Genomic DNA, 61,360 nt, shown 5'->3' on the forward strand with positions numbered 1-61,360 from the left:
CAACGTGGTTACTTTAGGGTTACTAGCCCACAGGTAACTTCTCCTTATGTGCGCACTAGACTTGTAGGGGGATAATCCCCCGTACTTGGACCATGCCCTAGCCGTAGTCATAACAACGACGTCCCAAGTTTCCAAAATCAACATAAAATGCATACCCAAATCATTAATACAGCAAGGATGGAAATTAATTAAATAAAATAATTAATTTCTCTAGATTTCATTTCTCACCCAAATGTCCTCAATTTAATATATGTTAAAGAACCTATCATGATCATTACATATATTACTTAAAAACTTGATTTAAATCATAGAAACATATAAATGAAAATTAATTAAATTAGTTAATTAATTTATCTAGATTTCAAAACAACCCTAAATGACTTCAAATTAATGTAAGTTATGAATCAAGTTATGGTCTTTCCAAAAATCATGTCTTAGCTTAAATTCATGCAAGGTACCATTACCTATCAACTTAAAATTTAGATTAAAGACATATATTCAATTTATACTAAACTATAAAGCATACAAAATAACAAGATCGTAAACATAAATCACCCCCTACCTCATAAGAGGATTGTTCCTCTTGAATCCACGGGAAGCAAAGGAATCTCAAATTTTCCTTCTAGGGTTATGAAGAGGAAAGTGAGGTAAAACTTTTGTATTCCAAGCTTTATGGTCAAAGGTGAGTTGAAGGGGACCAAAATGAAGCTTAAAGCTCTAAGCTAAGCTTTGCTTCAATAGTGGCTAGGTTAGGGTTTGAGAGGAAAGAGATGAAATGAAAATAAAATGAAAAACCCTAAACTAATTTTGGTGAAATCCTCCACTCACTATGTGCTCTTACACTACATCTCACACACACACAAATGCAAGACTAACTATGAAGCCTACACTTGTCACCATCCTAAGTAATCATCCAAGGCTTAATATTAAGCCTACACTTGTCAACCATCCATGCCAACAAGTGCTCCTATCTTAGACCAACAAATGGGTGAATCTCCACCCTCCATGTGTCATCATACCAAGCCTCCAAGTGGTTCCACCACAATGTCAACAAGTGGCTTCATGGAGAGTGTGACATTTGTCACATTTTTTTAAAATTGCAAAAAGGTCCCTTTTCAAAATATCTTCCAAATTAAATTACAAAATGGTCCCCAAGATGAAAAATAATTACTTTATTTAATTATACTAAAACCCCAAAAGTCAAGAATATTTCCGAAGAAACTATGCATCCATACCCTTTACTAGAAAAGTAAACATCTAGCATGCTTTTCTACAAAAGTAAAGATACGTATTTCATGGAAATCAAACAATATGAATGCATGCAAAGCCGGAATCAAATCCGAGCACAAATAGTGAGGTTATGCAAACGAAAACGAAAAATCGAGAAAAAAGATGAAAATGAAAAAAAAAAAGAAAAAAGAAGAAGAAAAGTGCCGAAAAAAGAAAGGAGAGAAATGACCGGGTCATTACAGTTGTGGTGTGCCTTGGTAGATGACGGTGTTCATGACTACCTATGTGTTTTGCATGATACTTAGTATCGGGATGAACCAGTTCTATAGTCTAATAAGAGTCCTTTAGTGTGTATTTATATATATACAGACTATGTAGTTATTGTATGAGTTGACTAGGATGTATTAGTTCCTTAGGTCTCTGCTAGATGTAGTAGAAAGAACTTATTTGTGGGCCTGACCCACTATATCTTTTTCAGGTCTATGTAGATTTTGATTGTGCAGAGCAGAGACCAATCATCATTATTCTTCCATATTATCTACATATTACTTTATGTTTCAATATTTAGATGTAGATAGTTGTTACTGTTGATTATCAGTTTGGGATTTTCTAGGGGTCCACACAGTATGGATTATCAAGTTGTATTTTGGAGTATTAGTTGTATCAGAAGATTTATTATTTAATAAACATATATTCTGAGGATTTTAAATATTAGATTATCATTTTAGTTTTCTTTTCAGCATTTTTTTTTTTTTCCTTTTGTATTCTGTGTTCGTTTATTGTCTGGCCAACCTACACGTGAAAATTTGGGGGTATCACAAGTTATCATTGGGTTCATGGGTGCATTAGGTACGTAGCACGGAATTCATGATATATATATACATTTGATGGATAGATGTTATCCATAGGGTGCAGAAGGGAACTCATTTGTTTCTAGGTGTGGAATTTGATTCCGGCACAATATCATTTTGCATCATGGAGTTACATGTGTGAGTTACATCATAGTGAGGTTCATGGGTTGTATTGAGTTCATAATTCATGGGATCATGTGGATTTCGTTATGGTTATAGTTTCGTAGTAGCCATTATGTGATAATGTGCCTTATTCAGTTCATGGTTCTTTGTGGTCATTATTTGACAACTTGGTATTTTAATGCGTGATTTGATTATACTACTTGAGTTGAGTTGGACTATCATGATACGGAAATTAGAGTTATGGTGTATAATCCCCTTTTTATTTCATGAATCTTAGGCTTTAGGTTGTATGACGCTTCATCCTTAGGATGCCAAGCATTTTTGCATGTCCTTAGGATTTCAAAGGACGCATTTACTTGTATAATCTATACCCTACTGAGTGTTGTGCTCACCCCCTATCATACAAACATTTTTCAGGAAAGGAGTCGCTTGAGACGACAATCAGAGTTGATAATATGTTTTGATTCATTTGCGTTTACATTTATTGTATACATAATTGAATGTAAAAATTGGAGTTATACACTCGATAATGTATTTTACTTTCTTGGAATTGTAAGCCGGTATTTTAACCTTGAGGATGTATGCTTATAGTATTTAAAAATAATGTAAATGAGGCCAAAGGCCATTTTCCTTCTATGTATGTTTAAAGTTCCATTTTTGTATCCAAATGTTTAATTTTGGTATTTAAATGCATTTGTGGATATTTTCGTCCATTCCATGCTTTAATTTCACTTGGGATTAACCTTATAGGACTTAGGGATTATTTTGGGCAAGGGGAAATAATGTACCAAAGATTGAGTGTTTTTTTTTTTTTTTTTTTTCTACAACAGAACCAACCACTTCGGGACATTCTGGGGTCATTTGAGCATATTTGAACACCGCATATTCAATTTAGACCTTAGGAAACCTTTTTGGGAGCCTACTTTCAGTCGTTGGGCAGAATTTTTTAGTTACTGTTTATGCATTGGACAATTTTTTCACCCGAACTTGCAATAGTCATATCTTCCTCATTTTAGATCCAAATTAATTCATTCTTGAGTCTAGACTCAAGGAATTGAGTTATATTTCCAATGGTATGATCCCATTTTAAGATTCCATTCCAACATAGAGATATTCTTGTTTTAGTGGGACTGTGTCTGAAAATCACTTGACCGGGAGAAGGTATTTTTGGGAAACCATGACTAAGGGTCTTAGAAACTTTTAAAATATTATAAATTGATTATATTAGATTGAGTACAATTCATTTGACTTGTTTTGAGTCTAATTTCTCCACTGTTAAGTAAAATGACCATTTTACCCCTAGTTCTATATTTTATCTGTTTTGATCTTAGCTTCCGCTTTTGTCTTCGAGTTTTGTCTTGAGACTTCTTATGAGGCTCTCTTATCTTTCTATAGGGATATTTACCTCTAGTGACCTCTTCCTTATTTTTACTTTCGCATTTCAGACTCGATATTGGGTTGGGTTTAGGGTTACTCGCTAACGTTCCGAGTTCTTGAAATTTGGACCGTTACAGGGTAGCTCCAAGAAGGAATGTTGTTCCCCTTCTCCTTCTCTTCATTTTGATGGTTCAAGTTTTCAACTTGGGACAGTTTCAAGGCTTGGAGCAAGCTAGGGTTTTGTATCCTTAAGGTAGGGGTTGTCTAATATGTGTAATTCTAGGTTGTTGCAAAACTTGTAATCAATTTCTTGTTCCCGCTTTGAAAGTATGCTTATTATGGTGTAATTTAAGGAATTTGTATTCTAGGGTTTCAAGCATGATTTTTAGTTGTTTAATTTTTGCTTGAATGGAAATTAATGCAACTTTATGTATTAAAGCATGATGATTATGTGTTAAGTGTACTAATTTGGAAGAATGGATATCTTATGTGTATATTGTGTATTATATGTGGTTTAAGTGAGGCAAATGTTGAGTATTGTGAACTAAACCTTGTCAAATATGCTAATTATATGATAAAATGCTTATATGAACCTATCTCTTGCAATGAAGTTGAATGGTATATGGTTTGGTTGTTTATATGAACTTCTTGATGATCCATGAGCAAAAGCATGCCTAGCGTTCTAATTGTAATTGTCTATTGAAGATGAAATGCGTTGTTACTCTAAAATTGTTGTAATGCATCTTCATGACATTACCATGGCATGGTGTTGGTGTGGAATAGTGTGTGGGAAGTCCTGGGTGGAAATGGGTTTTTGTAAAGTTTATGGAGTAAAGGTTTTTCTTAAAACCGGTATTGGGGAGGTACCCCTTTAATGGCGGCGCTAATTAGCTATAAGGACGGAAGGAGGTACCCGAAGTTCGATTAATTAGTACCTTTTTGGCGTGGGTGCGTTGGAGTCGGTTGTGTGTGTGTGGTGTGGATGCATAATGCATGGCATTCGTTTCATATTTGGAGCTTGTTTATGTGCTTGATGGTTGATTAGTGATTAAAATCCCTTACGTGACCCCTTTTCATCTTACTATGCTGCTATGTGCTATGTGTCATGCTTTCTCGACTTGAGGAAATGCTTTTTAGGCATTATTTACTAAGTGGTGGTACTCACCCCTTTATCTTAAATATTTTAGGATTCGAAAGGGAGGGACGAAGTGGATGATACACCTCCACAAATGTAGGCGTTGTTAGGAAGTGCAGTATGACGCCCTTTGAAATCTACACTATTTGGTTTGTTAAGTTTTGGGTATAAACATATAGTATTTTGTATTTATTCCAATGGTAATGTAAAGGTATTGATTTGGTTATGTACATTTATCAAACTTGCCTTAATTTAGATACGATGATGTAATATGGATCAATTATGATGTATGGACATTGTTTTGTCAATGTATTTATGTGTGTGGATGTTTTGGGACAGATTTTGAGTTGTATGAATGTGCTCGTGATCATAATGGCAAGGTAGGAACAAACAAAAGCTCTATTGGGAGCCCATGTCCATTTTATAGGTTCAGTCCGATCAATCAGATTTCAATCCAATCAATCGGATTTTTTAATACTTAGAAAAATTTCAAAAGATGCCAGAATCTGCTCTCGGTCCGATCAAACGGATTTTTTCAGACTTAGAAAATTAGAGGTTGTCAAAATCGCCCGAATTGACCAAACTTCAAACATTCATAACTTGGTTATTTCTAACCCAAATTAAGCAATTCTTGAGTCTAAATTGGTTCATTTTGAGCCACCTTCCATTAGCATTAACCTCATTTTATTTTAACTTGAAATGACTATTTTACATCTCGTGAGCCTAGGGTTCCGGCATGAACCCGAAGTCGGAGTTACCATTCTTTAATGATCCAATATGGTTATAAATGACTAGTATGATTTCAATATGACTCTTAGATCATAGTAAGGTGCATAATGACCGTTTTAGCCTCAGTTAACCCGGGTTCGGGTCGTTACAGTAAAACTTGCACTTAAGCAAAGTAAAATGGTAATTGCAATAATGTAAAACTTGCACTTCAATAAAGTAAAACTTGCACTTCAATAAAGTACAACTTCAATACACTCAAGTATTGCACGAACATGCTTCCAATCAAAACAAATTCAACATATTTATGATAGAAAACATTATGCATCAGGTCATATATACAACAAGAGTTATTAGACAAAAAAAATAATACAGAGCATGATATCATCGTCAAGGTGTGTCAAGCTTCATCAAATGAGTCTTGTCTCATATCTGAAATGAGAAATAGAGTGAGAGAAGAAGAGACCCAAATAGCAAACATATAGAGCGAGAAAGAGAGATTAGAAATAGAATGGAAAAATTCTTATCTGAAATAGGTCTTTGTTTTAAGATTCTTGAGCAGAGAGAAAAAGAGAAAGTATAGAGAGAAATGAGGGTTCGAAATGTGACTTGTCTAAAATGGGTATCTCAGAACAGAAATGTGCCCTAATTATGCAAATGGTGAGAAAGAGAAGTAAATTTCAGATTGGTAATGGTTAGAGAGATAAGATGGAAAGAAAAGTAAGGGTAGTTTAGTAAATTCCATAAAGTACTTAAGGGTAATTTGGTCTCCATGTATTTATGAACAGTAAAAATTGACAGATTTGTAATTACTTTTGCTTAAAGTGTTTTTTGATGGGTTTATTTTTTGAGTGTTTACATTCAAGTAAATAAAGCTTGCTAAAGTGTTTTTATTAAATTAACCATAAATAAAATAGACAAATAAACAATTACACAATTAACAATTAAATAGACACAAATAAATAAATAAATCAAATAAAATAATTAAATTAAATAAAATAAATAATACATTGCATTGTATCTAATGGAACCATTTGCGCCTCTAAAATACCATTAAGTTCTTGAAATTGTTCAGCTTGAAAAAGCCAACCTTGAGGATCAGTACTGTTAAATTTTGAAAAATCGATTCGAAGAGTTCGACCTTGAATAATTGGACCAACTCGCTGATCATCATCGCCGTCACGGTGAAGCAGTTGATCAAGGTTGTCGCCATAAAGGGGTACTCGGTCAGCGCGTTGGGGAGGAACGGGAATATGTTATGTTGCGAGTCTATCTGTTAGAGTCTGCAATGCTGCATGAAGTTGCTAAAAACTTGCTTGATTATCACGCACCATCGTGTCCATCTAAGTAGTAAGGGCGGCAACTTGTTCTTCAAGTTCCTTGACCGTTATTATGAGAATACTACTGGAATCGTAGATAAGAAAAAAAAAAAAATAATAGAAATTTTTTTTGGGCAATCTCAGATCGAATGCTTTAATACAAAATGTTAGGGTTCTAAAACCCTAAATTGATTTTTTGATTGGAAATCAGCTACAAAAAAAATCCTTTGAAGCGGGGATTAACCACCAAAATTCTCAACTCTTCATTTATAACTCTAATTCTATTACATTCGCTTTATTATATAAGAAAATAAGGAATTAATAGACTTCCTAAGCAAGAAATAACAATTGAAAAAACAGATTGCCTAATATAAATTTAAAATAATATTGGTTTCCTAACAAAGGGAGAAGTGATGGTTGTCCAACAGATTACGAGGTGGTCTTAACGGAGAAGAAAGTCCAGGAGAAAAACATACCCGGTGCTGATTTGTCTTCTGGTCAATATTGAGTTATATTTTTGCTGACGTCTCTTTCTATGATTGGTCTGGACCATATATGAAGTGGTGGTCCCGAACTACTTATTAATTTTTTTTAGGGTAAAGTACAACTACACCCCTTGAGATTTTGGTAAAAGGACACTCAAATGAAACTTACCTGTTTTTTGGACAAAGACACCCCCTGAAAGTTAAAAAATGGACAAAGACACCCCTTTACATGAGAAATTGACCAAATTACCCTTTGATCGTTTATGAGACTTTTTTAACTTTACAATTTAATAAATTGAACCAATCTACTCTCATAAACAATTTATGCATAAAAAAAAGTAACCAAAAAAAATAAAAAGACTTTATATTGTTCACTTTTTTTATTTTTTTAACTTTATAAATGTCCCAACTTCTTAAAAATGTAGACGTCTAAAATAATTATTTGATCCAATACATATATTTCAAATAAATTATATTCTGTTATTACTTTTTTTTTTCTTTTTCTTTTTTATTTTTAAATTAAGATGCTTAATTCTTTCATTTAAAAAAATTAAACCAATTTATTTTCCTTAAAAATAAAAAATATGGTACCAGTATAACTTTATGCATCTTAAATTATATATAAAATATTATGCATTTTACAACATAAAAAGGAAAAAAAAAAAAAAAACAAAGGGAAAAAAAATAATAAAACAAAGGGAAAAAAAACAAAACAAAACAAAGGCATGCATAAAGTTAAGATGCATAAAGTTATACTGGTACCTATTTTCTTTTTATATTGGGAAATGCATAATATTTGATATATAATTTAATATGCATAAAGTTATACTGGTACTATATTTTTTATTTTGAAGGAAAATAGATTGATTTAATTTTTTTAGATAAAAGGATTACACATCTTAATTTAAAAATGAAAAAGAAAAAGAAAAGAAGTAATAACAAAATATAATTTATTTAAAATATATGTATTGAATAAAAAAATCATTTTAGACATTTACACTTTTAAGAAGTTGGGACATTTATAAAGTAAATAATAATAAAAAAAGGTGAATAATATAAAGTTTTTTTTTTAATTTTTTTTTATTCATAAATTATTCATGAGGTAGATTGGTCTAATTTATTAAATTGTAAAGTTAAAAAAGTGTTCTAAACGATTAAAGGATAATTTGGTTAATTTTTTAGGTAAAGAGTATCCTTGTTCATTTTTTAACTTTCAAGAGTATCTTTGTCAAAAAATCAAGTAAATTTTCTGTACTTGTCCTTTTGCCAACCTCACGTAGTTTACCCATTTTTTTGTTTTCCATAATATAGAAATCAACTGATCAATAAAATGTTGGATATTTTATAATTTATTTTCAAAAACGGAGACAGAAACCGAAGAACCCCTGTAACAAATAACGAAATCAGAGAAAATAGAGCCGGTGGTGAGACCAAAAAGCATTTCCGAAGAAGATGATGTCCATGCCACTTCGGTAATATTCTATAACCCGAAAATCAATAATTTCACAATCGCTATTTCAATCATGTACACTATATTTTGTATGAATATATACTTCGCAATATCGACTCCCGTAAAACATTGTGGTCGAATATATGCTTGGTAGTTAATTGGGAAAATTACGAGCAAGATAGTTATGAATTATTTAAATTACTGAAAAAAAACGAAAAGGAGAATTCTTTCGTTAGCTCGTTAATATAGCAAATTTTGGGACCGTAAGGTGCATTTTGATTCCACAGTTGAGTATATAAATGAAGTTATCCAATTTTTTTTGCCCATTGTTTTACCAGTGATTCCTAATAATTCTTCTGCTGTGAATTGATTTCAGTTAATTATTATATTTTATTTTATTTTATTTTGTTAAATGAAAAGCTTTGTTGGATGATTGTGGTTTCTAGCTGGGTAGCTCAATATTAATTTTTTGAAATTGAACTGTTGACTCTTTGTTGGGGTGAATTCTACTATGGTTGCTTGCTTATATGCATGCTCTAATGCAAGATATAGATGGGTTGAGGTAGAGATTTTTATGTATAGCAGTTTATATTTTGCAGTTTTATATATAGTCCACCACTGTCATTGTATTTTTATATTCTGTAGTCCAGTGGAGTCAATATTTATTTTATTTTTGGGTTGCCATTAGACCTTTTTTTTTTCCTTTTTTTCTTTCTTACAATTGGCAGTCTTGGGAGAGTTATCATTGCTTTTCATTAGGTGGTAAATACACATCCTGAGCGAAGAACCGTTCCAACATTACAAGAAATGAACCTGCCCATCTGTACTCTCAACTCATTGGGTTTATTGATTGTTTTCTCCTAGTCATAGATGCTGGTCAAATTTGAAAAAATAAAAAGGGATCTAATTTTTCTTAATTTAATCATTAAACCGCTGAGGAGAGCCAACAATCTCAACAAGTTTGAAAGGATGTCCATGTCCATGCTTGGGTCAGTTTCTGTTAAGTTAAGGTCTGACTAAGTTGATAGATACATCAGTGATTATCATATCTGTATGAAACATAAAATCAATAGAGACTTGTTCCCCCTTTTGAATATAAATCCAGCTCTCTGAAACTCTAGAAGGCTTGACTGTAATTATAGAGTGTATGTCCAGCCATAAAGTTTTATATTCAAAATCATTCTCCATTCTAGTTGTGGTACATCTATTTCTGATATGTGTAGAGGGATAATAGATAAAGATGTGGCGTGTTTTGGTCCATCCAAAATGACGTGGTTATATTGCTAGAAGGTTTACAACTTTGAAACAATTTATTCCTTGATGAAAGTTTGAGACTACTCTATGTGAAGAAAAAATTACTAACTTGCTACTAATTCATACAAAAGTTTATGAACTAGTAGTAGTAGTAGCAATTTCATATTCATGGAAGTTCTAATAGAAGTTTTCTTTTTCAAGAATAAGACAGCATAAAATATAATGGGCCAAATCTAACAAGTAAGATTTGTCTCAGTTACTTGTAACCGGTTCGTCCATACAAACTAGAGTGACAACTTTTCCATGGGAAGTCTGTGGCATATCTTAAAAAGTTGTGGAAGTATCTAATGGAAAAGGAGTCGTAGCCAGCTGTTACTTCTCCTTCCAAAACCAAAGGAGAGTTGTGTTAGTATGCGGATGAAAGTTGTTGCTTGTTAAAGGAAGCAATAAGTATTCTAGAAATGTTTTGTGCTGAAGAAGATAAATATCGAGGACTTGGCAGTTATGTTACATGGACTCGGGTACGGGTGTCGGACACGGGTTTGTATCCATGTGTCGGACGTGTTAAATCTCCAAACAGAAGGACACACGGACACGGCTAAATATTTATTTTATTAATTATTTTATTTTATTTTCTAGAGTAAAGTAATGTTTTTATCTAATATAATGTTCAATATAGGCATTTAACTCATTTTAAAGTAATAAGATAATGTAATTGAATGATTGATTATGCTTTTTAAGTACATGTCCAACCAAAAGTATTGGACACATATCCCATACTCATGTCCGAGAGATACGTGTCTGACACGGGTACTTCATTACTTATGAAGAGCCCATGTATTAGAGCTTGGCAGAACTATAAGTTACTCCTGTAGGGGTAGTATTAATGAAAGTGGAAAGTGTCTGCTTCAAGACAGGAAACAAAGATGGGGTGATTGGTATTCCTATCTATGCATGCTTAGAAGGAGATAATAAGAGGTGTACAAGAGGTAAGTTCCATCTATGTCTATCAGCAAGTTGTGAGAATGTTACAACTGAGGCTGGAGCTAGTTCATTTCAGGAGCTTATGAATTTCAAGTGTTCATTCCGTTTTCTCTATTTGCTGGAAATACTGATCTAAATTGGCAAAAATTACAGCCTGTAAAAAACTGCTATTATTATTTGGTGATTATGGCTTTTTCTTTCTTTCTCTCTCCCTCTTTCTCTGTTTATGTCTCTGTCTCTCTCTTTTTTCTTTTTTCCTTTTTGGGTGGTGGGGATTTCCACTTTTATACAGAACACATATATCAGTTGTTTCTCCTGATGAGGTGATAGGAATTTGCTGGTTTTGTAAAAAAACTTTGACGATCAACAACATTGTCCAGAAGTCCATTAGATGTTATTCCGAATGATCAAGAAGTTCTGGGAGTTACTAAGGAAGCTTCGAGCTTATAGTGGTCATTGGTTGAGAACGGAAATTAAATTCTATGAGATCTAATCTCCCATTGTTCCTCAGTAGCTCAATGTAGAGTGGTCGGCTGCTAACTGACTGGTCGTAGGTTCGAATCCTACTTGGGGAGATTTGATTCATTCTGAACTCTTTAATTCGGTTTCAGTCTGCAACTTGGCCATTACATAATGTATGATATTTAGATGACAGGTCTAGGAAGATTTTGGTATAATTCTTTCCAATAGCTTGAATGCTTCCTATAAGCCTTTGTCAATTGCCTTTCCATTTATCATATATACTGTTTTAGCGCGAGTAATGAATAATCATTTATTTTTTTAATACAGTCATTGCCTTTCCATTTGTCAGTAATTTGTATCAAAGGTAGAGGCCATTCTATACAATAATGCCAAAAATTAGGTATTTACTCAGTCGTCCTGCCAGCATCCTCAATTAAATGGGGATTGGGGACCGGCACTGGAAAATTGTTTTTTTAATTTATCTCAATGGTACAATATTGCAATTCTGCAAAGTTTATACGAAAGATCTCTGAATATCTAGAAACTGACTAGTTATCTACTTAATTTTATGTTGTCGTGACAGGTTTTGTCATAATAAAAGAAGGAAAAGTGAAACACATGTGAAGCTCAAGCAATCAGTTTCAGTGCTACCTCCTGAATTAAATGATTGTTCTACTTACTCTTCATAATGGAATACTAGATTGCTGGCCACTTCAATCTCAATTATCCGGTTGACTTACTGTTTAACTCGTGGATCTTATTTATGACAGATTATATCCCTTTTCCCAGGTTGTCGGTGTTAGATATCTAACCGTTTGTCTTGGTTCACCTTTACAGATGGTTTTGATCATCCAATCAGTTTAGGGGTAAATATCCAAGAGCTGATTGATTGCCAAGAGCTGGAGGAAAAAAGAGAAAGATATGGAATCTTCTAATTTAAAAAACACAATGAGTCTCAGGGTGAAGGGTAAATAGCCAGGTGGAGTAGAAATATCTAATCCTGATTATGATTTTTCTTTATCATGATAAATGACCCCACTCATTGTTTGCTATATATTGCCTGTTGTCTTTGTGCCTCGATATTTCTTCTGGTTCTGAAATCCTGTTCTGTGGGAGATTCATTTACAGGAGCTTTTGTTGCTAATTACTTCTTTGATCTTTCTTGCATGTACTTTTTTATTTTATTTTTTAAAAATAAATTTCTAACCCATGAGGCATGCATCTTCTGGTGTACAGGTATGTCTTATATGATTCTCATCATTTCCGTTATCTGTATTGTTTTTCTTCTTCCACACTTAACTATTTTCTGGCATTATGTGCGGTAAATTCTTCACGAGTATTTGATTCAATCCACATGGCACTTGCCTATTGTATTTCGAAATCCATATGATTTGTGCTTGTCATTTTCTGTCACCAATAGAAGAAACTTCACAACTTGATCCTTGTATATTATGTAGTGGCTGTAAAATCCAAATCTATTTAAATGGTTTTGTTTCTTATTGCACATCTAGCAATTAAGCGTGTATATCTATCTGACAATAGGACAGTTCACCATAGCAGGGAAGGCTTCCCTATACTTTACCATCAAACTTTTAGCTAATAAGAATGTTTTTGACTCTCATGCAAACAGAATCCATGTAATTCTAATGAAAAGAATTCCTATAAAACTAGTATTGCTGAAATATGCATTCCTTACCTCACTAGCTAATGGTGTGAAAGGGGTCAGGAAGTCGCACTGACCACACAATTAAATACACCACAATTTACCTAACTAAACTTAACATGAATTGTAGTCAGTTTGAATCCCGTTGCTTGATGGATTTCCAATCTGTAGACAATCAATTGGAGGGGTTGTAGGGCCGTTCAACTCACCAAATGTCTCCCAACAGAAGGGATCATACATGTGGTATTGTTCTTCCAGTGGTTCAAGTTCTATAGCAGTTAGTGATACCTCCGTGCATGGCAGGCTGTCACTACATGCAAAATGTACGGGTTTTACTGTGTATGTTCCTCTTATCTTCTCATAGGTGACTCCTGATACAGCCACGGCGGATGTTTGATTTTTGCAATTTCTTTTGTCACAATAGAATTGGTCAATTATGATCGGAATTTGTACTTCAGAAACTTGAATGTTTGAGAACAGGACCCCTTTCACGGACCCTGACCCACCCTGCAGAAATAACATTTGGAGCTAGGTAAGAATGTTCAAATCTTGCATATGTTGAATGAACTCAGAAATTCTGCGTTAGTTTAGTTACGACGTCATACCATGTCCTAGTTGAAATCCAAACTTCACAATCACAGGATTTTCAAATTTCTTTGTATTTAGTTAAATCATTGAAATCATGCATGTAAGAGGTCGAAATGAAACTGGTTGAAATTATGGAGAGAAAAATATTTCCTCAAGGGCTTGAAATCAATACGAAATGTTGAAACGCCTTTGAAAGTTATAACCTCCACATTGACTCAAAACTTGTGGAGTAGCTTTTCTAGTTTAGTAATTTTAGTAGCCAACTAAGAAGGAATTACTTGGTTATGAATGTTATTGGTTCAATACTGAGTTCTCCAATCGACTAACTGGAGTCTTGATTGCTTTAGTTTTAACTGAGTTATCAATCGGATTGAAGTGCAGATGGTATCCATACCTGCCATGTCTTTATCCTGACTCCATTCAATGTGTTATGCATATTGATATCTCGAACAGTGATATTTGAGACACAGGCTCTGGTGTCGTCCTTTCCTAACCCTCCAATGCTGATTCCATGCCCAGGACCACAGTTCACATTGTGTATGTACACGTTTGTGCATCCAGTTTGTATAGAAACACAGTCATCTCCTGCACATAGCATTAAAATAAAGGAAAAATGAAAAAGAAATAGAAATAGAAAAGAAAAGATTTGTGAACTTCTTTTAATGTGTGTTTATGTCATACTTGGATTGATTTCATGTATGTCTGGAGCTGTTTTAGACTCTTGGCCTCGTAGAGGAATAAATGGTGAAAAGCAGTGTTCTAGTTTCTGAAGAAGAAGAAAGAATAAGTCAAAGAATATGACAAATGGAAAGTGTCCCCCTGTTTGTGGGCCACAAAACCTGATCACATATTGGATTGTGCTGCTACGATTCAGGGAATGACACCTATCTATTAACCGAGGTCATAAAAATTAAGGTTAATAAGAGTGGTTGCCATGTGTCAAAATTGTGGTGGTTGGACTTCCAAGGGTGTGAATGGTATCGGATGACAAGCAAGATAAGATTGTTGTGTAAAGTATCAGGATTTTGCCTAAGATATCTCAACAATGTGAAGTTTTTGTCATTCAGTAATACATCATCCTTCACTAGGCATTATGGTGGAGTCTGTTACCTTGAGAAATTTTTAGATGGTCGGGCCATGTGATCCCGGCCAATCACTAGTTGACATGCAAGCAAAAAGATGAATAAATCTGCCACATTTACTTGTGTGTCAGCTAGTGATTGGCCGGGACCACATGGTCCTCGACCATGTAATAATTTCTACTGTTACCTCAACACTCAATACTTGTAGGTCTTAGTCTTAAGAGGCATGAGCAACGTGGCTTGGCTAGTGGTCCACCACTGTCGAAATGATTAGCATGATAAAGTTAACCGTATACAAGCAATGTAATTACCACAAGCAAGATTGGCACTATGGATTAGCACATCTTGAGAGTTCTGTAAATGAATTCCGTCTGTATTGGGGCTGTCACCAGGAGATGATACACTCATATTGTATACCAGAACTCCTGCGCAATTGTCAAACTTGAGATGGCATTGGGGACTGTTTTGAATTGTTATGCCAGTGACTGTCACGTTAAAACTCCCGTAGAACCTCAGTGCCTGCTTAGCAAAAGTACAATTACCATGTCACGTATATGGCATGATAAAGAAATGCACTTAGAATTCTGGTAGTTGTCTAGTGGTCCTTACAGTTGGTTTTGTGCTTGGCATTTTCTCACCAAGTGAGCTGCTTATCTGCCACAAGTTTTTTGTTTTCAGGAAAATTAACACATTGAATCTTAGGTAATAAAGAAATGATTGATAGGAGCAAATAATAATTACCGAAGTTTGTGGGTTCTCTTCCACTGTGTTGTTCAATGGGACAACTAGTTTTGTTTCATCGTCTAGGGGATCATCATATGGGGAATTCTGCCACCAGACTGAGCCTCTTCCATCAATCATGCCATTTCCCTTAACTGTGATCCCTGCTAGTTTTGTAAATTGAAGCCATTGTAGAAGACCTGAACCCCAAGGCTTAGAGCTTGTTGGAGCAATGATTGTGCCATCAAGCTGCATAATAAACAAGGTTTGAAGCCCCAAAAAATGTACTAGTTTTTCATCTACAGTTTCTATGACACACAATCAGAAGATTATTGAACTTGTGACCCATGCGTAAGATCACAGTTACTATCCTTGTGATAGTTTTCGGCTTAGTAATTGTTGGAGCAATCACAAAGGTATCAGTATTTGACTTGATACCTGGCCAGATATTACCTGCAGTGACAGAGGCCTCGTGCACTGGGCTAGCGCTACCTGGCCAGATACGACATTTTTACCTATAATTTTAACTACTACAGGAATTTATCAAAATTACCTGGAAAACAATGTTTGGTTGACAGTATGGACCAGAGAATGATATCGGTCCCACAAGGAACATGAATTCTGATGGAACGATGATCATTGATGCCTCCACTTTACAAGCAGCGGCCCATGCATCCTGAAATGCCTGCATTACACCATAAAAATACAGTTTTCTTAGTTATTAGTTATATGTGTATATGCTCTGTTTTTCACACAGCTGGGTACATTTTTGCTTATCTTGTAATCATACAGTTGTTAGTTTATACAGAACTGTATACAATCATTGATTGATTCTTGACCAAACTGCCGTAGCAGGAGTAATTTGAGTGGGCCCTCCTGTTTTCATTGTTCATTACTCTGGAAGGTATGTTGTCTTTCACTATATTATATATGGTTTCGTTTTATTACATTGTATGATGATTCTACATATATTATATTTGTTGAATACTAATACAGCAGTGATATATGACAATTTTTTACCTTTTTGTTGTCAACTTATGAAATTATTATTTTATTTTTTTGATTTTTTCAATTTGCTCATTTTTGCTAATTAATAATTTCATAAGTTAAACTTATGAAATTATTAATTAGCAAAAATGAGCAAATTATGAAATTATTAATTAGCAAAAATGAGCAAATTGACTATGATGACCTTTTAATAACCAAGGCAACCTAGATTTCTGCTGAAGTGGAAATATTACAAAAAGACAAAACTACCCTTCATCTTAATCTTACTTGCATTACGTGTCACTGTAATGGAGTTATAATTATGTAGCCAGAGACAAAGTTACTAATGTAGGCAGTGAGCAAGTAGCCACTCCTTTGCTACTAATTGCTGCATTATGAATTCGTGCTTGTGTTTTGAGCCTTCTACCTTCAACATTCATGTGCAAACGAAAGCATAAAATTGCAGGGATGAAAATAAGAACTTGGACTGTAAATTCAATTTGTTTTACTTGCATAGTGTTTATGAATTCTCAAAGAAAATCTGACTAGTTTGTGAACATTAACAGTTATTCGGAATTACCTTTGTATCATCAGTAGTGCCATCGCCCTTGGCACCAAAATCTAATACATTGAATGCGGTAGAGGCCCCAGAATCATCTTTCTTGGGCGGGGTTGATGGTATACCTACTTTTGGTCCAGGAGCCAGAGGTGGTGGTGCTTTTGGAGATGGAGTTTTCTTTTTAACTTTACCACCATTGCTTTGGTGGTGACTACTGCCATGGTACTTTCCTTTCTTCTTGAACAAAGAAGCCGAGGCGCTCCTACTTTGCCTCCAATGTTTGCCTCTTCTGGCATCACATGAATTAATATTAGATGACCAAACAAGAAATGCAATGAGAAGCATAAATGTGAAGCTTCTGAAATTAAAAAAACTCATGTTGTAGGTGCATGAGAGAGAGAGAGAGAGCTTAGATAGCCAATAGAAGAGATGTTAGGGTTTATATAGGGACCTAGGAAGAGCTCTCCAAAGGTAATGAGGCTGTATGCAAACGCTATCACATGCCATTTAATAATGCTAGGCATTTTAGCTTCATTCTCCCTACCCCTTTTCTCTTTTAATAATTATTTTCATTCTTCTAATTTGAAATTCGGTTGGAATTACTTTAGCTCAGCTAGAGGTCCCATTTTTGCCATGTGGCATCCTTTTGTGTGTGTGTGTGTGTGTTGCTGTTGCATGTGACCCATCCAACTGCTGGCAGCCTGGTGCAAACATTTCATCTATCATTATCGAGCTTAATCTTGGGAAGCCAATGTTACCAAACATGGAATAAAGGTAATTCTTTCTTCCAGCATATAATAGTTTACCATTTTATAATTATGGTAGTTTTTTTCTTTTTTGAGTGATTAATTTATTATTATTGGTTTTCTGTCAAGAGTTTTTCTTGTCATTGACAAATTATCCTGTGATATGCCATGTTTTTTTTGAATGAGTTAACAACAGGTTGCATGGAATGGGATTGCAGTTTTGAGTCATGCTTGTTTGAATGTAATCCTTTCTATACTTCCATTATTTGAGAGAGTTACATTGTCTGAAATTCTGAATATATATTCGTCATGCATGATTAAATATATAATATTGCAGTTATCCTCGTTTTAGTACCATTATCAAAATCAATATATATATATATATATAAATTTATAGTCACCCCGTTTGTATAGGATAAAGGCAAGGATGATGATGATGATTTTGATAATATATATGCGTAAAGTGGTTCATTTATAAATTATTTCATTTGATAATATTGTGAAGTAGTTATCATGCCATCTCCTTCTCTGCTTTTCTCTGGCTTTCTTCTGTGGTTTCAATATATCTGAACATTGTTAATATTTATTTTAGCAATTCGTGTAAAAGCCAGAGAGACACACGTGACTGGGTCCATAAGTTGCCAAAATCACTGACTATAACAACTCTTTATGATCACATGCAACATTCACGGGTAAGAGTTTTTGTACTTTGTCTTCTTAACCAGCAAAAACGGCCTCGGACCCTTAGCCACGATGTTCAAACTTACCCTTTTCTTCTCTCTTCTTTTCTTATATATATATATAAGCAAAAAAATTCAAGCATATAATCCAAGCTACATTAATTACATGAAGAAAATTATGTGAAAGAAACATGAATATGCCGACAGTTTTTCTGTTTTCTAATAAATACTTTATAATTTGTCTGAATATTAGAAGTCGAAATTATGATCATTTTCTGTAGAGGAGAAGGGGGGAGATTATTCCATGTGAGGTATGGTCTCAGTGAACGCCCCCAATATGGGATTTCCTCCATGTGCACAGCATCGTGGCGTGGACGGTAGAGAATCCGGATTCGTGAAACAGCAAGTGTAAAAATAATCACTTCTTTACGTCACATGATTAATAAGTCCTGTGTGGATTAAATAGCATTGGAATGAAATAAAACATTGGGGTAAATCATAGGGATTAGGATGGGACAAGCATTCTAGGGTTATTTTATAGGAGTTATTTTTATAGTTCTTTACTAAGGTCTTATGAGAAAATTAGAAGAGTTGGAAATTGATATTCCAATAGGATGAAGTTAAAATGTTGTTTATTCCTTAAAATTCTTTTTTTTTTTTTTTTAACCTTCATGCTCTACTTGTGAAAAGCAAATAACATGAAGATGATCTTTTATTGTTTAGGTATATTTAATCTTTTAAGTTCGTGATCTATCATTTCTTTTTAGCTATAGCCTCTAGATTATTGTCATGAATGCCCTAGAATCCCGCGAAAGTGATGGAAAATACTGTTGGAAAATTTCACGGAGGCCCAGTGATTTCTGTTTGTTTTCTTCCTTTGTAAATTCCCTCTGCAACAGGAGAATATATGCCTGCCATGTACTTGGCCATCACTATATTCAAGAAAATGCCACCAGTGACGGACACACCTCATTTTCATCACCCAACAAGATTATCTATTGAAAATTGACCTTTTTCATCAGTCCCTTTCCCTCGGAAAACCATTTCTCTCTCTCTGTCTCACACACACGCACACACACTCAAGTGCTGTTGTCTGGTAAGTTAATATAATAGGACTTCAGACCCTAGTTTGTACTTGGTTTTGGGGTTTCAATTTTCTCTAAATTGCTATTCCTTCCTATTATTGCCATGTCACTAACTGATATTGTGTTTGAAACTAATGTTTAGCGATATCTTCTTCACCTCTAAAAATTTGGACGGTTCAAGTTTTTAGGTAAATAAAGGTGTTTGAATACTCTATGGTAACAACACCGTATTGCATCATAGCAGACGACTGTGATCACATGCATGCGAGAGTGATCACACGTATAAACGATTGTAGCCGTTTCCTGCTGTCGACACTGTGCTGTGTACTGGATTCGTGCATGAATTATTCGTCAGTGATGACGTGTTTGACAATGCTTGGACGGCAAGTTCAAAGCTGAGGAACTTTGCCCATGGTTTTAATCATTGTCTTAATAATGGCATCTTGAAGGCTGTTATTGAATGTTAGGTGTATGTATATGTGTGTGTTATATATATATATATAATATTGTGTTTGGCCGCATTTCATAAACAAACAATCAATTTACTAACATATTATGAGCAGCACAGATATGCATATAGTCAGGATTGGGGTCAAATTTGTGGAAGCTCTGAAAGCTTGATTCTAATCAGTTTGATTTCAGAAGAGGAGCACCATACCCTAACCCTGCTCTCAATTGCCCATCTCTATCTTCTGTTTCCATGTCAATGTTGATTGCAGTTTAGGTCCCCCACCATATAATGCATGCGCATGACACAGGCCAATACTGTATACATTAGTCCAACTTCGATTTGAATTTTTTGAAGGGTATTATGGTCTATTCTGTACTTATTATGTTACCTTAATGGGAGGATGACGGTGTTATCTGATTTTCGTTAAAATGATTTATTATCGACTTTGCATGTCTCGATGTAAACTAAAATATGCTTATGAACATTAGAGCCGCTAAGCATAGTGGACTGTGTAAGCACAATTTTTCAATCTTGTTTCACAAATCTAAGAGCTATATTGTGCAATTGCGAAAAAAAAAGTGGCAACAAGATTAGAAATATTTGAATCAAATTAAGAAATGACAAAACTATTAAGAAGCTGCGACACAGTAACAAATGTTATTTTTGATAGTATCAAATTTGGCATTTTGAATTTGGAATCGGAGAAAGTTTAGTTAAAAATGATAATTTGAATTAGTTAATTAAAGCATTTTGAATTTTATTAAATGGCTCAGGTAGAATATTGTAAATTGCTGAATTGCCAGCCTCAAAAACTTGCCTGTCTTCACGAGCAAGCACGCGCGCACACACACATTATGCCACACACACTCACACACACATAAAATCCCTAGCTACTTGTCTTTAGCTTTGGGATTGGCTATGTGACCACCATCAATGAATGTGATTTAGACATTTGGAAAGAAGAGAGTGAGTAGGACCTTCTTAGCCGTCTTTTTGTGCGACATGCTCGTGAACATTGAATCCTCCCGTGAACCACTAAACTCCAATCATACACATGATTTGGGATCCTTTTGTTCCATTTCAGATTTGCCAAAAACTGCAACTGTGTGTGACCAACAAAGCCAATATTTCTCCCACACCTAGGGTTAATTACCAACACCTTTGGAAATATTGTGAGAATTCATTATAGGTGAATCATGGTTAACCGTCGAGCTTGTAATTCTTTTTTAAGGGCTTGATATTATTACACATCTCCATAAACTGACTGATTCGATCAGTTTATATCGATATTTACCCGAGTCTATTATATCACAATCGCGAGCGATAGCGATAGCGTGACTACGAATCATGTGAATCGTCAGGTGTCTCAAAACATCGAATAATCCATCATCGGGCACATATAGTCTTTGTCTCATTTGCACTAAATAATTATTAAAAATAAGTATGGCACCCAATAATTCACGAGGGCACATATAGTTCTTCTTTCTTATATCTACGGACAATTATAGGAAATAAGTATGTTTTATGGTTCTTGGGATTTAGATATAGCATATAAATGGAGGGGTGAGGTCAAAGGTTTGATCTTTATTTTGTCACAATTTATGTGAAAATTATTCAATATGGACAAATGGGCATGGATGGAAACAGATTTGGGTCTTAGGGATTTATAAAGAGGTTAGAGATAGAATAAAGATTGATGATGGACTTTGTTTCGCCCTTAACTCAGTGGTAAAGAATTGGCTTAAAGGAGTTATATGTCTTTATGTGTTTGTTGGTCGATGTCCATGTTATTCAAGTTTCCATTTGAGTCCGGTAGTTGCATAGAAATTCAATGCACTTTTTTTTTTTTCTTGTACCATTTCATGATCATATTTAACGATTTTTCACAAGTCACATTGCCTAGGGCCCTAGTTGCTTTAGTACTTCCTTATCCGCATGGGTGTTACTTACGCAACTCCTCCGCGTAAGCCGTCGCCCATTGTCACATGTTTGAAATAAAAAATAATTTTTTCGAGATAAAGTTGCAAGAGTCTCATGCATTGCGTTAGTCTTTAAAGAACTTAAAGAAGATAAAATATTACTAGGCTACAGAACTTGATATTACTCCTTCGGTCCCATGTTAGATGCCCATGTTTAGTTTTTGAAGTTTCTCCTTCGGTCCCTTGTTAGATGCCCATTTTTAGTTTTTAAAGTTTTAAAGTGGACATACAATTAATGTATTGTCTATTTGTACTTTTTAGATTAAGTATACATATTACCAAGAATGAAATGTTTTGAAAACATAAAGGGCAATGCTGGAAAAATAACATTTACTTTCTTTTATTTTTTAAGAGGACAACTAATTTGGAAACATATATCCAAAAATGGAATAATGGACTCTGTAACAAGTTCAACTCATATATACCCAATCACTCTCCTATTTGGATCCAATGTGAAACAAAACTCTCCCTTGTTATATTCTCCCCTACCTAAAATAGCAACGCCCTCGGGTCGGGCCACCTTGCCTACCCGGGTTGGCCACCTGGACCCTTCCAGGAAGCGTTTGGTGTGACACCGGATCAATGATTAAGTTTGGCTCTGATATTAATTATATAACGGGTGGGTTCTTTGGGATCCGACTCAAAAGCCTAAGCTATTAGGTGGGTTTTACGACTCCTTCCCTTGTCTTCAAACTTCCATTTTTCTTGGGTCTTCAAACTCACTTTCACTCATGATTAATTTACTGATGTTGGTAGTGTTGCTGATTTGAATGTTGTGGTTGTTGTTTGGCATGTGAAGCTTCAGTTGGACTGCCTGTTTGGATTATATATTTAAATTATATGTGTATGTGTGTGTATTATATATAGTATATGCATGGTCTGTGTTGATTTTCAACACTGATCGATAGCAAAGCAACAAATGGTTTGTCTCCATCTACTTGTTTGTTTTACACGAGCCCCTATTCATGGCCAACAAATGCCATCCTTTGCCTACCATTCACGGAGCTCTACGATGCCCTATTATTTGTTCTGGGAGAGGACAGAATCTCAGACTAGACTCTTCTTTTTGTTGTTATATAACATTATATATATATGCATGTATATCTGGTATATAACTTTACCTAGTGTATTTACTCTTTACATTACGCATATATTACTTGTCTAGCGCATTTTGTCTTCCAAGTTGGTATTCTTCACAGAATAAGAGTGGGCCTTGTATATGTCCAATGAGTTGTATTCATGAGCTTTTTATTGGCTTCGTAGATAAAAAGCTAATAGCTTAAATGTTGACCTCATATTTCCTGTAATCTTTTACTAACTGTGCAGCTGGATAATATGGTTCCCACAGTTGGTGACTATCCATAACGTATTCCTATCGTGTTCGTATTAGATATTAATATTTTTAAAATATTTGTAAATATGTATTTGATATTTTTTAAATGTGTTTATAATTTTAAAATATATATTTTAATTTCTAGCACGTATCTTATACTTCTCAAATACTTTGATCACATATTCGATACTCCTCAAATACTTCGATCATATTTTGTAATACCCATGTATTTTAGAGTAATTATTTAATTGAATTAAATTGTCTTTAAATGAATTTAAATTAATTTAAATAGATTCCTTAATAATTGGGTTGCATGATTTAAAGTACTCATGCTATGTATGAAATTTAAGTTAAAAGGTTAAATTAATTAAATAGGGTTGGGTTAAATTATTTAAATCAATTATTTGGATTTAAATAAATTTAATCAAATTGTGGAAGAATACAATTACATGAGAAGCATGGTAATTTCTTATGAGTTGGCAAGGATATAAATATGTATTTTGCGTCATGTGTAGAAAGAGGAGTTTTCCTGTATTTTGCTGTAAGAAAATACAGCAATGGGGATAATTACCAACGCATATAAATTGGTGAGATTAGGTTGCAAAGAAATGCAACAAGCATGGATTAGCTTAACATATTCTTAATAAATTATGAGATATGTCTGCGGTTTGTATGGATGGGTTAATTTCCACACGAAAAAAGGAAAAATGAAAAGTGGAATAAATAATCAAAGTTTTCATTTCATGGATTCGTGAATTCCGAGAACGGAATTCCTTTTGTTAGGGGGGAAGAATGTAATACCCATGTATTTTAGAGTAATTATTTAATTAAATTAATTGTCTTTAAATGAATTTAATAGATTTATTTATTTTAAATTAATATTTGTTATTTTTAGATTGATGGATCTGTATTAAATATTTAATTAATTTAAATAGATTCCTTAATAATTGGGTTGCATGATTTAAAGTACTCATGCTATGTATGGAATTTAAGTTAAAAGGTTAAATTAATTAAATAGGGTTGGGTTAAATTATTTAAATCAATTATTTGGATTTAAATAAATTTAATCAAATTGTGGAGAAGTACAATTAAATGAGAAGCATGCTAATTTCTTATGAGATAAATCATGATACTTAGAATTGTTAGTTTTGCTCAATTAAATGTAAATGATGTATATATGATTTATATCATATTTGTGTGAATTATTAGAAGTTGTTTGCATCTTTATATGGATATAGAAACTTTTATGTGGTTATATTGTGAATTAATGCACCATTATGGGATGAGGGCATATAAGGGAATGGATTAACTAATAAAGTTAAGTCATACTTATTTTCTTGTCAGGTCAACGGAACAGTTGGATGACATATTATTAAAATAATATTTGGATAATTTATTTTGATGGTTGGATAGGACGGATTATATATATATAATTATACGTCATGATATGAGCATGAGTCTCTAGATCAGTGGTTAGGGTGCGTATATTGACAGGGATGTGTAGCTAGATATAGTGTAATTGTGTGCCCTGGTAGGTCTAGGTACTCATGCCCACTATATGTGCGTTTTGCATATTGTCTACTGTTTAGGTTGAGGCAACTCACTCTATAGTTTAGTGAAGTTCCTTTAGTGTGTATATATATAGTTATGGACTATATAGTTACTGCTGAGTTATCTAGGATGTATCTACGTATCGGGTCTCTGTTTGGACTGTAGTTAGAATAGAACTTGTTTGTGAGCCTGACTCACCATCATTTTTCAGGTATTCGTCTGGAGTAGGGATTGTTCGTGCTGAGCAGGAATCATCTACCTCACTCTTCCGGATTATTTTCATAGAAGTTTTCTTTGTGTTTCAGTATTATGAAGTAGTCACATGTTCAGTTGGGATTTTTCTAGGGATCCATATAGTATAGGTTCCCGAGTTGTATTGGTAATGGATGATTGGATGTACCAGAATATTTTCTTATTTATAAAAATTTATTCTGAGGATTTCATTAATGGATTATCGTTTTAGTTTTCTTTCAGTAATTTTATTTATTCCTATTTATCATATTTGTATTATGTGTTCGATTATTGCCATTTGTTTTTGATATCTTCGGGTATTCGGGCTTGAACCTGGCCAATCCGCATTCGAAAATTCGGGGGTATCACATATTTTTAATAAGTTTTGAATCTTAAAGTGTAACATTTTCAACAATAATATAATAGTATGATTGTTAATAAAAAAATTAAAAATATACCAAGTCCAGACTAATGAAACAAACTTCTATAAAAAAAATTGATGAAAAATTAATTTTTTGTATTTATAAAATTATAAATTATTATTATTTTTATTTCTGTATCTTACCCATACATACAAGTATCTTGTTGTTGATACGGAATATTTGACTGATTAAGAAGTTCAAGTGATATGAGAACCAAAGGGCATAGATAAATTTAAGGAGGTAAGAATAACTAATACCACCATCTCCAATGACTTCCAAATATATTGTTAGAAGATATTATAGGCAGCATGTTTTATAGGCTTTACTTTTCTTATCAGTCGTTGCTTGTTCTTCATGCCTATTCAGATGCCGATTGGCAAGTAAATCGTCGTTCCGCCACAGATTATTGTTTCTTTCCTGGTAATTCACTTATCTCTTGGTGCAACAAGAAACAAACTATAGTTGCTCGATCTAGTACAGAAGCTGAACACAGGGCACTTGCTGATACTACTTTTAAGCTTCTGTGGTTATGTTGACTCTTTCAGGACGTGAGAGTTTTTTCATCCATTGCTACTTTTATCTATTGTGATAATATGAGTGCAATTCAAATTGCGCACAATGATGTTTTTCACGAGCATTCCAAACATATTGAGATCGATTGCCATTTTGTTCGTCATCATCTTCTTCAGAATATTTTACATTTGCGGTCCATTATTTCTCATGATCTGTCTTAACCAAATCAGTTCCGCCAGGGCACTTCAAGAATCTTGTTTCCAAACTCAAGATAATTTCATATAATCCACCTTGAGTTTGAGGGAGTTGTTAGAATATACTACCACCATTAATCCTTCTATAAAAACGAGTAGTTGACCAACTTAAGGAGAGACAAAAAATTCAATACAAAGTTTTCCAGTAACTTCTAACTGTGAATTTTTACATCAACAGTTATATTGTCGTATTCGGATTGTGTCATATTTGTATTCATGTTTTCTAGATAAATGATAAGACAAGACTATCTATAAAATAATATTGAAAGCAAAAAAAAAAATACATTTCGTTGAGTCCTGCATTGTAGGTCAAGAACTACTGGTTAAGAGAGAGGAGAGGTTTTGGCCCTTCCATTTGGCTTTTCTCAACTTCAGCGTGAAGACTTCAAATGAGATTTTAAATTCAAATCTTAACAATACCGGACTAATCTGCTGTCTCATGTAACTGACACCCGACTAGTAGGCTATCTCATGTAACTGTTTTAATACAGAGCAATTCAACTGAAAAAAATAATTACCTTAGTCAGAATCTTAATAATTAAAGAAAATAATACTAAGATAAAAGTAATTATGCTGCCTTTGGAGGTAAGGACGGATCCATATTGCCCCCACTGAATTTTTTTTTTTTTTTTTAAAGTATTCTACTTTTATAATTTGTTTATTTTTAATAATATACTCATAAAATATTACATTTTCCCCCTTAAAATTACTATAAAAATGCACTATTGCCCCCCAAAATTCATTTTTACCCCCCTACCTTACATTCTGGCTCCGTCCCTAGCGGCATGAAATTGGAACCTTGAAATTGAAATTGATGGAATCCAAAAAAACTTTTGTTTAATTTTTGGAGTTACTTTTCTCCAATTCCAATCCTAAAATTTCAATTCCATATCTATCAAACATTGCCTTGTAGATTTTTCAACTAAAATCAGATTCTGAGCAGGCCTCTTGGCATCTGCATTTACAAATTTGTTTGACTTTTCTCAATACTTCCACCAACACTAGTGACGCTGCTACAACTTCATTTGGGCAGCTTCTTCTAATTGCTGTCAGATCAATCACACACACACACACACACACACACACACACAAACATATATATTTATGTAAATAATTGTTGAGATTGCTTTGCCATTTCTGTAACCGTATTAATCAAATGCAAATCCAGATTTTAAAATCCTATTGAAGAGCAGTTTCTTGGTGGTATTATAGCTTACCAACTTGATTAATTCCGATTATTAGTGTAGCTCTAATTAAAAAATTCAGATAAACCATTACAGATGATTAATAGTTGGGTGTCCTATGTATGTGTCGATTGTTGTCATGAATATATTATTAGATTCTTAACTTCAAAAAATTGGGTTACTTTGTCTTTCAGAGCTAGAGATATTCTTGGCATTATACTATTATAGAGAGAGAAGAATATACTATTATTTGTATTTTGGTTATTTCTCTGCTAATTAATTAAATTGCAGTATCAGCCAACCAATTCGACAAAGAAATTCTTGAATGAACATCCAAAAGTTTGTGCCAAATTGTCCGGCTCCGTCCAACTAAAATTTTCAACTGAATTTTCATGTGTAGACATCGATTACATCAATCTTCGAACATATATGCGATATTGACAAACATGTAACGATTGATCATTATGATTTCAAAATGAATGATGTTCTGCTTGGGTCAATTCAGTCCAAGTTGATCACTCACAAAACATGTGGCACCCAACTCAAGTTCCGTCCGATCTATGCCTTGACAAGAAATACAATTACATGCCCATTTGTCCCTACGAGGGCTTGAACTTTCGTTCTTCTACTTTAGAAGATGAGGAAGTACCACTGGGCTAAAACCTTCGGTACTGAGAGCTCAATATCAAAGAGGTCCTCTTTGCTCGATTTTGTAAGCTCAACTGTGTGTTTGACTCAAGCATTAAGATGAAGATAGCACATATCAACACCCTTTGGCCTAGTTGCAGTGTGTCTCAGCAGTGCCATTCTTAGTTGATGGTGTTCAGGACTCTGTCACTGCAAGGGAATTTCGTGGTCCTTTTGCTCTTTGAGGTCCAACTGATGTTCTCGTAAACGACTCGTCTTTTTTCCATTCCTAGATTTGGTAATGTACTGAATGCACATAATCAAAGCCTCCCTACACCAGGAAAGAAGAAAGAAATTCATGACATTCTCACACACAAGTAGCGAATGGAGTATTATGATGCATGTTAGAACATGTTAACATACAGAAGTGTTTTATTGTAAAACATCACCAAGAATCTATTCTTATTTGGCCGAGGAAAGAAAATTGTTGACAAGAATATTCTAGTGCTTGTCAAAAATGTGCTTTTACAGAGTTAAAAATGTAGACTCAACAATACTGATATTTAACATGATGAGGAGTATACGGACAGTCAGTGACTGTGTCCAATCCCATTCATTGGATGAAGAGAGTCCCGTAGTTTGACCATCGTGTGAATGAAGTTGGACACACACAATTGTGACTGTCCAAAGCATTCCTCTTAACACGATATTAAATGCTGAATCAGACCATCACAATGTGCATTATGATTCATAACCAACTTTCTTGATATTCTCGATTTTATTTTTAATATATATTTCATTATGCACCTCCACCTTGAAGAAATGAAAAAAAGAAAAGAAAAAAAAAAAGAAGATAAACCTTAATTAAGTTGTCGTCAAATTAGGGGGCATTGCTTGGTGCAAATGTTCAGCTATCAAACATGAAAACTCTGGTTCGAATCATGAGAGCCTTTGTGTGAATAACCACAAAGGATAGGTCTGTATCCAGTGTATCCCTCTCAACACCCCCGATTAGTGTGAATCACATTAAGTAATGACTTTTTAGCATTGCATCAAATCATGATGGTGAAAGTTGCCTGATTTCTAATAATGGAGTACAAGAATTACCTAACAAGTCGTAATCCTGAGGCAATTATTGCTCTTCCTTTAGGAATTTTGAACCCAATGCCTGTGGAGTTGTCCTTCCGGAGGCTTTCTACTTCCCATGCTGGCTCCCAAGACTCACGTACCTAAAGATTGAGTGGAGGAAGACATTCAAAACCATAAAGTTAGCTATTCTTTAGAAGTGTCGACATCCTTTGTGAAGTGCAGATCTAATTCATTTACCTCCGCGCTGAATTTTAGTGGCTATATAAACATGGTAAATAGAACGGTCATCAATTATGGACAGCCCAAGTAAACTGGAATGCTTTGAAATCAGATGATACAATATTGATAGTTGAGCTACCATTAACAATCAAGATGCATTTTCACCAGGGAAAAAATAAAATAAAATAGTAATAAGAAAAATAAATAAATAAATAAATAAAGATGATACATAATCTTTAATTTTGCTCAGATTATCTGGAACAGTAACTTGTTGGCATGAGGCCCTCTAATTTTTTTACATAAACTGGGAAAAGGTGTCGTAGATGAACCAAGAGTTCTTATTTTGGTCCAGAGCAAGCTGGCTTCCCCACTGTTCAAAGGGCAGATAACAATTAAATTGCCAAACAAGGAAGGCAAACGTAAATGGCAATACTGTAAAGAGTACCTGAGAAGTTTCAAATTGAATGAACCATCTCCAATTATTTTATGCCTCTGATCTATCTCGATTTAGTAAATCAAACTGAATTGATGTCTCAGCTAATATTCCATCAAGAAATGGTAGTTTATTAAATATTTGTAGTGTCTAGGCTTAAAATACGGTTAGAATTCACAAATGTTAACTGCAATACAAACTTCATATAATGGAATTCCATTTCATGGAGAGTTTATAGATTTGAAACATAATAATACAACATATTAACCTGTGTATTATCTGAAATTCCATCTTCATTCGCACCAAAGCCGGATACACCAGAATAATGCTAGTTCACATACCCATGATAAGGAGTCAAAATATTCTTCCTCATCTCCACGTCCAAGCTTTCAACCTTTCCAAGAACAGGTATACCATTGATAAATTGTTTCCTGCAATTCCATGATCCACAATCAGCAACCAAGAAAGAAAATCAAGAAGATTTTGCCAATTTTTTTATGGGCTCTGGTGGTCTCACAACACTTCTTGATTTATATTAATCAAGTGAATAATACACTGGGAATTAATTTACATGTGCAGATGAATATTGAAGATGGAGGTTTTTGTGGAGAATAAATGGCTTGGCTTGAAAGTAAATGGAGGCTGACCTTCACTTTACTCCTCAACCAGTGGTCCAGAGCAGTTGCATTCACCAGTCAAATTTCTCATGCCAATCCTCAAAATTTCTTTCCCAGGTATCACATAAATTTTACAATAATGATTGATCCATATCTGCAAATATGTTCAAAAAAAAAAAAAATGAAATGCCAATTGATTGGTGAAACAAAAAAGTATATACTGCATGTCAAAGAACTCCAGTTTGTTATTCACCAATAATAAGAATGATCAGAGCATGGCCAAGTCTTCACGCTGATGGAGACTTCAAAATAGCCAACATGAATTTGAACTTCCAGTGAAATGTGCTAATTTGAGCATTTTTCCAGAGAATGGCCAATTTGTTCTATGTATCTTTTGATGCAAGATGTTACTGATAACTGTTACCATTCACCTCAATTGAACTGTAACCTATCTCCCTACTCATCTTTCTGGCCATTGCCACCTCTTTGATATGCATTGAAGCTTCAAATTCCCCTATTTCAGAATAAAAACATGAAGCTAGCAGCAAAGCTGCAGGATCCTCTGGCTCAAGCTCCATCAGTATTTTCACTGCTCTCCTTCCCACACCTTCGTTTTGGTAAACCCTACAACTCCGCAACAGTGAGGTCCACAGCACGGGATCACCCTTTATTGGCGCTTGTAGCAACAACTTCTCCGCTTCATCCAGTAAACCTGCACGACCAAGAAGATCCACCATACAAGAATAATGCTGCCGGTCAGGATCAATCCCATGAACAATTCTCATTGAATCAAACACCAGTCTTCCTTCTTCAAGTAGCCCTGAGTGGTTGCACCCCGTTAATACACACAAAAACGTGACTTTATCAGGTTTCAAACCCTTCTGGATCATAGTCTCAAGCATTTTGAGACCTTCTCTTCCCATTCCATTTCGGGCATATCCGTTGATAATCGATGTGAAACAGACCACATTTGGTGAAGAAAGTTTTTCAAAAACCTGCAGAGAAAGTTCAATATGACCAGATTTTGAATATGCATCAATAAGTGAACATGATACAACAGTATCATATTCGAAACCTAATTTTATCACACAACAGTGCACCAATCTGCAGCTAGCCAAGCTTCCTGAAGCAGAAACTGATAATGCTTTCAGCGTCGTGGAGAAACTGACTTCATCAAGTCCAATTCCTTCATCAAGCATCAAACCAAACATCTCAACCACATCTTCGATGACATTGCAATGCAGTAAAGAGGTCATTAGTGAGTTGCAACACTCTTTGGTTCTCTCAGGCACACCCTCAATAATTGATACAGAACTCTCAATTTGACCACATTTTCCATACATATCAATCAAAGCAGATTGAACATGAACACTTCCACAATCAAGACCTAATTTCAATAAATAACAGTGTGTTTGCCTCCCTAGTATAAGATTCTCGGTACTACTAGACAAACTCAAAAACCCCATAAAAGATCGAACCGATGGCCTCTTCTCCCATAACTGCATCCTATTAAAAAATTCAAGAGCATCACGCGGAAAACCATTTTCAGCATAAACAGAAACAATGGAGTTCCAAGAAATCACATCCTCTTCTGAAATGATTTCAAATGATTTCTTAGCATCAATTACAACCCCACAAGCAGAGTAAAGATCCACCAAAGCATTAGCAACAAATAAATTTGACTCTAACCATCCAAATTTAATTGCACAACAATGTAGCTGCTTTCCTTCATTAAGAAACCGCTCATTACCACAGCCGCGAATCAAATAACACAAACTAAGCCCATTAGGCTGAACACCCTCCAATTTCATTTCACCATACAATCCTAATAACTCATTTGACATACCCAATTCACAAAACCCACGTAAAACCAAATTCCATATTGCTAAGTTTCGTTCTGGCAAGTCATTAGACAACCACAAAGCAATATCAACAAGACCCATATGCAAATATAGATCAATAAGTGAACTCCCAACATACATATTCTTACTGAATCCTGAAAGTAGCACCCTGCAATGAACTTGAAGTCCTTCCTGATAGAACCCGGCATTGGCACACATACTCAAAACGGATGAAAATGTCGAAGAGCTTTCTTTAATTCCATAAGAAAGCATTTGATTGTAAAGGTACAGAGCTTGTCCTGGAAGCCCACAACGGCTATGCCCAGAAATTATCAAGTTCCATGTAACAACATCTCGTATAGGCATTTCTTCGAACAGTTTGACTGCAGAATGTAGAAACCCAGATTTTATTTGATCATTGATGGCTCTGTTATGTGAAAATACATAAGCTTGAGAATCGGTTTCGCAGTATGAGTCGAGTAGGAGAGTAGAGAGTGGTTTGGTTATGGCTTGTTTGGATGTAAAGGTGGTTATTGTACGGCAAAAGGACAGCAATCTTTTGCTTTGCATTGCTCGTGAGCTCCAAGGGTAAAACTGGCATTTTAACCAGAGTGGTACAATGAAAATGGGTCCAGTTGTGAATCCCATCATTTATAAGAAAATAAATATCAAAAGAATTTTTTACATTTCAATAACCTTTTTTTTTTTTTGCTTCTTCTTTACTCCTTTGAACGTGCTAAGTATTATTAGCATGTGCTTTGATTAAAGGTTTTGTTTTTGATTAAAACAGAGATAGTATTTTTCTATAAGAGTGTTATGAAAAAAAATTGAAAGCGCATTTGGGAACAAAAATGTTAGGGCTTTTGTTGCCTTACTGTTATAGTTTTGGGTCATGAATAGTTGTCAAAATAAGAAAAAATAATTTTTGAGTGTTTTGGTTTTGAAAATAATTTTTTTGGTGTTTTAGTTTTGGACCACAGTTCACAAAGTGTTTTAATACTATGTAAAATAAAATAAGGCCGCACTAAATATGTTTCTGTTACTAAAATTAACATTGTAGTAGCCCAAAAATAAAAATAGCAAAAACAAAACACATGCCAAACGGGCCTAAAAGAAACTTGGCATCGATTTAAGAAGCTTTTTTTTTTTTTTTTTTTTTTTTGGTATTATTTTTCTAGAAAACTTTTAATTAATGTAATAGTTGGTTCAAAATAATAGTAATAATAATTTACCTAAAAAAAATAATAGTAATGATAAATATTCCTTTGATAAGAATATTTTTTTTCCAAAAATTCTTATTTAATGTACTAATTGTTTAAAAATGAAAATTTATATATTCCTTTGATTTTATGATTCTTTTTTTTTCAAATTATAAAAATACCCTCCACACGGATAGTAAATTGGGTTTGTAATTAAACCGGTTCTAAACCAGAAACAATGAGTCTGTTTGGTTCAGTCTTTTAATAATAATATTCTTACTTTTTGATAATTAAAAATTAAAAAACTATACAAAAAGCATAATTGATTGACAATTTTTGAGAATTGTTTTCTGAAAATTCCCCCCAAAAAAATGTCTAAGAACAATAAGCTTGTTTGTTTTTAACATGCACATTGAATGAGCTCAAGAAGAGGACACTACTATGCATTGATGGCTATTAATGCAAAAACTCTCTGCTCAAAGAATTTTACTTCTTTTTGTTGAAATGAGCCAGTCGCTCACAAGTAGAATCTTGACATTGGCAAGGTCTGAAGTGATCAGGACCTTAGATTCAGACCAAAGCAGAAAATAAATGGATGTGGACCAAAATTCACACACCATTTCCAATCCATTTCATGCTTGAAACCATAGTCTTACCAATCTCAACATGCCCAAAAAAAAAAAAAAATGGAGAACCAAATCAAACCCTCGAAAGACAATATACCAATCCATTTTGGGTAGGTGTCTGAACATTCAATGACAAGCCTACTATATGATTGCAATAATCATGCTTAAGCTATCCAGGTACAGAAGAAAATTAGCCTTCACTTACACCCAACCCAACACACACACCATCAATGCACAAGAGGATAGTGTACAGATGTAGGCAAGGATAATAATCATAACAAATCAGCAGTGGAAAATCCAACTCCAACTCTGGCTGCCGCCTATGATCAAGGGGGCGAGCTCATACCGAACATAAAAGAGTGTACTATATATCAGTCTTGCAAAAGCCATCCAACTAACTGCCAAAGATGCATTTTAATAACCCCTAAAATGGGAGTAAATATAAAAGCATCATGATTATCTAAGCACAATCAGAAGATACATTAACGGTTCTCCATAATCAGGAAGAACGTAATTTATTCACAGATAAACAGCACTCCACAAGTTCAGAATTTTTTTTTTTTTTAATTTTTTTTTTATCATATATAGACACGGAAATTTACATGTTGCACTGAGATGAAAGACATTGACGTAATACAAAGATGAAAATTTTAATTTAACATTGTCACAACACAAACATGAAAGTTTTAATTGAACTTTCAAATCAATGACTTTAACATGTGGATGCAATAGCATCCAAAAGGGCTGCTACAAACTGCATCTGGGTTACTTCATCGATCCTAGAAAAGAGAGGAACATGGACAAAGAGAGATTTGTGACCTTTTTGTTCTGCAAATCGAAGAGAATGATAGTAGACATAATTGCACACAAAACGGCCTGCATCGTCTGATATTGTCACGTCATAACCCTTCTTCTTCAAGAACTGTAGGATCGACTCAGTCGAGCAGGAAGTCTTAAACAACCAAAAGATGAAAAGTTAGGGAGGGGGGAGAGAGAGAGAGAGAGAGTAATTGCTAATGCATGTGATGTTGATAATCTTTTTAAAGAAAAAAGGCTTGACTTGATTGACCATAATCATTGGACTGTCGCTTAGTAAAATAAGAGAGCAAACAGTCAGATGCCATTACAGCCAATTCACGTGGCCAAGACCATTTTAAACGGATCATTCGCACTACATGACTCCATCTAGGATTAAAAGTTGTTAAAAGCTACATGCCCTGCTGAAGCACAATGGCTAGCTCATCTCATCCTCTTGTTGGCTTTGGGGCGTCCTCATGAGTCATGACTAGCCAATAAAGCAGAGACGACTAGCCAATAAAGCAGAGACAAATGGCCCTTCACCCTCAAGCCTCGTCTACGTCTCTTTTAATATGATTCTCACCACAAACTTATATTGCATCCTTTTGCTTCCTGAATCCTTTTAGATATTTTGTAACTTTTAAGCTATCATGAATAGTCTACCACAATGGATCTCTTTATAAACCACAAATAAGTTTATCCATAACTAATGCAAAAAGACGAGCAGTTTATCCAAAACTAGTAAGTCTATGTTCATTCATGTGTCTCTTTCCCAATTCTCAGTGACTAGTAGGTAAAAGTATCTGGCTGGTGCAACGTCATTGTTAACCACTACAGTATCACTATGAATCCATCATATGCTTATTTTAGGTTAATTAATACTGCATAGAGATCTTTCTTCTCACTCCAAACATTTTCATCAATCACCTAAGGTAGAAAATAGCTTCCACGAAGGGTTTCCTTCCACTAAGACGAAATAATTTTATGATAGATTTGATTTATAACTTACTCTTTGTTCAATCACTCTCCCAAAATTTCATGGTTGAACTCTTTTGTGGTCCAACTGTACGGCTAATAACATGTGGTTGGTACAACTCTGATTATCAACTTTGATCTTATTTCTACCATTCACTTGGCATTTTCTTAGCATGCATGATACATTTCAAAATTCTTTTTTCTTACATAAAATAATATAAAGGCTTGATTAAATATTTTATGCTAGGTATGTTCCAAGGCGTGAAGGATGCCTAAGTTTATTGGTTAATAACAAATATGAAGTTACAAACATTAGAAACAAATTCATTCTTATCTGGAGCAATGACAAAAGAACTGACCTACCAACAATGGTTATTTTTTTAATAAATCTAACTTCACAGTGACTAACGCACCACTCACAAACTTCACATGACCAATTTATATGTTTTTCAAGACCAAGCTAAGTGGAGTAGATCGAGTTCCCTTCACTGACATTGTTGAAGTTTGCAAGATTTCTTCAGACAAGTTTTATGATGTTAGATTTTCAGCACAAAATCAAACACATTACCATTCCTTTACCGAGAATAAATTGAGGGTAACAGCAAAACCCTACTAATGACATCACAGGGCACTTCGTCTAAAATGTTCCAATTGCTAACTTAGTGAATTTGTCTAGCAAATATCATGCCAAAATGCAAACTGAAAAGAATTACCTCTCTTGTTCGAGAAGTTCCTCCATCCGCAAGGACAATTGGCAATTGCTGGGGAAAATAGAATGGAATTTAGCATAACAAAATCTGAAGTTATTTAATATGAAATGAGAAATACAAGTACAACAAAGAAGCATATCCACCTGAGGCTGCCATCCGAGTTCGTCTGGACAACGAAAAGTGGCTTCATTCATTGCCTGCCGCTCAATAGCAAATTTTAATGCCCCACTGTTGACCCCCAAGTGAAGCTGAAAACAAAATGAACGTGAAGGATTGTGAGTCACTAAAGCTGAATCTCTAAAATAAGCTTTCGAATGTTTAGCATTCTTCAAAGTATCATTCCCAACCTGTTTATGAAATATCATAGATATAAGCTTCCTAAAATATAAGCCTACAAGTTGTTCAAAAAAACCAACACTTTTTCTGCATATCAATATATCATGACAAAGTGAACCAACACATCATTGGTTGCTAGAAATTGTAATTTAATCGCATTAGTCACTAGAGCAGTCATGCCTGAAGGTTAGATTCCTCTAATTGCAATAATCTTTTAAAATCCTGCTGAACCCATCGATGCATTAATGCCTACCGCATACTCAACAACTATGAAAACTAACCAGTCAAAATACCTCATCTGCTGAACCAACCAACCTAAGAAAAAGGTACAACATTGAAATGAAAAATAGAGAAAGCATGCAATGGAATTTTTTTTTTTGGGAAGGATATAAATAGATTGAATGTCTAACAGCTTAGAGAGTCGAAATAATTGGAAGGAGGTGAATGTAATCAGATGGCATAAGAACTTAAAACCTGGAACTTGAAAATAAATTAGAAGTCATGATTTAACACTGCTCTTGCGAAGTTGTCACCCTCCCACCAACCCAGAGTTTCTCTTACCAGATATAAAGTTCACTACTCAAACCACTTTCAAGGCTTCAAGTCGACACATGCAGTCATACTTGATATTTTCTAAAATCCATCTTGGTGTTGATCATAAATAAAATAATCCACCACTGTCTTGTGAACTGATTACTTTCCACAGTAAATATGCACAAAAGGCAGCTTATTGTGTATTTTCAAAAAATGCCATTCATAATAATACTTCATCTTGTGGCTAGATATTGCAAGATTCCGTACTATACTTTGGTTGTGAAGGCATCCAAATTAACTCTCAAATTACCTTGGGCATGGATGTCTCAAATAACCATTAACATGTGTGTGTCAGTGTGTGTGTGTCTATATCTATATGTTAAGTACACCCAAGTAGGGACCAATTCTTGGTGTAATAGTTAAAGCTCAAAGTAGCCCTTTTAAGAACACCCAATATTTAGAGGCTCCATGAAAAATGATCAAAACAAAGAAGTTTACTACTATTGAATGTGTTGAAACTTGAATCAATCTGCAAAAATCACCATTTCCTCCACATATCTGATAAAAAATTTAAATTTCAGATTATAAGAGTTGTGTAGTGAAACCAACCCAAACTATTTGCTCATTGCTTGAATTATTTTCTTTAGAGATACCAGATTCCATAATCTTGTATAGCAAGGGAAGTGCACCATCTCCAGCAGTCTCAAGAACCGTGCAGCTCCCTAAGGTAAGACCGATAGGCAACCCTCTCTTTTCAACAAAATTCTTCAAATTGCTAACTATAGTCTCAGTAGGATTCTCAGCAACCCCTTGGAATTTCTTGAATCCAGTCACATGGATGGTCACACACTTTGGCCCTTCAGATCCCATCTCCTTGTTGTGAACTCAAATGCAATTCCCAATTCTTAATGTACACTCCCCACTACAGCCTGTGCAACACAACAACCCATCTAAATGTCAATTGGTGTCACTAACCAACCACCATGACCAAACCTCACCTACCAAATACATACACACATACACAGTAGTCAACATTGCTAATAAAACTATGAAATTTGCAAATCAAACACTTCACAGGACAAGTAATTCAACTCATTTCATAATGATCAAAGCAAAAAAAAATCTTATCTTATAAACATGCATGTGAGTTAACTGTATCACAAGGTCAATCCAGCCCAAAACACAATTACTCTCTGATATCAGTAGAGTCGTGATAAGGAGTCCGACAGTCGGACAACTCTGACTGTTTTAATGTGAGGTGAGGGCTACCACCCACCACTGATGTCATCATGATGTCACCCCACCCACATCAAACAGCCGGACTAATCCAACTATCGAACTACATATCATTTTTCTTATCGGAAACAACACAACAAAAAGGGATAACAAAAAGGAACAAAAAAATTATTTCAGAAACAATTAAAATTCAAAATCAGATCATATACAAATAGTTTGGAAAATGCCTGTTTTTGTACATTATAATCTCAAGATAATACCAAATAGTGAACAAGGTAAAGACAACAAAATTAAAACAGAACATGAAATGAAATTATAATTGTCTTTATTGTGAGCTGAAACATGGTAGCAATCCGAACAGATTTACATTTTAACATAAAATTCAATTCAATCATAAAAAGGGAACATAAAAGTTCACAAACTCACATACACGATACATCTATAAATACACATACAGACATATATAACTTAAATATGAACATCTATGCATAAATACAATCCACAAATACTAATTCGCATAATTCAATATCAACTAAACAGAGTGTTTGACTAAATAATTATCAAAATAAAAAATATAATCTTTCTTGTATAAAAAATATGAGAACACGAAATTTGAATAAAAGAGGATGATCAAACGTAACCTTATTGGGATTGTTTCAGACTATGTGAGTCTCTCTCTTTCTTTCTCTCTCTAAACAAGAAACAGGATTGCTATCATCTTCAGGAGAGATAAAACACGGTTGTATGGGATTTCGGCTTTTAGTGTCAGCTGAAACTAGACAATGTTAAAATGCCCCTAAAGTCGTCCATATATTACGTATTCGCCACTACTAATTTGCCAGCGTGCCAACGTGATACACGTCATCGAACTTTAACAAATGATTCAATGAAGGCCATATGATTCAACACGCTCGAGCGTATCTTACTTATGATACACCATCGAATTATTGCTCGTGTTAAAATTCAAATGGTCCCACTCTTCATGGTTGGGCCTGTCTTGGCCCAAAACATTTTCTTCATTTTAACACAAAACCTGGACCATGTTCAATATGCTAGTTTGCACAGCCGCCGTCATCTCTATTTAATCGTCTTCGAAGCATAACAGTACACAACGAACATGCCCCGATACAGAGGCGAACCACCTGCAGTTCGCGTATATACAGTTTGCGACGAATCAAAGTTCGTTTCTCTCTCTATATATAATTATATACATATATATATATATGTATGCATATTCTTTATTATCATCACTGATCTAATGTTTGAATTGCGTCAATGGGTGGCATCACAAACCCTATTTTTCTCTCTATATATACACTTATATATATGTATGCATATTCTTTATTATCATCACTAATCTAATGTTTGAATTGCGTCAATGGGTGGCATCACAAATCCTAAGCAATTATCATGTGTTAAATTTCTGTATTTGAAATGATTGAATTGGGTTCTTATGACCAGCTCAGTTTCGGAAATTTCAGATTTTGAAATTATTTCATATATGCTAGTTGTAACAGATATTTGATTGTGAAGAACGTTCCGGCGTTGGGTTGTGGTGATGAATTGTCGAAACAGTTCGCAACATATGGAGATATTAAGAGTAATTTCTCTCTCCTCTCTCTATATGAAATGTAATATGGCCATGATCAACTTCTACTGGTGTTCTTACTGTCACAAATTATTTGATAAAATTTAAAATTTTTAATTCAATGAAAAAAAGCTCTTGTTATATGTGTGGTTGAAATGAGAGCAATTTTATGTAATTAATTAATTTTTCCCCAACTCTTGCCCCAATCATTTGCCATTTCTTAATTGAAAAGTGGTTGTTATCTCCAGTTGTTGCAACACTTTTGATGCTTGGGAAAGTAGCGTTCAGGCATAAAAAAAATAAATAAAAGGGGTTACCATTTCTTAAGAATTAGGCTTTGCGAAGAAATTCTGATTTAATTGCATTTCGGATATGGTTTCTAGGCATCAATGGCCTTATTTGAACGGTTGCTTTGTTAGACGATTTGCCATGATTTTCTTCATTTGCCTCCATTAGATGTAAACCAATGGATGATGAAGACTGTGAGCCATTTACCCAGTTTTACTGGATCAAATTTTGTCACGTCAACAATGCCAGGTGACTAAACTTGATTCATGATAACGTTTTGATGTGTGATATGATGTACTCATATACACTAAGTTTGTTATTTTACGTAGTGAGTTAGGGTTCATTAATATGTTCCCCTATTCTTATCTGATTAAGTTTGTTATTTTACGTAGTGAGTTAGGGTTCATTAATATGTTCCCCTATTCTTATCTGATGATATGCCTTGTTAATTTTACATGTATCCAACAGTTACAGTTAGTGAATGTGAGATGTTTTAGCCTTAATTCAACTTTTTGTAGGTTTGCAAAAAGAAAACTGGACGAGTTTGTTTTCCTTGGGAATCGGCTGCAGGTAAGGTATGCACCTAATTTTGAGAGCTTCTTGGACTCAAAGGAGAAATTAGAAGACTGGAGAAAGGAAGTTCTAGCACGATTGAACCATGAGTTTCGTAGTATTATAAAACACAGTCCAAATTATGATTTTTCCAGGCAGAGTACACTTTTATCTTTGCACTGAAAAAAGTATGGTTTGTGCCAATATCTCTGATTTTAGCCGGAAGGTCTAGAGGGTCTACAGTTCACAACCCAGGTGTTTCCAGTGAGCCTTTATCTGTTGCAACTCCGTTTTCCCAATCAACAAACAACCTAAGGTAGTATGCTTTTTGTTCAAACTTGATGGCGCTGGAGGTTTTTTTCATGGCAAAGATTTAGATTTTTTTTTTTTTATTTTTTTTTTAATTTTATTTTTAATTTTATTGTAGGGAATCTGGAGAATCACATCTTATTTTTCAAAGTAAAGATTCTATCCTCGCAATGGTTTCTCAGAGTAAAGATTCTACCCCCACAATGGTTTCTTCTGATCAGGTTTGTTACCAATTTACAGTGACATCCAAAACTCTAATTCTTTTCCAATTAATTTCTTACATGATTTAAGATGAGTATGACACCTCCCAAACAATAAATAAATTCCCTTCCATACCGAGATTTGAACCATGAACATTCTAAACAACCAATACCCGATCTAAATCTCTGATGGTTCAACTTGTGTAATAAACTTAATAAAATTTATATCACCAGAGGTAATTGTTATCTTCACTCAACTTTGATTTTTTCAGATTATCAACAATATATCGGCCATCCTAGAACCATTTGCATGGTTTGGTTTCTTGTCATTGCTAAGCAAATAGCTTCCTAGTAGAGTTTATCCTATAACCAGGATAATGTTTCTATTTTTTGTCTCGTACTAGTAAATGCTTTTCTCCTTTTTGTCTCAGGATTATTTTCCATCCCAATCGATGAATCAGACAGTTCAGTTGGTCAGGGATAAGCTTAATAAGGTGATCATCCACTACTGCATTTCTTAATTTAAAGTTTTTAGTGGACTCTAATTGTACATTGCATTTCTTTTGTGTTTTAGACACAATCAGGTGTTGAGCATCTCAGAGCTGTACCTTCCAAAAAAATGCGACTGGACAATAGAAGAAGAATTTAATGTACTTTTAACAATGGAGAGAGACAACAAGCACTATCGAGTACTTTGCCTTCTTGTGTCATCTCTGCTAATTTGGTTACCTGCCTGCCTTGCTAGATAATTTAGATAAACAGAAGTCAATTTCAATTGCAGATGACGAAAAAAAAAGGGTACAAGTAATGAGAGGGTTGGAAAAACTTATATCTATGATGGGTTGTAGCTGGTGACCAACTATTGGACAGAAAGAAAGAAAGAAGCCATGTCTGAAATTGGTTATATGCTTGAATTGAATAGTCTACCAGCAGAACCAAAACTCCCTCGACAAATATTGAACAAGTCAAAAGAATCTAAAGTCTGCACATTACTCTATGGAAAGAAACGAGCGGTTAAGGTAGTGATTGCCATAAATTAGGAAACCCCTTGCTTTCATTTAGATAGCCAAAATGAAATATCCAGATTTGTACAACCACTCTAGTCGAATTGGTTGCTCCTATGGTGCAGGAGCATTGCTCCAAATCCGAGCATCCATTGATGCAATTGTAACCAGTTGAACTAGAGTGGTTTTTACATATTTGGATATTTCATTCTGGTTATGTAATTGAAAGCTGGGGGTTTCTCATCATCATCCATGGCAATCACTACCTTAATAGCTCTCTTTTCTTTCCCTAGAGAAATGTCACTTTCCAAGCAGACTTTAGGTTGTTTTGACTTGTTCCCTATTTGCCGAGGGAGTTTTTCGTTCTACTGGTAGTCTATTCATTTCAAACATATATACCAATTTCAGACATGGCTTCTTTCTTTCTGTCCAATTGTTGGTCACCTGGTACAACCCTAAGTAGACGTGTTTTTTCTGATCCAACCACGATGTTGTAAATGTGAATATTTAGTTGTTTAAGTTCTTTCATTGCAGATCAGTACGCTCCTCAGCTTTGTATAATTACGAGTAGAGGAACGAAAGTTCGAATCGGATCTTTCATTAGAACTTTTAGTGATCAAAAAGTATTTGTATACATTGATCATTGATGCCATGTCTTATGAATCCAACAGTTTCGTGCGAGTAGAAAGTGAACATGAATTGCCTAAATTTCACCCTCTTTAATTCTTCTTGTTACAGCCTCCACTTTATGGGGTATTTAGTCGGAATTGCTTAATTTTCTTTTTGTCCACCAATAGTTTTAGCTTGTGATGTCTTTCTTCTACTTTTACCTTATTGATACAAGGGTTTGTTTGATCACTCCGCCTGACTGGTTGGTTCCAAACAGATTCTACACATTAACTTCATTTTGTGGACTTTAACAATTCATCCATGCATAAATATACATTTTATGATTTTAGGTACAGAAGGGTAGAGTGGACAATTTCTAACTAGATGGAGACCATAGTATCCTTCGTGAAACCAGTCTTCTCAGGTCCACCTTGAAGCTTGAGGAGGTTGTTGGGGTTTATTATGTACGAAGAAATTGATTGTTGCTCTGTACTGCCAGTTTTGGGCTTCCACTGCCGCCTGCTTCATTCTCTCAGCCAATTCTCTGTTTGTTTATATTCTCTATTTCAAGATCCTTTTCATCTTCATAATTACTCATGCATTTCTCTATAGCACAACCTTACCCCTTTAATCTCCTTATATCTCACAACCTCCCACTCTATTTTTGTTCTCACCACCACCACCACCACCACCACCGGTAACCGTGAGAACCAAGACACCAACAAAGGAGATTGTTCTATAAGTTAAAAGAGCAAAAGCCCATAGTACATTCATGGAGTTGGCTCATAAAATAGTTGAAAAATACCAACTGCGATTCATGCGCCATACCACCGCCCTCCATCCCACCCTGGCCTTAGATGACGCCTCCGGCTCCGCCACCACCAATAACCAAACCCAAATGACAAATCAAACAAATCCAGCATCCCAATCTCAATCTATGAGTCATGAGAACACATCATCGCCAATTCTTCATTACCCCATATTGAGATTTCACTTTGCAAGTACGCTTTAGTATATAAATAAACCCTAATTGTCCACTAAAATTAAGAGAAAATTATTATCATCAACCACCACAGATGGTATCGCCTTCGCCGGTGGAAGAACTAGCAATGTTACTAGAGAGGGGAAGGGGTGTGTGTGTGTAAACTACATGTATAATAGGATTTACATATAATATGGTGGCAGTGTGGTCCTTCTATCTACACTTTTTTTTTAAAAGAAATATATAAATTATACACATACTACTAAGGTCAAGATTGGTATTGCATTAAAATATTTTAAAGGTATTAACTGTCAAGGGGGAATTTGTAACTTTTGTCAAATTTTGGGGAGGATGACCATAATTTTTCAACAAGTTTAGTTTATGGGTAATAAGCTCAAACCTAAGAGAGGTTAAGGTAATTCGCGCATAACTTAAATATGAACATCTACGCATAAATACATTCCACAAATAGTAATACGCCTATTCAATATCAACTAAACAGAGTGTTGACTATATAATTATCACAATAAAAAAAATTATCTTTTATATATATATATATTTTTTTAAATGTATATATAAAAAAATATAAGAACACAAAAATGGAGTAAAAGATCATCAAACCTAACCCTTAGGATTGTTTCAGCGTCTCTATCTAAACAAGAAAGGTATCATCTTTAGAGAGATTTGCTTGAAATGAAACTTTGAGAATAAATTTTAAGAACAATTTATAGAAAATAATTTTTAATTTTCTAAGTCAGAAAATTTGCTTGGTTGAAAAAAATTCAAAACAATTTTCAGAGAAAAAAACTCAAAAAATTATTTGGTTGTCAAAAAAATTCTTAACTTAAAGATGAAAAGAAATGTAATAAATTTTTTTTGTTGAGTCTCACATTTCATTGTTTGTGTGTTGTATATTTTAAATCTTATGTGTGTCATTAATTTATATATATATCATCAAATACCTATTTTATTCAACAAATACATACTAAAATTTTATTTGGATGTATAAAAATAGTTTTTTTTTTTTTTCTAAAAAATTCTCCATCATTAATTTATAAAAAAATTCTACATCATTAATTTATAAAATTCTACCATGTTCTTCAACAACAAAATCACCATCTTATGAATTTTTGGGGACTAACACTAAATATATATATATTTGGGGACTAAAACTAAATTAATTAATTACTTAAAAAGCACTGAATAAAGAGCTTTAGGGACAAAAGAAAAACAGAAAAGAAAAGAGGAACAAACAAAGCAGCAATTACGAAAACCCAAATCGGGAGTGTTGTAGCCCTAATTTTCTTCATCAACTGTCGTCGCAGCGTGAGGAGGAGAAGTTACCATCATGATTTTTCAGGACAACTTGATCTCTGATGACTGCAGAAAGAGGATCTATTCATGAAAAGCAAAGACGAATCCGAGGGAAAAAAAAAATCACCCAACCATTGGACGGAAGAGAGAAAACCACCGCCGGATGTTTTGAAATCAACATGCCTCGATACAGAGACGAACCGCCTGCAGTTCGCGTATATACAGTTTGCGATGAATCAAAGTTCGTTTCTCTATTTCTCTCTCTATATATACATATATATGTATGCATGCATTTTCTTTGTTACCATCACTAATCTAAAGTTTGAATTGCATCAATGGGTGCCATCACAAACCCTAATCAATTAGCGTATGTTTCAATTTTTGAATTTTCCTCTTAAATTTCTAAATTTCTGTATTTGAAACGATTGAATTAGGTTCTTATAACCAGCTCAGTTTCGAAAATTTCACATTTTGAAATTATTTCATATATGCTTGTTGTAACAGATATTTGATTGTGAGGAACGTTCCGGCATTGGGCTGTGGTGATGAATTGTCGAAACTGTTCGCAACATACGGAGATATTGAAGAGTAATTTCTCTCTTCTCTCTCTATAGGAAATTTAATATGGGCATGATCAACTTGTATAGATGTTCTTATTGTAACAAATTATTTGATAAAAAAATTTTAGAAAATACCCCTCTTGTTATATATTTATATATACTGTTGAAGTTTGGTGCAATGTAATGTAATTAATATATTTTTCTCACTGTATTGTGCTGACTCTTGCTCAATCATTTGCCATGTATTAATTGAAAAGGTAATTAAAAAAAAAAAAAATTTGTCTTAATCGAAAAGGGGTGACATTTACTTAATTGAAAAGAGGTCGGTTATGTATGGTTGTTGCACTTCTGATGCTTGGGAAAGTAGTGTTCATGGCTACGAATTTGATGTCACAAGGAAATTCAATTTTATTTCATTTCGGATATGTTTTCTAGCTATCTATAGCCTTATTTGAAATGTTGTTTTGTACTTTTGTTTGTTGGGTTGCCATGATTTTCTTCATTTGCCTTTGTCAGATGTAAACCAATGGATGATGAAGATTGTGAGCCATTTACTGATGTTTACTGGATCAAATTTCGTCAGGCCAACAATGCCAGGTGATTGAAGTTGATTCACGATAATGTTTTGATCTGTACTATTATACTCATAGTGAATTAGAGTGCATATACATGTTCCCCTATTCTTATTTGATGATATGCCTTCTTAATTTTACATGTTTGAAGCTTTAATTCGATTTTTTGTAGGTTTGCAAAAAGAAAACTGGACGAGTTTGTTTTCCTTGGGAATCGGCTGCAGGTCTCTTATGCACCTCATTTTGAGAGCCTCTTGGACACAAAGGAGAAATTAGAAGGCCGGAGAAAGGAAGTTCTAGCACGATTGAACCGTGAGTTTCTTAGTTTTTTTCCAGGCAGAGTCCTCTTATATCTTTCCACTAAAAATCTTGTGGTTTGTGCCAATATCTCCGGTTTCAGCCGGAAGGTCTAGAGGGTCTACAGTTCACAACCCAGGTGTTTCCAGTGAGCCTTTATCTGTTGCAACTCCATCACAGACTGATTGCATTTCCCAATCAATGAACAACCTAAGGTAGTATACTTTTTGTTCAAACTTGATGGAGCCATCTGGAGGCTTTTTTATGGTAACGATTAAGACTTTATTTTTCTTTCTTTATTGTAGGGAATTTGGAGAGCCACATCATATTTCTCAAAGTAAAGATTCTACCCCCACAATGGTTTCTCAAAGTAAAGATTCTATCCCCACAATGGTTTCTTCTGATCAGGTTTGTTACCAATTTACACTGAGACATCCAAAATTTAAATCCTTTCTCCAGCTAATTTCTTACATGATATAAGATGAGGATGACACCCCCCACACAATAAATTCCCTTTCCTACCAAGACTTGAACCATGAACATTGTAAACAACCGATGCCCGATCTAAATCTCTGATGGTTCAACTTGTGTAACGAACTTACTTAAATCTTATTTGGCCAGAGGTAATTGTATCTTTACTTAACTTTGATTTTGTCCAATACAACGGCCATCCTAGAACCATTTGCATACCTTGGCTGCTTGTCATTTCCAAACAAATAGCTTCCCAGTAGAGAGTTTGAACCAGGATGATGTTTTATTGGATGGCTGACAGTGGACAGTACTGTAGTCTTGCTATTGATCCTCAATATTAGTTACAAAAGTTTCTATTTTCTGTCTCAGGATTATTTTCCAACCCAATCGATGAATCAGACAGTTCGGTTGGTCAGGGATAAGCTTAACAAGGTGATCAGCCACTACCACTGCATATTTTAATTTCAAGTTTTTAGCCGACTCTAATTGTACATTGTATTTCTTTTCTGTTTAGATACAATCAGGAGTTGAGCATTTAGGAGCTGGACCTTCCAAGAAAACGCGAGTGGACAATAGAAGAAGGATATAATGTATACTTTTAACAATCGAGAAAAACAATCAGCATTATCGTGTAGTTTGCCTTCTTGTGCCATCTCTGCCAATTTGGTTACTTGCCTTCCTTTCTATATACAGAAGTCAATTTCAATTGCAGATAGCTGATCCTACAATCTTTAGTTGTTTAAGTTCTTACATTCTTTTATTGCAGATCTGTACACTCCTCAGCATTGTATAATCGAGGATTATTTCATAGCCCTTCTTCCTTTACTTGGTATCGGGTGTGCAATTCGATTCGCCTTACGAGGAGGCATCCACAGGAGCAGGGGTTTGCTTCTTTTTGGTGTCGCAAGCCTAGTCCTTTGATTCATTCTACTACTTGTATATTTCTTTATAAAGAGAATAAAGGAAATTGTGACCACCTTTCTTTGTACGGACATTTTAGTTTTGAGGGATTTTTACTAATACATGGGATTAAGGCCCAAATGTTACACTAAAATGAAAACAAGGTTTTGAAGTTTCAATTAATGGATTGACCACCATAATATTTCTCTAAAATGAACTTTATTTTATGCTTTAGACCACACAACAAACTATATTATTATTAAAGATCCAAAACAATACTTTTATCTTATATTGTTCTATAAGCTTCCCAAAAGATCCTTGAATATATAAAATATTATAATTTAACAGTAGATTAATATGGACTTAGAGACTTCTTTAGATAAAAGATCTTATATATAAATTAAAGGGTAAAGTACGGTAACATCCCTTGAGGTTTGGCAAAAGGACACTCAGAGGAAACTTATCTGTTTTTTGGACAAAGACACTCCCTAAAGGTTCAAAAATGGATAAAGACACCCCTTTACATGAAAAATTGACCAAATTACCATATGACCGTCGTTTAAGGGACTTTTTTAATTTTACAATTTAATAAATTAGACTAATCTACAATCATAAATAATTTATGCATAAAAAAAGTAAAAAAAAAAATTTTATTTTGCTTGCTTTTTTTTTTTTTTTTTTTTTTGTTATTTACTTTATAAATGTCCCAACTCCTTAAAAGTGTAGACGTCTAAAATGATTTTTTGATTCAATACATATATTTCAAATAAATTATATTTTGTTATTACTTCTTTTCTTTTTATTTTTTATTTTTAAATTAAGATGCTTAATTCTTTCATCTAAAAAATTAAACCAATCTCTATTCCTCAAAAATAAAAAGTATGGTACTAGTATAACTTTATACAACTTAAATTATGTATCAAATATTATGCATTTCCTAACATAAAAGGGAAAATAATAATAATAAACCAAAAGAAAAAAAAAAAACAAAGGCATGCATAAAGTTAAGATGGTACTTGTTTGAAATATATGTATTGGATCAAAAAATCATTTTAGACGTATACATTTTTAAGAAGTTGGGACATTTATAAAGTAAATAACAAAAAAAAAAAAAAAAAGTGAAATGCATAATTGTTCATAAATTGTTCATTTATGTTTTTTTTTTTTTTTTTTTTTTTTTTTTTTTTTTTTTTTTTATGCATAAATTGTTCATGATGGTAGATTGGTCCAATTTATTAAATTGTAAAGTTAAAAAAGTCTCCTTAAAGGTAAAAGGGTAATTTGGTCAATTTTTCATGTAAAGGGGTACTTTTGTCCATTTTTGAACCTTCAGGGGGTATCTTTGTCCAAAAAATAGATAAGTTTCATCCTACAGTCACTTTCTCAAACCTCAAGGAGTGTAGCTGTACTTTACCCTAAATTAAATTTAACGAAACAGTATAAGCTCTGATACCAAAATTAAGTTGGATCCAACCGAATAGAAGCATGCAAGACAACATAGAATAAATTTAACAATTAAATCACAGAAATGACTAACGAACCTGATAACGTCCTGTAGAAACGCCTGAACACCGGCAAAGAACAGGCCAACAAGTCAACAGGTTGAGTCAACTCACTGAAGAAATTGTTAAATTAAAACTAATGCTGTTTGTACTGGTTGGATTCAAGAAAATTCTAGGATCTACATTGTCTGACTAAATAAAATCTATATATTAGATCTTTTTGTCCACCAAAGTCTTTTGCCCGAAAGTACTGAAAATACTAACTTGGGATTAGGAGGTTTTGAATAAGTCAAACTGGAGAATTTATTTTATAAGAAATATATACATGGATACACACTGTTTATACATGGATACACTTTCACACTATATTTTACAAAAAAGAGAACACTCAGAAATAAAGGAAACTGAAGGAAGTCACAAAAGAAACACACTGGAAACTGCAGAAAAGCTTGACAATTCTAGACTTGATTGCTCTTAAAACTCTCGATCATCTTTACTTGAGCAGAGAGACTCCTTTTATAGCAGAAGAGAGGGATAAATCGGCGGTTGAGCTTGAAAATGCTGCATGGATGGTTGAGATTCAAGATGCTTTAGAGATAAAATGACATGAATTATTGCTGAACTGTTGATGTCTTCTTCTGGAGAATTATATCTACTTTTGCTGTTGAGAATCTGCTTTTAGTGGATCTACTTTTAACTGTACACTGTTGAGAATCTACTTTTCTTGAATGCTGAAGCTGCTTTTTCCTGTATACTGTGGAGAATTTGTTTTTCACTAGAATTCTTGCATATTAGACAAATTTCTGTCGGTAGTGCTATCTGTTGGACTGTCAACTCTTGCTCTAGTATGCCTGCAGGCCAGGTATTCATCAGTACTGTCTGGTGAGCTGGTTTCTTCATTTCTATAGGCAAGATCAAACTGTTCTAACAACATCTTTTCTTCATTTATTATTTCTTCAACTTTTGGGGAGATCTCAATCTCTGGAGGGGACTTAATGACATGAGGAATTCTTGCTTTAACAAAAATTTCCATGTTAATATTATGATCATAGACTCTGAAACCAGGATTGTAGCTTGTGTTGATTTGTCGATAGGCTTTATAGTATACCAAATGGTTAAAGGTAGCTGGTTCTATCTCATTACGAAAGTTATTTACAAAATCAACATGTTGGGTAAGAATTTTGACTTTAGTTGGATCAGAATGAATGTAAATAAGATGTTGTCCCAAAATTATAGCTTCATCTTTTACCTATTATGGAGGAGTGCTATGGATTTGAAGGAGAATTGGATTTTGAGTTAGTTTCTGTTCGAAGGCAATGGCTTGGTTTAAACGGTTGGGAAAATTACATAAAGAATTTAGATATTTTAAGGGAGTATCCTTCGGTATGGTGACACTATAGATCATTCCTAGTTCTTACAGCTTGCTTAAATAACAAATGGTTGTCTTGGTAGAGAAAAGGGTATTTCTAGTTATTTCAAAAGAAATAAAGAAAATAGGATCTACATCTAACAAGATAATGGCTATTGGTATGTCAGTGCCTGTTTGTATTAATCTTATGAAAGTATAGTTATAACGAGTTCCTTTGGGTGGACTGTTGTTTTTGAGGTAATTTTGGATATCAATCCATTCCTTAAGCCCATCGGACTTAATTTCTTCAAGGATAAGTTCTTTGATGTCTTCTGGAAAGAGCTCAACTTCTTATCTGTATGTAGGAGAAAACATGGGTAATAACTTGGCATACTTGGTTTGTACCTGCAGAAATTGAACCTTCTGAAGATTTTCATCTTCATCAGTCCATTGCTCAGAAATAGTTAGTTCTGTGGGATTTGCTGTCGTCTTTTGATAAGCTAAATTTAACTTTTTATAATGAGATATAAGAGTCTCATGTTCTTGCTGCAAATTCTGATACGCTTTATTAGACGATACGAAATATTCACTTAAAGTGTTTAGATTTCTGACGAGGGTTCTATCGGGGTTGTTTCTAGAAAACTAAATATTATCTAAAATAAGTTTTTGGTCGGGAAAAAGATTATGTCTAGCGTGGAACTGTTGAGTTGGGTTTTGGATAATCAAAAGACGATTAGAAGTGCCTGGTATAAGGTTATAGCTATTGTTGCTCTTAATTTCCATTCCTGCAAAATTTAACAATCAATTAGTAAATGGGATAGAATATCTGCTAAATAATTGTCTTTTCCTTTAACATGTTCAAATATGGGCTTAAAACCTCTTCCAGTAATACAATCAATAAAGGAAATCCATAATTTTGCAGACATCCATTGTTGCTTTGCTTTGTTTGCAAATTTTACTATGTTATCACAATCTGTTCTTATAAGAAATTCTTTATCAAGAAATATCTGAAATTTTTCTATAGAGTTGGTCAATCCTAAAATTTCTAGATCTGTTGAGGGTAAAGTAGATTGTGCTTTATTAAAAATTCCACTAGCATGGCGACATATTTGTTCTTCATCTCGAGAAGATTCTTTTGTTGGTCTTTGAAGAAGTAACCCTGCCCATCCTTGAGCTGATGCATCTGTTTGAATAATTTTATAACTTTTTTCAAGTGGGAGCTGTAAAGGTTCTAACTGAGAGACTAAAGATTTAATTTTCTTAACTAACTCTATGTCTTGGGTATTGAAATATTTTTTACTGTGTTTTCCTAATTTTGAATATAAAGATCCTACTAATTGTCCTAATTTGGGAATAAAATTACGACCATAGTTTAATAATCCTAAAAATGTAAGTAACAACTTGGTTTCTTCTAATTTATCAGGAAAGTCTAAAATGTTTTTGACAATATGAGATTATAATTCTATTTTTCCATCTTTTATGTATAAACCCAAGAATTCAATATCTTGTTTTTCTAATATCATCTTTTTACTACTTATAATGAGTCCTTGTGTTATAAACTCGTTGAATATAAGTTCAAGATGTTTTCTATGCTCTTCTTTAGTTTGACTGAAGACTAAAATATCGTCGATGTAAACACAACAGAATTTTGAGTGTTTATTAAATATAGTATCCATTTTACGCTGAAATTCTTGTGGCGCATTTTTTAATCCAAAAGGCATAACAAACCACTCATAATGTCCTTCCGGGCATGTGAACGCGGTCCATTCAATTGATTCATTAGCCATACGGATTTGCCAAAATCCTGATTTACAGTCAAATTTAGAAAACCATTTTCTATCTTAGATTCGATTTATTAAAATATCTTTATTAGGGATTTTATAACTATTATCATAAGTAGTATCATTTAATCGTTTATAATTTAAAACCATACGAACCTTTCCTTTTTTTATTTCGGCATGATTTCGAACCATAAAAGCTGGACTCCTATGTCTACTATTACTTTTTTGTATTACTTTTAGTAATAGCAGTTCTTTAATTTGTTTTTGGAATTCTTCTTGATCGTCTAAGGTATGAGGATTATCTTGTGTCTTTATAGTTATAAAAGGATTTATTATATTTAATTTTGCATCAATTTTATTTTTATACCAGTGTTTCTGGGGGTTTTCACCTAAAATTTCTGTGATTTCAGCTAATCTTATAAGATTATCAATGTTTAGTTTGGGGTTTTTTAATATAACTTTATTATTAAGGAAAATCTTTGGTTTATCTAGATGACTAAAAAACATTAAGGCTTCAGAAACATCTTCTAAATATTCGGATACATCAAATAAATTTTCTTTTTGAGAAATATAAGGATCTCTAGATAGAATAAAGGTTCCTTTCTTAAAAAATTGTAAACTTGTAGGGGTATACATAAATCCTCCGGTGAGTGAGTTTATAAAATTTAATCCTAAGATAAAATCATAGGTGCTAGGAATATTATTAATTAATATAAGGTAAAACAAACTTTTCATTATTAATCAATATAGGAATGATTTGAACACAATGGGTTATTGGAAATTTTTCATTATTATACTGGCTCATGTTAACATTATAATTTAACTTTACTAAGGCTTTGTCTGGGACTAAATGTTTTTGAATTATACTTTTAGATGCTCCAGTATCAAGCATAGTTGAGGTTTGAACTAATTTTTCTCTAAATTCTAATGTTACTGGGAATTGAATTAGACTAGATGATTTATATATTGAATTTATAGATTCAACTAAAATATCTTCTTACTTATCTTCATATTTTGTATAGCAATTATGACATAATAAAGTTTTATAATGGTTTTTACAGTAATGACCTTTTTTAATAGATGTATTGCACTGTTTACAATTATAAGAAGAAAATTGAAAACTAACTAAGCTATACTGACATGATGTATTACTTATAGTGTAAACGAAATCTTTTAGTGAATGAAGCCCTTGTTCAAAGTCTTCATGATTATCAAAGTTACTATCTAAGCCCTCGATACTATATATACTTTCATTATCATCGTCAGAGTCATAAATACTTTCTAGTTCATATAATTCTTCTATCTGTTCTTTAATATCTGCAAGTATGCTGATCTTTTCTTGTATCCTTTTAATAGGATTCTGTTTGTATCGATGAGGGCAATTTGGTTTAATATGTCGTGGATCTCCACAAATAAAACATTTACAGTGTCTTTCCTTTGTGGGTAAAGTGTTTACCTTATTATCCTTGTCTTTATTGTCCTTTTTATCTTTATTTATTTTTTGCTTTTTATACCAAGGCCGCTTTCTGAATTGCCTCGGGTTAGTTCGGACATAGGGTTTTTTATTACGATAGTTCATATAGGTTTTACTTTTACGCAGATTATATTTTTTAGGTTTATTGTGCTTATAATTGTAATTTTTCTGAGGCATACACCCATACTAAGGTGGAAAATCTATTTATCTACACGTATAATAAAATTATTTTTTTATTTGTTTAGACTCTTTACGTTGTCGACACTCTGCTTTTAACATGTTATACACATGATTAACTCTATCTCCTATGGTTAGCGTATCGCGTCTAGGATTTTCTAACCATTTTTCCCATATTTTAGTTCCTACGCTTCTGGGTAACTTCTGAAAATATCGATCAAGTAATGTTTTATCACCTGTTTTACCAGTGGCTGCAAAGTACTCAAAAAACTTATTGGTATAGTTTTTTATGTATCTAAAATCACAAATCTATAATAATTCTAAATTACGTAAGGATTCGTTTTGTTTTATTAAGGTGTCATCTAATAATCTATCTTCACCAATTAATACTTTTTTAATGAGGCTGGTAAAGCCTTGAATGGTAAAATTATCACATAAGATGGCATAATCATTGAGATAAATTACTTTATAAGCTTGCCACCAGTCATGAATGGTTCTTCTTAATAGGGTTTCACAATAGGTTAAGGCTTGAGTTCTATTGTCAAAATTGGTCAAAATAGATTGCCGAATACAATCTTGTTCCCAATTTTTGATTACTTTTGCCCAATCTTGGGGATCGTGCCTTGGTATGTCTAACATTGTTCCTGATTGTTGTGCTGGTATATTATCATATTGTCTACGATATTGTGTTAATGTGTACATATCTGGTATATTTCTATTTTCTACATAAGTTTCTCGTGAGGGATTTAATCTTTGTCCAGTAGTAAAGTCATCACTTAGGGTATTACTACCTGAGGTGTTAGTCTTTCTTTGGTCACTCATTTCTTGGTCGATTGACTGAGAGTCTGATCATTTAGGTGCTTTCCCTTCTCTATACTCTATAGAAAGATTCGAATCCTACACTTAGAATATTTTTCTTAATATCATCATTATTTTCTTGTCCTAAATAAATACTTTCGATAAGTTGGTATTTAGGTTCTGGATACTTGTCTTGCAATGCTTCTAATTCTAAATTATCAAAATCTTAAATTATTTTATCTAGAATTTCATCTTTTAATCTATAATAAAGGACATTTATTTCTTCAGGAAATTCTATCTCTATCAGTGTAGTTAATAAATCTTCTTAAGTATCACCAACTAAATTGTCTTGTCTTTTATAATTACTAAACATTATGCTAGCTTCTCCACTATTTGAAACATATATCATATTATTTTCGGGAATTTTTTTAGAGATAGTAGTGAGTTTGGGTAATTTCCATTATGTTCCTTCATGGGTAATACTGCTTACTTCTCTGGCTTCTATTATCTGGACATATTTGTTACTAAAAGGTTTAACTATTTCATTAAATTGGACTTTATACTTTTTAAGTTATACTGATTAACTGTTTTTCCTATAAATAAAGTATTAACTAATAAATTTTCAAATTGTCCTGTCATATTATATCCTTTTGTAGATATAACTATCTTAATATGTTTACTGAATTCTCTAGTAGTCGTCGCATAATTGGGAATACATCCTACTATTGCGGCATTGTCGGCTAAGTCTATTTCGGCGCTGGCTATTTGTGCTTGTTGATGGTTATTTCATCGGTCATCATAAATATAAGCAAGAGCTCTAGTTCCTATTTCTGCTCTGTTTAATCCTACTAATCCTATCATTATGACACCTAAATGCATAAGTTCTAAATTATTATTATTTAATTCTTGGCATGCTTCGGGTGTTATAAGGTCTAAAATAACTTAATTGTTAACTGCACTTACTTTTCTTTGGCTAAAATGATTAAATATCTTGCTCTGAAAATCTAATAAATTATTAGAATAAAGATTAACTTTATTTTTTACCTTCTTCATTCCTTGTTCTATATATTTTTTAGCATCATGTTCATTATCATATAAATCTTCTACTCTCATTATTTCTTTGGCTTTTCTAAGGATAATATCCAATGTGGTATTTGCTTATGAGGTTGAGGCTATAGTAAATTTACACGCTTGGTTGTTGCAGGAGAGGACTTGTTATTGGTTGATAATTTTATTTCTTTTATTTTATCTGATAATTCAGATAATTCTTTAGAAGATTCTCTGGGAATACTTTCTTGTATTACTTCTAATTTCTCTTCAAGTTTATTAACTTTATCAGATAACTGGAGTAATAACTGAATTAAAAAGTTATTTTGTCTAATATGTATATTAGTTGATTGTACGTCTATTTTAAAGCTAGTAAATCTTATAGGTTCTTTATCAATTTTGTAAAGTTCAGCTAACGCAGTTAAATAATCAGGACTACTGGTGCTCATAAAACTATTGCAATAATTTTTGGATATTGTTTTAAGGGATTTTAGAGAGTCTATGATTATTTTCTGATTTTCAGCAATATTCTTAATATCACTATTGATATCTTTAGTTGCGACTAATATTATCTTTTTATCTAAATTGTTTGGACTAGAATTCTGTACTACTTGTTCTTTAATATAATCAAGATTTTTTCCTAATCGTTTTATAGAAGTATCTAAATTATGAAAGTCAAGTCTATTCATAAACTAAAATCGTTGCCGTCTAGCTTCTAAAATATTTTGTATTAATAGAATTCTAGATCTAAGTTCTTCAATTCTTCTTTGTAGACTACGTGTTGTGTCTCCTAATTCTAGCACCATGTAGCAGTTCTTAAGTGCTATTTGACAAAATTCTAAGACTTGAATAAGTTGTTCTTTGGGTAAATTGTGCATAAAGTAAACTCCTAGGAGTAAAAATATATATTCAGCTTAATAAAGGGCTAAAATAGAACTTGGTTCATGTATTTGTAAATATGCAAACTACGTTTGGCTATGGGTAATATACTTACACTAAGACCACTTTACTGTAAAAGTCCCTAGTTTTAACTATAGTTTTAGAAAATAATAAATAATAGAGAACAAAAATAAAAAAATAGAAAAAATTCAAGCCTGACAAAAATTTGAAAGATTCAAAGTTTGTTAAAACTTAATGGCTAAACATTTTAGCTTCTTTGTCAATCTAAAAACAGTTCTCAAGAATTCAAAAATAATTTTCAAAGAATAATAAAAGACAGTTATCTGAAAAAAGATTTTTTTATAACTGAGTTTTCAGTATTTTTTTACACTTTTTTATTTTAAATTTTTTAAAACAGAAAATTGTTTTAGAGTTACAAACTAAGTAGGCTTTAATTTTTAAGAGCTTTGCTAGCAACAGTCGATATCATCGACGGTTGGCAATAGTGGGCACATGGGGTAATTTTTTTTTTTCTTTAATTATCTTGTTTTAAGACACACACTTTGGAAAGAGAGTTTTGACTTACTAGACCTTATTGCCTTTTCACTTTCCCTTTAACCGATCATTGCACTAAATTTTATTTTATTTTTTATTTTATTATTTATTTATTTTTTTCATATCTGATAAAAACAACCTTGAAAAAGACGATCATCACCAAACTCAGTCCATAGAATTACAATAACAATGGACATTATGAATTCCAATAGAATTACAGTTCTCCTTCATTTAACCGGTCATTGCACTTTCTTTTTTTTTCCTCATTATCACCTAACTCAATCCAATAGATATTTTTTTTTTTTTTTTTTTTTTTCCCTCATCACCACCAAACTCAGTCCAATAAAATTACAGTAACAATCGACGTTATGAATTCCAATAAAATTATAGTCGCACATTATTACGTTTTCTCCTTCCTTTAACACTTAATTGCACTCTTTTTTTTTCCTCATCATCACCAAACTCAATCTAATAGAATTATAGTAACAATCGACATTAAGAATTCCAATAGAATTACAATAGCACATCAAGTAAACCTCTTGACAATAAAGTGTAAATTAAACATTCATCAAGTAAAGCTTGTCTACATCCATAGACAAAAGATTACAACATCAATTTCCGAAAAAAAAAAAGAGCTTTGCTAGTAAATAAAATCCCATCACATCTCAAAATTAAATGTAAATAAAATCCCATCACATCTTAAAATATTACTCTGCACATGAACAAAATAAACATGCCAAAAAACAAGAGCTTACAACATCATTATAATTAAATTTAAATAAAATCCCATCACATCTCAAAATATTACTCCGTACATGAACAAAATAAACATGCCTCTTCATGAATTAATCATAGCTATTCCTCAACAAAACCTCCTTCTTCATAAACCTGAAAATTTTAAATTATCAAAAATCAAACATCATTTTTCATCCTTTCATTAATATACAACACTATTTTTTATGCTATGTAAGTAAAGATGCATCTTGTGTATTTCAAAAGGAAACTATAATATTTAATGCATGACAAACCTCCACTTCCAAAGGTTTTCTCTTCCTTAACAAAACCCTGCTTTTTCATAAACCTGAAATTTTCAAATTATCAAAAATCAAGCATCATTTTTCATCTCTTTCACTAATATACAACACTATTTTTTATGCTATGCAAGTAAGATACATCTTGTGTAAAGGAAATTATAATATTTAATGCATGACAAACCTCCACTTCCAAAGGTTTTCTCTTCCTCAACAAAAACCTGCTTTTTCATAAACCTGAAATTTTTAAATTATCAAAAATCAAACATCATTTTTCATCTCTTTGATTAATATACAACACTATTTTTTATGCTATATAAGTAAGATGCATCTTGTGTATTTCAAAATGAAATTATAACATTCAATGCATGACAAACCTCACTTCCAAAGGTGTTCTCCTCCTATCATTGGGCACTTCCATAGGCTTTTGAACCTAAAAGTGCAAGTATTAATAATTAATAAGTAAGAAATATACCATGAAATGAAATACATATGCAATATAATTAAAACTCTAACCTGTTTTGCTTTGCTTTTGCATCTTCTTTTACTCATTTTCTCAATCCCATTTTTAATCCTTTTAGGAGCTCCTTTTGTAGTTGACACTTGTGGGTCGAGAACTGCGATGTCAAGTATCACATTATTATCGACATTCTCTTTATCAAGATCATGAGAACTACAATGATCTTTTAAGTCCAAAAGAGAACTATTGACCATTGCACATTTTTTCACAACTTCCTTTAGTGCATCATATGCAATGTTAAAACTCTCAATGCATGTTGACCCCTCTTTACTCAATTTGGTGGCTTCTTCAAGTAACTCATTAAAATGTTGCTTCTTCGAACGAATATCTTTTGGAATGTGTCTTGTGGTATTAATACATTTTGCATCTTTAGTCCATCTCTTTAAGATGTATTGAGTTGGAATGTTAAAAACACCAAATGATTGTAATACTGCCGACGCATGTCTACAAAGAAACCCATTGTACTCAAACAAACGACATAAACAAAAAATCTCTTCCTTGCTTGCATCCAAAGTCTTTATTTTTTTCAAAATCTTGAACTTTTAAACTCTTAATTTTACCATCTTCCGATGTTTTTTTAGGATAACATTCAAATGCTCCCAAAACCTCAACTTGAAATTTCTTGAAGACTTTATGTGTGTAAATTGTTGACATTTGTTTCTCAAAAGGTGAGGGAGACTTTAGAACAGCTTCTTTGTATAATGTATCAAAATTAGCATAAGCCTCCTTTTCTTCTCTATCTTGTAAAGCCACCATATACTGTTCTACAAACTCCTTCAATGAAGTTTTCTTGCCCACATATTTATCAAAAGATGAGTTTATACTTTCAGATCTTTGAGTTATAGACATTCCAGCAAAAAATGTACCCCTCATGTAAATTGGAACCCAATGTTTACGATCCTTAAATAAAGCTTCAAGCCATTCATTCTTTGTAAGTTCAAATTGTTCAACCATATTCCTCCATTTCATCTCAGCGTCTCCTTCAATCCATACGTTATAAATACATCTATTGAATATCTCCATAAAATTTTCATGTTTTCATATTACATGACCAAGTTTTTCTATGCCACAAACAAAACCGGTGTCGTGCATTGGGGAATAACTTTGAAATGGCTGATTTCATAGCCTTGTCTTGGTCAGTTAAAATAGCATATGGAGATTTTCCACCAATTGCTCTAATAAAAGTTTGCATTAGCCAAATAAATGTAGACGTAGTTTTATCAACAAGTAATGCACATCCAAGAAGTGTGGTTTGGAAGTGATTATTCACACCAACAAATGGAGCGAATGACATTTTGTATTTGTTAGTGATATATGTAGTTTCAAAAGAAACGACATCTCCAAAAATCTTGTAATCTTCTCGTCCTTTTGCATCAACCCAAAAACCATTTCTTAAACATTGTTCTTCATCCAAATCCAATGCATAAAAAAAATTAACATTTTTTTCTTGCATATGTAGAAAATGTTCCAACATCACTTGAGCATCCCCTGATGCTAAATCCAAACGTCTTTCCTTATCAAATGGTTCTAAATGTCTTTTTCTAAAAATCCAATGTTCTCATATCCACCATTTTGTTTGGCCATTGCAGCAAAAATCTTGTCTTCACCCCAACTGCATGTAAAGTATCCATGCTACGCTTGATGGAAGGAGATATGTTTCTATGACACGACAAATAATGTGTATGACTAGGAAAAAGTTCATGGTTATGTTCTTTGATGAACTAATGAATAAACCATTTTCCAGCTTGTCTTCTTTTTACATGTAAAAATGCCTTGCAATCAATCTTTAAACAAGATCGTTGATTAAGTGCATCAGACTCTCGTTTAAACCCATACCTTGAGCAAGCAAATTTTACATCAATGAATTCTCCATTTGCCCCTTTTGCCATTGATCGTTGACTAGCTTTTATTGAGGCACCAAACTTGCAGGGGCGGCTC

General features: G+C 33.5%; 5 protein-coding genes and 1 long non-coding RNA gene across 17 annotated transcripts; 3 read left to right on the forward strand and 3 right to left on the reverse strand.

The window, feature by feature from the left end:
- The first annotated feature begins 8,620 nt into the window (after window positions 1-8,620).
- LOC132303073 (uncharacterized) lies at window positions 8,621-12,844 on the forward strand. Its single transcript, XR_009481076.1, has 3 exons — window positions 8,621-8,718; window positions 11,980-12,126; window positions 12,234-12,844. It is a non-coding gene; the product is annotated as an uncharacterized LOC132303073 (long non-coding RNA).
- A 142-nt stretch (window positions 12,845-12,986) lies between these two features.
- LOC132303072 (polygalacturonase At1g48100-like) lies at window positions 12,987-17,507 on the reverse strand. 3 transcript variants are annotated; one of them, XM_059800146.1, is made up of 8 exons: window positions 17,447-17,507; window positions 17,017-17,284; window positions 16,003-16,134; window positions 15,471-15,698; window positions 15,339-15,383; window positions 15,041-15,248; window positions 14,042-14,232; window positions 12,987-13,566 (listed from the first exon to the last, which is right to left on the reverse strand). In XM_059800146.1, exons 1-8 carry the CDS (start codon window positions 17,500-17,502, stop codon window positions 13,174-13,176), a joined length of 1,521 nt encoding a protein of 506 aa, XP_059656129.1. In that variant the 5' UTR covers window positions 17,503-17,507; the 3' UTR covers window positions 12,987-13,173. The 3 variants fall into 3 exon arrangements, with proteins under 3 accessions (XP_059656129.1, XP_059656128.1, XP_059656131.1); XM_059800145.1 differs by having other exon boundaries at window positions 17,017-17,477; XM_059800148.1 differs by lacking the exon at window positions 15,339-15,383 and having other exon boundaries at window positions 17,017-17,478.
- A 10,281-nt stretch (window positions 17,508-27,788) lies between these two features.
- Window positions 27,789-34,337, reverse strand: LOC132303074 (putative pentatricopeptide repeat-containing protein At3g05240). The gene is made up of 5 exons (XM_059800149.1): window positions 30,663-34,337; window positions 30,440-30,563; window positions 30,061-30,223; window positions 29,159-29,280; window positions 27,789-28,382 (listed from the first exon to the last, which is right to left on the reverse strand). Exon 1 carries the CDS (start codon window positions 32,899-32,901, stop codon window positions 30,817-30,819), a length of 2,085 nt encoding a protein of 694 aa, XP_059656132.1. The 5' UTR covers window positions 32,902-34,337; the 3' UTR covers window positions 27,789-28,382; window positions 29,159-29,280; window positions 30,061-30,223; window positions 30,440-30,563; window positions 30,663-30,816.
- A 369-nt stretch (window positions 34,338-34,706) lies between these two features.
- On the reverse strand, window positions 34,707-39,423 carry LOC132303075 (uncharacterized). Its single transcript, XM_059800150.1, has 5 exons — window positions 39,306-39,423; window positions 38,038-38,357; window positions 36,702-36,806; window positions 36,562-36,609; window positions 34,707-35,027 (listed from the first exon to the last, which is right to left on the reverse strand). The coding sequence occupies exons 2-5, from the start codon at window positions 38,296-38,298 to the stop codon at window positions 34,788-34,790; spliced, it is 654 nt and encodes a 217-aa protein (XP_059656133.1). The 5' UTR covers window positions 38,299-38,357; window positions 39,306-39,423; the 3' UTR covers window positions 34,707-34,787.
- Window positions 39,424-39,732: 309 nt separating this feature from the next.
- LOC132303076 (uncharacterized) lies at window positions 39,733-44,735 on the forward strand. Of its 7 annotated transcripts, XR_009481080.1 has the most exons (6): window positions 39,733-39,843; window positions 40,182-40,789; window positions 41,059-41,408; window positions 41,520-41,622; window positions 42,033-42,095; window positions 42,176-44,735. XR_009481080.1 is itself a non-coding variant. In XM_059800151.1 (3 exons), the coding sequence occupies exons 1-3, from the start codon at window positions 39,782-39,784 to the stop codon at window positions 40,795-40,797; spliced, it is 234 nt and encodes a 77-aa protein (XP_059656134.1). In that variant the 5' UTR covers window positions 39,733-39,781; the 3' UTR covers window positions 40,798-40,905. The 7 variants fall into 7 exon arrangements, 1 of the variants encoding a protein (XP_059656134.1); XR_009481078.1 differs by having other exon boundaries at window positions 41,059-41,622; XR_009481079.1 differs by having other exon boundaries at window positions 41,520-42,095.
- A 675-nt stretch (window positions 44,736-45,410) lies between these two features.
- Window positions 45,411-48,473, forward strand: LOC132303077 (uncharacterized). 4 transcript variants are annotated; one of them, XM_059800155.1, is made up of 9 exons: window positions 45,411-45,751; window positions 46,015-46,098; window positions 46,587-46,667; window positions 46,815-46,954; window positions 47,043-47,154; window positions 47,245-47,347; window positions 47,780-47,842; window positions 47,925-48,000; window positions 48,177-48,473. In XM_059800155.1, exons 1-8 carry the CDS (start codon window positions 45,573-45,575, stop codon window positions 47,997-47,999), a joined length of 837 nt encoding a protein of 278 aa, XP_059656138.1. In that variant the 5' UTR covers window positions 45,411-45,572; the 3' UTR covers window position 48,000; window positions 48,177-48,473. The 4 variants fall into 4 exon arrangements, 3 of the variants coding, with proteins under 3 accessions (XP_059656138.1, XP_059656137.1, XP_059656136.1); XR_009481083.1 differs by having other exon boundaries at window positions 45,412-45,751; window positions 47,925-48,076; XM_059800154.1 differs by having other exon boundaries at window positions 45,412-45,751; window positions 47,925-48,041.
- The last annotated feature ends 12,887 nt before the right edge of the window (window positions 48,474-61,360 follow it).

Source organism: Cornus florida, unplaced genomic scaffold, assembly GCF_030987335.1.
Source record: "Cornus florida cultivar Cherokee Brave unplaced genomic scaffold, ASM3098733v1 CherokeeBrave_3.0.0_Hap2_Chr04, whole genome shotgun sequence".
Taxonomy (NCBI): domain Eukaryota; kingdom Viridiplantae; phylum Streptophyta; class Magnoliopsida; order Cornales; family Cornaceae; genus Cornus; species Cornus florida.

Coding starts and splice junctions, on each gene's coding strand:
- LOC132303077 (XM_059800155.1), top strand. CDS start 45,573: ATGACTGCAGAAAGAGGATCTATTCATGAAAAGCAAAGACGAATCCGA. Junction 45,752..46,014: donor ACAGTTTGCGATGAATCAAA/GTTCGTTTCTCT, acceptor TTGTTGTAACAG/ATATTTGATTGTGAGGAACG. Junction 46,668..46,814: donor CGTCAGGCCAACAATGCCAG/GTGATTGAAGTT, acceptor GATTTTTTGTAG/GTTTGCAAAAAGAAAACTGG.
- LOC132303072 (XM_059800145.1), bottom strand. CDS start 17,373: ATGAGTTTTTTTAATTTCAGAAGCTTCACATTTATGCTTCTCATTGCA. Junction 15,699..16,002: donor AACCAAACATTGTTTTCCAG/GTAATTTTGATA, acceptor TTTATTATGCAG/CTTGATGGCACAATCATTGC. Junction 14,233..15,040: donor TAGTGCCAATCTTGCTTGTG/GTAATTACATTG, acceptor TGCTATGTGCAG/GAGATGACTGTGTTTCTATA.
- LOC132303074 (XM_059800149.1), bottom strand. CDS start 32,901: ATGATGGGATTCACAACTGGACCCATTTTCATTGTACCACTCTGGTTA.
- LOC132303076 (XM_059800151.1), top strand. CDS start 39,782: ATGCCCCGATACAGAGGCGAACCACCTGCAGTTCGCGTATATACAGTT. Junction 39,844..40,181: donor ACAGTTTGCGACGAATCAAA/GTTCGTTTCTCT, acceptor TAGTTGTAACAG/ATATTTGATTGTGAAGAACG. Junction 40,265..40,708: donor AACATATGGAGATATTAAGA/GTAATTTCTCTC, acceptor TGCCTCCATTAG/ATGTAAACCAATGGATGATG.
- LOC132303075 (XM_059800150.1), bottom strand. CDS start 38,298: ATGGGATCTGAAGGGCCAAAGTGTGTGACCATCCATGTGACTGGATTC. Junction 36,807..38,037: donor GCAATGAGCAAATAGTTTGG/GTTGGTTTCACT, acceptor TTTTGTTTTCAG/CTTCACTTGGGGGTCAACAG. Junction 36,610..36,701: donor AACTCGGATGGCAGCCTCAG/GTGGATATGCTT, acceptor TATTTTCCCCAG/CAATTGCCAATTGTCCTTGC.